General features: G+C 40.6%; 5 protein-coding genes and 1 pseudogene across 7 annotated transcripts; 4 read left to right on the top strand and 2 right to left on the bottom strand.

The window, feature by feature from the left end:
* The first annotated feature begins 27743 nt into the window (after positions 1-27743).
* LOC122049544 (protein indeterminate-domain 4, chloroplastic-like) lies at positions 27744-30689 on the top strand. Its single transcript, XM_042610910.1, has 3 exons — positions 27744-28296; positions 28430-28823; positions 29641-30689. Exons 1-3 carry the CDS (start codon positions 28170-28172, stop codon positions 30500-30502), a joined length of 1383 nt encoding a protein of 460 aa, XP_042466844.1. The 5' UTR covers positions 27744-28169; the 3' UTR covers positions 30503-30689.
* Positions 30690-42014: 11325 nt separating this feature from the next.
* On the top strand, positions 42015-44817 carry LOC122047179 (phytoene synthase 2, chloroplastic-like). 3 transcript variants are annotated; one of them, XM_042608295.1, is made up of 7 exons: positions 42017-42230; positions 42379-42943; positions 43028-43078; positions 43518-43690; positions 43787-44022; positions 44136-44328; positions 44431-44817. In XM_042608295.1, the coding sequence occupies exons 2-7, from the start codon at positions 42475-42477 to the stop codon at positions 44611-44613; spliced, it is 1305 nt and encodes a 434-aa protein (XP_042464229.1). In that variant the 5' UTR covers positions 42017-42230; positions 42379-42474; the 3' UTR covers positions 44614-44817. The 3 variants fall into 3 exon arrangements, with proteins under 3 accessions (XP_042464228.1, XP_042464227.1, XP_042464229.1); XM_042608294.1 differs by having other exon boundaries at positions 42015-42223; positions 43518-44022; XM_042608293.1 differs by having other exon boundaries at positions 42015-42230; positions 43518-44022.
* A 317-nt stretch (positions 44818-45134) lies between these two features.
* On the top strand, positions 45135-51603 carry LOC122047178 (annotated as a pseudogene).
* Positions 51604-53271: 1668 nt separating this feature from the next.
* Positions 53272-59075, top strand: LOC122047176 (serine/threonine protein kinase OSK1-like). Its single transcript, XM_042608290.1, has 11 exons — positions 53272-53547; positions 54108-54298; positions 56385-56569; positions 57005-57187; positions 57267-57398; positions 57483-57668; positions 57994-58083; positions 58169-58252; positions 58332-58466; positions 58539-58727; positions 58811-59075. The coding sequence occupies exons 2-11, from the start codon at positions 54115-54117 to the stop codon at positions 58922-58924; spliced, it is 1482 nt and encodes a 493-aa protein (XP_042464224.1). The 5' UTR covers positions 53272-53547; positions 54108-54114; the 3' UTR covers positions 58925-59075.
* A 55-nt stretch (positions 59076-59130) lies between these two features.
* On the bottom strand, positions 59131-59599 carry LOC122047177 (histone H4). The gene has a single exon (XM_042608292.1). It carries the CDS (start codon positions 59546-59548, stop codon positions 59237-59239), a length of 312 nt encoding a protein of 103 aa, XP_042464226.1. The 5' UTR covers positions 59549-59599; the 3' UTR covers positions 59131-59236.
* A 1735-nt stretch (positions 59600-61334) lies between these two features.
* LOC122047175 (protein LHY-like) lies at positions 61335-65089 on the bottom strand. Its single transcript, XM_042608289.1, has 6 exons — positions 64865-65089; positions 63078-63212; positions 62874-62985; positions 62732-62793; positions 62203-62622; positions 61335-62120 (listed from the first exon to the last, which is right to left on the bottom strand). Exons 1-6 carry the CDS (start codon positions 64973-64975, stop codon positions 61467-61469), a joined length of 1494 nt encoding a protein of 497 aa, XP_042464223.1. The 5' UTR covers positions 64976-65089; the 3' UTR covers positions 61335-61466.
* Positions 65090-71460: the final 6371 nt, after the last annotated feature.

Below are 71460 nucleotides of genomic sequence, written 5' to 3'. Positions count from 1 at the left end.
GACACCTAACGTGACCAAAGTCTAATTTCTTTTAATCTCTCTCTCATCTGAATGAAACAATTCTCTTCTCTCTCCTTTGATTAGATGCAACAATCACTGTGTGTTGGCGCTACCAAACCAACACCATCCACCTTAGTGTTGGTTTCTACAAACCAGCACTAAGGTGGTGCTGGCACCACATTGGTATTGATATTTAAAAATCAATATCAAGGTGGCGTGATTTCTACAAATCGGTATAAAGATGGCGTTGATTTGTAAAAATTAGCACCATAAATCCTAAAATTAACACCCAACACCACCTTGGGGGTAGTTTATAAAACCAGCACCAAGGTGGTGCTGGTTTGTAAAACTAGCACTAAGGTAGATGGTGTTGGTTTGGTGTCAACGCCACCTTTGTGCTGATTTTTTTAAAAGCAATAGAAATAAAACCAATACCTTAAATCCTAAACCCTAAAACCAGCACCCAACACCACTTTGGTGCTCAAAAATCAGCACCAAAGTGGTGCTAATTTTTACAAACAAGCACCATCTTTATAAAAATCAGCACTGCCTTGGTGCTGATTTTCCAACACCAAAGTGGTGTTGGGTGTTGGTATTTAAAAACTAGCACGCAACACCAAGACGGTGTTGGATGCTAGTTTTTAAATATCAGCAACACCTTGATGCTAATTTTTAAAAATTAGCATCACATTTATTGTTACATGTAATCAAAGGAGAGAAATGAGATAATTTAATTTTAATTTAAGAGATAAAGAGAGAAAAGTTGTTGCATACAGATGAGAGTGATTAAAAAAAATAGATTTTGGTCATATCAGATTGCCCACATGAGATGTCGTCCACAATCGCTCAGCTAAGGGTGTGCAGAGTAACATTCTTGTGTGTGTGTGTGTGTAATATTATGGCATGTTGTGAACGAGTTCCTGCGAAACTCGACTACGACGACATAATTGTTTTTAGGTTCTCGGTTATGCTAATAAGATTTTGCCTTTAGCGTTTAGGAATTGGATTATCTTATTAACCATAAAAAAAATTTAAATCAGAAAATATTTGAGGTTTGAACTAGTGTGTGCTATACACACACACACACACCCTCATATAGGTGATCGTGGGTGACAACAGACATGGCCATCTAACGTGGCCTAAACTTGAATTTTTTTTAATTTCTCTCTTCCTTTGCGCGAGCTTATTTGTGTTGGGGATCTAGTGTGTGGTCGGCTAGAAGGGGGGTTGAATAGACAACACCCCCAAATTGATTGCTTCATACATATTCGTTAGTTGCAGAATAATACAAAAACAAATACAAAAGCTAATCTAAAAACAAGAAGATAAATGCAAACCGCTAATAAACTCATTTACGTGGTTCGGAGATAACTTGCTCCTACTCCATGGTTGTCCATGAGGTGTACGATCCCTCAATCCGTCGGCGGATTAGTCCCCAGCAAACTCCGGCTAGCTCAAGCCTCCTTGTGGATGGAGATGTTGGAGTGTATACTGATAGCCTAAGCTTTGTAAACATTCATTATGAATAAAGAATCACATTTGGTCTAATTATCTACATTTGTTTGTAGTTGTTCATTTAATTTATATTGTAGATAACATAGTATGTGGTGTCACATACAGAAGATGATGTTATCAGTACCTTATAAATTATAAACAGAAGCTCACGACCAGAATGGAAAGGAACAAACCATTAGAAGGTCGTAGTGTAATTAGGTAATAGTTTATCTTGACTATATAATTACACTAGTACACTCAGAGTGTATTGAGTAGGACCATATGAGGTCGTTCCTTTTATACTGACTTTATAAAGGAACAAAGACCTCAGTTATTATGGAAGTGTGTGCTCTTAATCCTAATATAATAACAAGCACATATGTTTGATATTTATTTCTTTAATTTATCAATGGGTGAGATTTAGTTCGATGAATCAATAAACCCGATAAATTGGGAAATGGTATCACTCATAGTGTGTGTTGTTGATTATAGAAGGAAACGTGTCCTAGTGATACTAGGTTGATAATGTCCTCAAGAGGAGCTCATAAAGATTGTCATGTTAAACCTGCAGTGGACTTAGTCCGACATGATAATAAGGTTGAGTGGTACTACTCTTGGACTTAGATATTAATTAAATGAGTTGTCGTTAACTCACTTAATTAGTGGACATTCGATATCTTAAACACGGGAGACTAACACACTCATAATAAGAAGGAGCCCAAAATGTAATTTGGGATTGGTGCGGTAGTTCAATGATAGTTCTCTAGTGGAATGAATTATCATTGATAAAATTAAGTTGTGTGTTCGGGCGAACATGGGATGCTTAATTTTATCGGAGACCAAAACCAATTCCTCCTCTCGGTCCCTATCGTAGCCTCTTATTTATAGAGTACTATACCCACATATACCCACCTTCTATACCCACCTATAGGGGCCGGCCAAGCTAGCTTGGGGACCAAGCTAGGGCCGGCCTTTAAGGTGGTCGGCCCTAGCTTGAACCCAAGCTAGTAGGGCCGGCCATAATTAAATAAAAAGAAATTTAATTTTAGATTTTATTATTATGTGGAAGATATATTTTAAAGAGAATTAAAATTAAAATATCTCTCTTGTAAAAGTTTTACAAAGATTAAAGAAAGAGATTAGATCTCTTTCCTTATTTGTAGATTGAGAGTTTTTATTTTCTCTTTAAAATTATTCACATGTTAATAAAATTAAAATTATAGATATTTCCTTTTATTAACCATGAAGAGATTTTTAAAGAGAAATTTTATTTTTAAAATTTCTGAAACAAATAAGGAAAGTTTTAATTGTTGATTAAAACTTGTCCAATTTGTTTCCTCTTGATGTGGCCGGCCATCATTGTTTAATTGGGGAAATATTATTTTATTTTCTCAATTAAATCATGTCAAGGAAATTAAGGAAAATTTGTTGTAATTAAATTTCCTAATTTACCTAGGCCAAGGAATATAAAAGAAGGGGTGAGGGTGCCTTCACAAGACACAACATCTATTATTCGTCTCCCTCTTTTGTTCCTTGGTGTGGCCGGCCATCATCTCCTTCTCTTCCTCTTGTGGTGGCCGAACCTCTCCCTCTCCCTTGGAGTTCTTGTGGTGGCGGATACTACTCGGAGAAGAAGAAGAAGAAGGAGAGAAAGCTAGCATCTCTTGGAGCTTGGTTAGTATTTTGTTTTTCCTCCTTGGTGAAGTTTCCTTTGTGGGCCGAACCTTGCTTGGAGGAGAAGAAGGTGGTTGGTGGTTTCTCATCTTGGAAGATCGTTGCCCACACAACGTCCGAGGTTAGAAGAGGAATACGGTAGAAGATCAAGAGGTTTTTCTACAAGGTATAACTAGTAATTTCTATTTCCGCATCATGCTAGTTATTTATGGAAATAATACCAAATACAAGAGGCTTACGTTCTAGTATTTCAATATGGTTTTCAAGTTGTGTTCTTTTGTTTCTTTCTTTTCCTTGTGATTTGATTGTTCTCTTTGGTTAACCTAAAGTTATTTTAGGAAATTAAATATTAACTTTCTATTAAAGGTTTTGTCTAGTCGGTGGTGGTTGCTCCCATATCCAAGAAGGCCATGTGCCTCGCCACGTCAGTACTGGGAACCTTTTATGGAAATTGATATTTAATGGAATTAATAACTTAAGGAGACTTGGGTCGAACGTGTTAAGTTCCGCAGGAGATCCAAGTCAAAACCTAAAAGAACAAATAGATTAAGTTTTGGATCAAACGTGTTAAGTTCCGCAGGAGATCCAAAATTTAATTTAAAAGAACACATGGTAGCTAGGAAAAGGTTCAGACCTTTGTACAAAATTTTTGTACAGTGGAACCTATAGGCTTTCCGAGTAGCAACCAACAGGAGAAACCTCACCACAAGACTCACTAAGACCTCTTGGATTACAAAGAACTCTTAAGCACTTGTTGACTACTAATTAGGGTTAACCACCACTAATTTCATCAACCTTAACCAAACTTCAAAGGCTTGGTTACATAGGCCACGAGTTGAAAAATCCCGCCTACCAGTTGAATGGTGAATGTGCCAGTCTACTGCCCTATGTGAAGATTTGACCGTTACAACCCAATGGCTCGAAACCAGTCGACTGGTGAAAGTACCAGTCGACTACTCCACACTGGTCGAGCAAACAAAAGCATTCTGTTCGCTCCCAATCGACTGCCTAGTTGACTATACCAATCGACTGTCATTTCCATTAGTCGACTGGTACCCCGAGTACAGTCTCTCAGCACTTTGACCCTCACCCTTACGACTCACTTGACTCTTCGTTGTAGCCTTGACCCCTTGCCTTCGAGCCTCCTTCCTTTGGCTCTCGTCCCTCGGATGCACCCAAGCCCGCGGTTCGTCCCAATGTCATCCTTCGCACATGCCTCAAAGTTGCTTTCCTCGGCCCTTGTCCTTGCTGCCTTATCCACGGTCCCTCGGATGCTCCATCCTTCACCGAACCTAAAACCATCAACCTAAGTCATTTGTGTATCCTGCAAACCTACACAACTCAAATACACATATCAAATACAAGGGTGAACCTATGTCACGGCCCGGGAGAGTCTCTGCCAGAAGAAATTTCGGCAGCATCTCCCATGTACGGGTGACAATTTGAAACTTTATACATTGCCCCCAGGGCCACATATACATCAGCCAACACGGCCGAAACAATAACAATAATAAAAATACATCACACAGACATCCACGCAGTTTAATAGTGAACAACCTAGAGCAGTGATAAGAAGACTCAAAAACAACCCTACTCAACTACACTCATAAAGCACAAAACTGATGTCCTACTCCACTACACCCATAAAGCTCAAATCCGACGATAAAATTAACTCACCTCTTCTGCCGTCTAGGCAGGCATGTAGAGCATCATATCGAATAAAAATCCATCGACAAGTAAAATTCCATACAAGATGCAAAATATCAAAACAGAATAAGTCTAAACATAGTCTAATAAAGAAAACCACAAGATCAACACACGTCCTCGTGGACTGCAGGGGACTAGCGACTGGAACTCTCCGGACAGCATCAACCTAAAAATAGCAACGGAGGAGGGTGTGAGTCCAACACTCAGCGGGTAACAACTGATATGCATAATAAAGAAAATAACAACCAGCACTAATCATGCGTACAGTCTCCTAATACAAGAAGGATAAATGCAACTGAAATTAGGAGAAAACTATACTAACCAGGACCAGGGTATATAAGTATAATGGGGTCGTCAGACCGAGAGTGTCATAAATCTTGTATGCATGTCAATCATATGCATCCATATAAATGCAGCAAGCAAATACAACAAATACAAGCAATAAATGCATCATACATATGATGCAAATGTCATGGTCACTCCTGACGCCAGTCAGCCATCTCACACACAATGGTAAGACCAAGTGGGTAGGGTTGTGACAACCATACACTTTGCCATCACTGCTCCTGATGAGTGACCGAGTGGACGGGATGCTATCGGAGTACACCTATCCTCCTACCCCAAATCATAAATGGGGGAGCTCAATGCTCTCATCTCCCGATATACGATGATGGGGAGGAATCTTCGCCGGCTACAACGTTGCGTCACACTACCCATGAGCGGACCAACGGAGCCAAACAAAGTCCAATCGTCTGCCGGCTACCACGCTGCTACACTAAACCAGCGGAGCCAAACAAAGCAGAACTGTCTGCCGGCTACCACGCTGAGTCACCAGACCAACGGAGCCAAACAGCAGAACTGCCACACACATGTCTGATATACCACTAACCCATGAGTGGTGGTGTGTACAGATACACGTAACTGGCGATGTGCTCGACAATAATGGAGCAGACTATCACATAGCATGCAATCATGTGAGATGATGCATGACACTAAACATGGCAATATCCTAAACAGCATAGCAATATCCATATATAAATATAAAATGTGTACCATAGGACAATAAATCAAATCAAAGGTATACAGATCAGACAAGGTATCAAAAACCCTAGGTCCTGAACATAATATATAACATGATTGTGTCACTGCCCCTATAAGCATGTATAATCAGATAAGTACTAACATGATGTGCATAACAAATAAACAAACAAGCATGTAACAGATTGGGTAGTGATCAACCGAAGCAGATAAGAAAAACACAATCGTTGCTATTTGTTAAAAACATTACAATGCATATCAAATGACATAAAGTCAAAGTACCCGCCTCCAATAGAAAAGGATCGTATCCAGTCTAAATCCGACGTCGAGATACTCGTCTCGCGTCAAAATCCTGTGTCACCAATATAAACATATTTTATTTAGCTACAATTTACATAAATAGCTAAATAAAATTCTTAAGAACTATTTAGGGTAAACCCCTAAACCAACCTCCTCGACCTGCCTAAATTAAATCCAAATCATACATAATTCAATTCATACCTCTAATCCAACCTAATTAAATATCTTACCTCAACACCCAAGTCTCCTCTATTGATCCACAACCGGTAGTTGCTATCGGAATAGGGGCAGCCGCTGAAAATTAGATACACTACCAGGAATTTTTATTGATCTGATCCAAGATTGAAATCCTAGAAATCAACAAGGATACACATGCTCACCTCACTGCTCTCTAAGTGTTGGGACAGAAAAGTAGCTAGAGGGGGGTGAATAGCTCTTCGCGTGCTCGTCGTCGGCGTTGCTCGTTTCTTCAGAGATATGCAGCGGAAATACAAGAAACAAAAGCATACAACGCTAACAAATGGATTTTACTTGGTATCCACCTCACAAGAGGTGACTAGTCCAAGGATCCACACACGCACGCACCCTCCACTATGAATAACCCTCTTTTATGGTAACTACCAAAGGCGGAGAAGCCCTACAATCTCTCTATACAAGAAGAAAGCAAAGGGAAAACAGATACAAGAAATATCTTACAAGATAAGCAATGAAAAACCCTAACCCTAGCTTTTCTTCTTGTTGTGTTCTCACCTCTTGACTTGGATGTCTCTCCAAGATCCTTCAAGAACTGGCGATCTGAAACTTAAAGAGTTGCTGTGGAGATGCTGTAAGGATTGGAGATGAATCGGTGAAGTTATTCCGAAGAAGACGCACGCCAAGGACCTTTATCTGCGCCAACGGTCGGATCCCGATCGATTGGATTGCTCCCAATCGATCGGGGAGGCTTTGGATCGATCCACGGATCGATCCAGAGCGCCTCTGTGCTCTGGAAATTCGCCTGAATCGATCGGCTGATTGATCCAGGGCTTATCGCGACATACAACACCTTCTCAATCGATCCACTGATCGATTAGGACCTCTGGATCGATCGGCCGATCGATCCAGAGGCATTCTGTGCGCTCGCGATTTCCTCCCAATCGATCCACTGATCGATTGGGATGAAGGCTTCTCACAGGGACACCCCAATCGATCGACCGATCGATTGGGCTCCAGCCAATCGATCGGCTGATCGATTCGGCTTCTGGTTTTTGCCCAAAACCAAGTCCCAAGCCTCCCAAACAAATATCCGGTCAAACTTGACATGTTAGTTCATCATGCCTAGCATCCGGTCACCCTTGACCTGCTAGGACTCCCTCACCAAGTGTCCGGTCACTCCCTTTGATCCACTTGGACTTTTCTTCATCTTGCCAAGTATCCGGTCACTCCCTTGACCTACTTGGACTTTCACCAGATGTCTGGTCAACCTTGACCCATCTGGATTTCTCCGTGCCAAGTATCCAGTCAATCCTTTGACCTACTTGGACTTTCACCATATGTCTGGTCAACCTTGACTCATCTGGATTTCCCCGTGCCTGGCTTCACTCACCAGGACTTCCAATCTGCCTAGCTTTACTCACTAGGACTTCTTCTCTGCCTGGCTTCACTCACCAGGACTTCTATTCTGCCTAGCTTTACTCACTAGGACTTCCAATCTGCCTAGCTTCACTCACTAGGACTTCTCCTCTGCCTGGCTTCACTCACCAGGACTTCCAATCTGCCTAGCTTCACTCACTAGGACTTCCCATCTGCTTGGCTTCACTCACTAAGACTTCCAACTGCCTGGCTTCACTCACCAGGACTTCCAACTGCCTAGCTTCACTCACTAGGACTTCTCCTCTGCCTGGCTTCACTCACCAGGACTTCCAATCTGCCTAGCTTAACTCACTAGGACTTCCAATCTGCCTGGCTTCACTCACCAGGACTTTCAATCTGCCTAGCTTTACTCACTAGGACTTCCAATCTGCCTAGCTTCACTCACTAGGACTTCTCCTCTGCCTGGCTTCACTCACCAGGACTTCCAATCTGCCTAGCTTTACTCACTAGGACTTCCAATTTGCCTACCTTCACTCACTAGGACTTCTCCTCTGCTTGGCTTCACTCACCAGGACTTTCTTCTGCCTAACATCTCAGTTAGGACTTCCCAATCAAGTATCTGGTCAACCTTGACCTACTTGACTCTTCTTCAATCAACCTTGTATTGTCAAACATCGAAACTGAAACCAAGACTCAAGCTTGGTCAACCAGGTCAGCCTTGACCTGAGGGATATTGCACCAACAATCTCCCCCTTTTTGATGTTTGACAATACCACACAACCACTTACAATACCACATGTAAGTTAGGCTAATCCCATAGCCTAAACCTTCTTCATGCCACTAGGTAATGAATACATAAGTTAAGCCCTTCATTCTCCCCCTAAGAGGGCAAACTCCCTCTAGGTAATGAAAGCCTAACTTACTCCCTTTCATTCTCCCCCTATTGGCACACATCAAACCATGCCCCATTTTTAGGCACACATCAACAAATTCACTTGTTGAAAACTCTCCCTCTGAAGAGTTGCTCATCGTTGTTCACAACTTCACTCGTTGTGATCAACACGATAATGAAGGTCTCATACCCTTCATTATCCTTAACCCTACATTCTCCCCCAATGTAGGCAAATGCCCATCCTTGAGCATTATCCACTTGAACAATGAGGATATCCACTCCCCATTAAAGTTCAAATGCTCAACCTTGAGCATGTTCTTAACGGAAGGTTAACTATCTTCCAAGGTTCATGAAAAATAATTTTCATATCTTTAAAGAGTCCCTCCCCCTAAAGACATGGTGGTAACTTCTGTCATTGCACCAACAATGACTTGGAATCCCTAAAACTTTAGGAAACCCAATTTTAGAAGTTTTGAGGTTCAAATATTCAAAATTTGAAACAAACCTCAACCTAAACTTCAACTTAGCCTTCCTTAACCAATCCATCCTTGTTTTCCACATGAAAATACCCTTTTTATGTATACAAATGTACTTTCAGGGGTTTGGAATGGTTACCTAGACTAAAATAGGTTTAAAGATGCTGAAATCAGGCCTTCCCAGCCAAAATCAGCAGCTTGGATCGATTGGAGTTGGGTTCCAATCGATTGAACCTTGCTGAATCGATCCACTGATCGATTCAGTCTTCTTGGATCGATCCACTGATCGATCCAGCGAGCTTCTGCTCGCGATAAATGCCTTCTCAATCGATCGGCTGATCGATTGAGGCACTCCAATCGATCCACTGATCGATTGGAGTTCTGATAGTTGTTGAAATTCCATTTCAGTCAACTTCAGAAACCCCTAGAAAATTCTACAAAATTCCAAAAATCGTGAAAATTTGTGTAGACATTATTTAGGGTATATACTATCAAGGAAAAATGGTTTCCTATGAAAATACATCATATTTTCAAAGATTGATACAAACTTGAAAACTTGCATAAACTTTAGTATTTTCTTCAAGTTTGTGTCTAACTATTCAATGGTGATTACTATCAAAAGATAGCCTTCACCAAGGTTTTCCAAAATCATTTTAAAAACCTTTTCAAAACCAATATCCCATCATGTTCCTTGGGCTTAATGCACATGACTTGTACATTAGCTTTCCCAATGATGGGAACACACATAACTATATTTTTGATGAACTTAAAACTCAAAAGAATGCACTAAATCAGCATCTTGAGTTTTGTTCATCATCCTAACATCTCACTTGTATCTAATGTGCACTAAAACACATACATGTCATCTTATTGGTCTTTGTGAGATGTAAAGTTTGGTTTTACCCTAATCTAGGGATCATGCATATCTATCTAGGCATTTTATGGATATTGAACATCCACTTAGGATGTTACTTGTTAATACCACTTGTTGACAACACTTGTTGAAAACACTTGTTGATAAATGCCATTTGTCCTTGCTTTTAAGGAATTAAATATAATGCATGATAATGTTATGGCATACATCAAAATGAAATAGCTTTCAAAAGAAAGATTCCTATAATTACATGATGTATGTATGACAGACATGGTATTTTTGTATTTTTCATAATAAGTCATGAATGAAAAATATAAAACTAAATATGGTGTCATGGCATGTGATGGGCAAACATAACATGGCAAGGTTCAGCATAAATAAAATTACCTAGATTACCTATCTAAGTATCCTTAATCTTATCTAATTTAAAAATTAAACCTAGACTGCCCAAAAGTGCTTTAAGAAAATGTCAAAACCTATATTAGCATTTCTAATTCTCTTGATTAATTTTTGCCAATTAAAATTAAGCATATTCCTCAAGTGTTGGCATATTTCATTTTTCCACAACAGTAGCACTTTAAATTAAGGCTTAGATTTGCCTTACATTACTAAGAAAATACCAAAGTCCCAACTTGATATTTCCTTATGTTTTTCCAATATGTGCCATTTTAAAATAAAATCAATACTTCTCAAATTTTGGCACATTTTACTCTTTCAAGGAGTAAATCATAAATCCATTTCATTTTCAAAGGTTAATAATAACCTTGAAAATGCTCCTTGAGTGTCAATTTCTTCAAAGTTTGGTTAACTACCCTTCTTCTTAGAGTTGACACTCTCTAACCCATCTATGGGGTAGAGAAAATGCTCCTAGGAACCCAAAACCTATTGGTGCTCCTTGGATGCTCTAGGTATTCATTAGGGATAACTTCCCTAGATACCTTCCTAGTGACCTTGTTTGGCTTCTTAGAAGCCTTGGTCACTTTTTCTAGGTCAACTCTAGGGATTGCTTCCCTTGTGACCTTGTTTGTGACTTTCTTAGACTTATTAGAATCCTTAGTCACATTTATTGCAAAAATACTCTTAGGGATGACCTCCCTAGTATTTTTGGCTTGCCCACTAGACCTAAGATTGGTTCCATAACTATATGGAACCCTATGATAGGAAATTGCATCCTTCTTGGCCTTTGGTTTGTATCTCAAACCTCTATGGCAACTGGATGACTTTGATACTCCTAGCCCTAGATTTTTACCCTTAGACCCTTGTATCATATTTGTGATTTTTCTAAGGGTCTTCTCTAAATTATCAAGTCTTGACCTCAAGACTTGATTTTCCTGCCATAATTCTTCAACCTTAGGTTTTACACTAAAACCTTGATTTTTCTTCTTCTTAGGCAAATACCTAGAATCCTTAGGGTTCTTGTCTAAATTTCTATATACCTTTTTAAACCTAGGTTGAGAGGTTTTAGCATGATAAGCTATATGTTTTTCCTTAATGCTATCATGCTTCCTATTTTCATGGTAAATAGCATTAAAATGATATAGATTAGAATTAGCATGCTTTTTACCATAATTTAAAGAGGTAGGCTCAATGAAAGTTACCTTTCTTTTTACCTTGGAGGCTCCCCCTTGAATTGAGCTTCCTCCTTGAGCCTTGACCACCTTCTTCCCCTTTGGGCATTGACTTCGGTAATGCCTTTTTTGATTGTAAGAGAAGCACACAATGTGCTCCTTGCTCTTCTTTGTTGTGGGGATGGTCTCCTTGGGCTTTACCTTGCCCTTTAGTGCCACTTGGCCCTTTTTCTTGGCCAATTTAGGGCACTTGCTCTTGTAGTGCCCTTTTTCCCTACACTCAAAACAAATAATATGATCTTTATTATTTATTGAAATGTTTATACCTTCATGTGTAAGGACGGCACTTGCTCCTCCATTTGACTTGGAAGTAGAGACTTCCTCTTGATCCGAGGATGATACTCCACCATTTGATTTTGCTTGACTTGTGGAGGTGGAAGCCTCTTCCTCTTCTTCTTCTCTTGACCCGGATGTAGAAGCTTCTCCTTCTTCTTGATCCGGCGTCACCAAGGATTGCTCCCCCTCAATCCTAGAGGTGGAGGCTTCATCATCTTGTACATGGAACAAGGAGTATGCTCCCTCCTTGTTCCCTTCATTGCATTCCCTCGAAGATGAAGCTTCTTCTTGGACTTCTTCTTCTTCAGAAGTTGAGCATCTCTCAACTTCGAAATCCTCCTCTTGGTCTTGCTCCAATGAGTCGCCCTCTTTGGATTCCTCTTGATTCGGTACAGTGGAGGGGATCTCATGAATTGATGCCAATTTACTCTAAAGCTCCTTGGCATCCTTGACCTCTCCAATTTTTCCAAGAATGTGGCTAGGCAATAGATTGAGCAAAAGCTTGGTCACTTTATCATTGGCCTCACATCTTTGGATTTGCTCTTGGCTCCAATTGCTTTTCTTGAGGACTTTGCCCTTTGAATTTCTTGGAGCCTCGAAGCCTTCCATTATAGCAAACCATTGCTTTATCTCCACCATTAAGAAGTTTTCGATCCTTGATTTCCAAAGATCGAAACTAGTAGATGTGTATGGTGGAGCCACCCTTGTGTCAAATCCAAGTCCATCTTGGAATTGCATCTTGAAGTTGAGCTTCTTGAATTCTTTGACTTTGATGAATTTGCTCCAACTTCTTCACCCTCTAGCTTTGCTTGTTTTGTTTGCCCCTTCCGGCGATGATTCCAGTGAAGAGCGGCCTCGCTCTGATACTACTTGTTGGGACAGAAAAGTAGCTAGAGGGGGGTGAATAGCTCTTCGCGTGCTCGTCGTTGGCGTTGCTCGTTTCTTCAGAGATATGCAGCGGAAATACAAGAAACAAAAGCATACAACGCTAACAAATGGATTTTACTTAGTATCCACCTCACAAGAGGTGACTAGTCCAAGGATCCACACACGCACGCACCCTCCACTATGAATAACCCTCCTTTATGGTAACTACCAAAGGCGGAGAAGCCCTACAATCTCTCTATACAAGAAGAAAGCAAAGGGAAAACAGATACAAGAAATATCTTACAAGATAAGCAATGAAAAACCCTAACCCTAGCTTTTCTTCTTGTTGTGTTCTCACCTCTTGACTTGGATGTCTCTCCAAGATCCTTCAAGAACTGGCGATCTGAAACTTAAAGAGTTGTTGTGGAGATGCTGTAAGGATCGGAGATGAATCGGTGAAGTTATTCCGAAGAAGACGCACGCCAACGGCCTTTATCTGCGCCAACGGTCGGATCCCGATCGATTGGATTGCTCCCAATCGATCGGGGAGGCTTTGGATCGATCCACGGATCGATCCAGAGCGCCTCTGTGCTCTGGAAATTCGCCTGGATCGATCGGCTGATTGATCCAGGGCTTATCGCGACATACAGCACCTTCTCAATCGATCCACTGATCGATTAGGACCTCTGGATCGATCGGCCGATCGATCCAGAGGCATTCTGTGCGCTCGCGACTTCCTCCCAATCGATCCACTGATCGATTGGGATGAAGGCTTCTCGCAGGGACACCCCAATCGATCGACCGATCGATTGGGCTCTAGCCAATCGATCGGCTGATCGATTCGGCTTCTGGTTTTTGCCCAAAACCAAGTCCCAAGCATCCCAAACAAACATCCGGTCAAACTTGACATGTTGGTTCATCATGCCTAGCATCCGGTCACCCTTGACCTGCTAGGACTCCCTCACCAAATGTCCGGTCACTCCCTTTGATCCACTTGATCCACTTGGACTTTTCTTCATCTTGCCAAGTATCCGGTCACTCCCTTGACGTACTTGGACTTTCACCAGATGTCTGGTCAACCTTGACCCATCTGGATTTCTCCGTGCCAAGTATTCAGTCAATCCTTTGAGCTACTTGGACTTTCACCAGATGCCTGGTCAACCTTGACCCATCTGGATTTCCCCGTGCCTGGCTTCACTCGCCAGGACTTCCAATCTGCCTAGCTTCACTCACTAGGACTTCTCCTCTGCCTGGCTTCACTCACCAGGACTTCCAATCTGCCTAGCTTTACTCACTAGGACTTCTTCTCTGCCTGGCTTCACTCACCAGGACTTCCAATCTACCTAGCTTTACTCACTAGGACTTCCAATCTGCCTAGCTTCACTCACTAGGACTTCTCCTCTGTCTGGCTTCACTCACCAGGACTTCCAATCTGCCTAGCTTTACTCACTAGGACTTCCAATCTGCCTAGCTTCACTCACTAGGACTTCTCCTCTGCCTGGCTTCACTCACCAGGACTTCCAATCTGCCTAGCTTTACTCACTAGGACTTCCAATCTGCCTGGCTTCACTCACCAGGACTTCTAATCTGCCTAGCTTTACTCACTAGGACTTCCAATCTGCCTAGCTTCACTCACTAGGACTTCTCCTCTGCCTATCTTCACTCACCAGGACTTCCAATCTGCCTAGCTTTACTCACTAGGACTTCCAATCTGCCTAGCTTCACTCACTAGGACTTCTCCTCTGCCTGGCTTCACTCACCAGGACTTCCAATCTGCCTAGCTTTACTCACTAGGACTTCCAATCTGCCTAGCTTCACTCACTAGGACTTCTCCTCTGCCTGGCTTCACTCACCAAGACTTTCTTTCTGCCTAACATCTCAGTTAGGACTTCCTAATCAAGTATCTGGTCAACCTTGACCTACTTGACTCTTCTTCAATCAACCTTGTATTGTCAAACATCGAAACTGAAACCAAGACTCAAGCTTGGTCAACCAGGTCAGCCTTGACCTGAGGGATATTGCACCAACACTAAGTTCTGTCCGTATCGCCAACAACTGCAAGTATTCCAGCCAGCATAAGGATTCTAGTGGAGCTACAATGATCAGACAACAAGAGATCGAATCCAAGCTTACCCCTAAGTGTCTACTGATGGCTCTTAGCAAACACAAAATTCCGGCAGCCAGGACCAATGAACTGCAACACTGAAGTTTCAAACCACACAGAAGCCCTAGGTTAGCGCTGGCGAAGAGAGGAAAAGGGAGAACCTCGGCTCGGCAGAATCCTGCGACCACAGTTAGGGCTCACAGTAAAAGGTGCTAGGGCTGAGGAGGAGCGGCGGTGAACACTGTGCAGAAGTGTGGCAGCGGCGGAGAACTAAGGCACAGGTGAGGTCGGCGGCGCTGCTCCGTGCGACGACGGCGGCTAGGGCTCGGATGCTGGCGCTGGAGTTCCTGTGGCCAATGATCGGCGTCGGAGCGCAGATCCGCAGAGGGAAAAGGCGGCGGCACGCAGAGAGGAGGAGACGACGTTGGTGGCCTCGGCGTCGCAGGAGAGTGAGGGAGAAAGGATCGGAAGTGCGAAGAAGAGAAGAAAGGGGATCGTCAAACCCTCAGCCGCGGCTTTAATCGCGAGGAAACCGTCGCGTGCGGCGGTTAGGGCAGAGAGGAAAGGGTCGGGCGGCTCGACGCGAGGAGGAGGGAGATCGCGCGTGAGAGGCTTGGTGAGGGTACAGGGAGGAGAAGAAAATAAATAAGAAAAAGGGAAAAGAAAATAAATAAATAAATAAATCTTTTCCTCGCTTAAATGGGTAGCCTAAACAGGCTTTCCCGGGCCCCGTTTTTATCCCCGTAAACTCATCCATATGAACTCCGAAAAATTCTTGAAAATTTTCCAAAAATTCTGGAAAATTCCCCTTATTATTATCTGCCCTTTTTCGGTATTTTACAACCTAACTTAAACCCTTTACCCAAATATCAAAACACATGGTGGCACAGACCATTAAGATTGCTCCAACAATCTCCCCCTTTTTGATGTTTGACAATACGTTTAAATTAGGAAAAACATAATAGAAAATAAACATGCTAAAAATAATGGACTTACGTTGCCAAGGATACACACTTGGACTTACACCACCTAATATACTTACATTGCCAAAACTACACACTTGGACTTACACCGTCGAATGGACTTACGTTGCCAAGGCTACACACTTTGACTTATAGTGTCGTGGTTTTCCTGTTGATGTCTGATTAGATGGAAACCGTTGAGGATGTCTTTGAGTCATGCATGCAGTTGGATTGCAGTTTCTCTAGGCAATATTTTTATATTAAATAAATTATTAAGTAAGAGATCTCTTTTTGTTACCTTGGAGTCATCGGTTCCCTCATGTAGTTTTATCATAAGATCTTATAGTTCTTTTGCATTGTTGTAGGGGTCCGACTCGATTTAGCTCCTCCATGGTTAAGCCACACTAGATGGTATTTATAGCTTTGTAGTTTACTTGTGTTTTCTTCACCATTTAAGGATTCCACTTTTCCATATCTAGTGGTTCCCTGTTCTCCATGGGTGGTGTGTATCCCTTCAGAATTGTGAGCTAGAGTTCAATATCAGACTTGAGGTAGTATTTCATTCTTTTCTTCCAATAGCTGAATTTTTCACCGGTGAACAGTGGAGGACGAACAGTACAGTAGCTCTCTTGATAAGAGTTTGATATTCTCACAAAAAGAAGGATAACCAAAGAAAATTTTCAAGACCTATGTCTTGGGATTAATAGTGCGAGATAAAGGAGAAAAGAGAATATAACAAAAATAAGGTTAAAATATTTTTAACAAAAAAAAAAAGAAAAGATTTTTAAATTGCTCAAAAACTGGTTAAGTTAATTCAAAGTGACTGACTCTGATACCAATTAAAGGATCAGAATAGCGATAGAGGGGGTGAATATCGCTCGTTACAGATCATTTCTTTTATTGTAAAAGCAAATCAGAGTAAACAGCGGAATAAGATGGCAAAAAAAAAACACAAGAGACATAGTTGGTTACTTAGTTCGGAGCCTATGTTGATTCCTACTTCAAGACCCGCAATCCTTAATCGCATCGTTAGATAATCCAATAAAATTCCTTTTTCCAAAATCTTAAGAGAAGAGGTAATTTATACAATGAAGTTTACAAGGAGTTATGCAAGCTAAAAGTAAATGTACTGACTATTAAAATATAAGATTAAGATTGTCGTAGCTCTTTGGTGTCGTAGCTTGTATACAGAGTTGAAGCATAAAGCAGTAGTAGCACAAACAGAGAGAAAGAATATCAGAAGGTTGCATAGAAGTTGTTCTGGCTTGGAGCTTGAGATGTACTTTTAAGCATGTTCGGTCGACCAAATAAGCCTTTCGGTCAACCAATCTCCCTATCGGTCGATTGATCAACTAACCTTCCTTCTTCACTGAGATTCGATCTTCGTGTCATTAATGTCATTTAATGTTTGGTCAACTGATCACCTTGATTGGTTGATTGATCCCTGTATTTTCCAACTTTACCGAAATTGATCAAATCTACCACTATATTTACCAATTTAGGTTCGGTTGATCGATCTCTGGGTTTGATTGACCGATTCGCCTGACTTCCAAGTTTGCTCTGCGTGATCTAAATCCTACCACATCATCTAGGTTCAGTTGACTGAAACTCCTATTCGATTGACCGATTACTTTAGATTCTGTAAATAGAGTTAGTTCTACAGTATAAAAAATATCCCAGCAACACAAAGTTAGCACAGTAATATAATGTTGTATGAGTAAGAAAAGACAGTAAGACCTATCTTGATTTCAACTTAGAAACCTCCTGGTTTCTTCAGTTGGATCAGCAACCTAGAATTTATCCCTTCCTAGGATACAACCTCCCTATTACTCCACTCCAGTTGTTTACCTCAACCTACCTTCTTAACATCGAATCGACTCGCCAGGGCTTCCTCTCGATATCGGGTCCTCCAGACCTATCGAGTCTCGCTGCCAAGTGTCAAGTCCTCTTGACCCACCTGGACTTCTTGCCTATTTTCCATGTTCTGCTAAGACTTTCTTACTTAGCTACGACTAGGGCTTTTTTCCAGTTGAGTAAACAACATGTACACTTAGTCAATTTATCATATCATAATAAGACTTAACTTGGACCTTTGACAACATCAAAACTCATGTTCGATTCTGGTGTCCCTGCACCAACGGTACTTACCTGACTTCTTGTTGTGGACACTCAACTGTGACACCGACCCATTTGTCGAAGGGATGTGATATTCTAAACCAGGATGAATAGCAGCAAGTTTCTCTAGAGAAAATTCTTTTAATTCAGATACCTATAAGAATAAAATAGAAAAACTATCATCATCTATAATTTATACTACAATACTAATATAAACAAGAATACTGTATTCTCACCAATACTTCAAAATCTGACAATGATTTACCATGATATCGAAGAGAGTTATAATGATTGAAAGTCATTGCTTTTGTATCGATAACCAACAAGTGAAAGTGGGCATCACCTATGTTAATAAGGATAAACATATACCTAACCTCTCCTTCTACCATATCAATTTTTATTATTTGTGTCATTACACTCTTCCATAAAAATTTTAATGTTGACTACAATTGTGCAAAGAGATATATAAGTAACCAATTAATACAACATATTCAACCATTATATAATATCTGATCATTTAAATTCCTTATAGTGAAGATAGTTGAAATATATAGAGAGTTATTATATGACATACTAGATGAGAAGGCCCCTCTAAACAGAATCGAACAATAGATATTAATTAACTCTCCTCTTATAAAAATATTAGCATTTACACCAGATAATAAGAAAGTCGTAGTTAAACAAAAAGGTGATGTCTCCCAAACAAGTTCTATAGTAGGCCTGAAAAGCACATCAATAACTTTCAATAAGATAAATGAATACTAGAAGGTATGAATTTTTAAACTTGTGATAGAATTACTATATAATAAGGGGTTGAAACTATAATACTTTAATTTTTTCCAATATATTTAATAAGTAGGTCACATCTTCATCCGTTTTTTTCTTCACAAGAGTTTTAAACTATTTCTTGACATACTACTGTAAACAAAAAAAATATAATTAGTGATTGAAATCAAACTACTCAAACTAATTGATGTGAAAATATAGGCTTAATTACTACAATGATTTGCAATCTCATTTTGTTAAGTTTGGCAATTCTTTCAACCTCCTTCTTGGTCACTTCTTCAAAATTTCCTTCAGGATTTAAGATAATGTCTCCCTCTTCTTGCTTAGCGTAGTGATCAATTGTTTCTTTTCTCCAGTCAAGAATAACTCCTTGTCCTATGATGTTCTCAGAAGGCTTGTAGAGTTTTATCTTGCTTCTCTTCTTCTGAGGTAAAAGCTTGGACCACATAGGACTATCAACAGGAATATCTGTAATCATAGCAATTTTGATCACATCCTCTCCTAGTCCATGTTCTTGAAGTAACTGGTTCAGAATGAGGATCCACTATAGGGTCGCTTGATTCAGCCAAGATGCCTTGCTTTTCTATTATTCCGAGTAATTCTTTAACTCTTTCATTTAGCTGCATGTTCTCCATTGTTAGCTCCTTAATTTGGTTCTAATGAATAATACAATTAGAAAATTCACTATCACTTGGGCATTTGGCTTCTATATCACGTACCATTGATGTCTCTAATGAATCTAGAGTATCATCGAGGTAAGGGAGATTTTAGGGACTAGTTCACTAATAACCTATCAAATTAGAAATAATTATTTAGACAATGCAAATGAAAGTTAGGCAATAGTCTTCAATATTTACCTCTTCAGGTGAGACTTGGTCTAACAAAGTTCTCACCTTACTGATATTTGAAAAGGTAAACCTCCACTTATATATTCGTGGACCTTCAATATTATATGTTTTCTAGATTAGGACATGCTCCAAAAGTCATGTCTGCTTCATTATACGCAATCTGAAATACATAATAATGTCCATATATAAATTCACATTTATCATTAAAAAAACTTACAACTAAAAGACCAGTAAATTCCTTTAGGTATCGAATTAAAGTGGGCATTTAATATATCTGACTTGATGAAAAAAGATTCCCGATGGTAGGTAATTAAGGAGCAAAAATTTGATAAATCGCTTCAACCCAATTAAATCTATCTAGATTTTCAAAATCATCTACAATATATACAAATGTAGATCCGCTACATTAATGACCCCCTAGTGTCGGCTCCACGGATATGGAGGAATGTACATGTAGGTACATAAGCATCAGGTGCGTGGTGGGGTAAACCCCAAGTCACCAGTTCCTGAAAATCGACCTCTGGCCATTACGCCAGAGATGTCATGCGCCCACCGTCTGTGCTACACCTTGGGGACATCTACAATATATACAAGATCTAATGGAACTTTATATGTAGTAGAAGAAAATAACACAAACAAATATATACAAAATGTATAATTTATAAAATACTAAAACATCATGATCTACTTCAACTCTATAAGAATAGAGTTTAAGAAGCTCCTCAATTATTGATCTAGTATGCTCTTTTTTATTAGAGAAGTGAGCAAGAAAGAGATCATCCAAAGCATTAGTTGAGATCATAGGAATGGAAGCATCTCTATCTGAAATATCCAGCAACAAAGATACATCTCTTCAAGTAACTAGGACACCTGCAAATTTATAATGATTAATTTTCTAGTATTTGGTTCTAACTATCAAAACTATAAAATATACCTAAAAATTTAAAGGTTTGAGATGTTGAATCTCAACTTTGAAATGACCAGTAGACCAAGAATTTGATAAATATCTTGTATGTTTAAAAATTTAATAAAATGAGACTGTTTAACATTCATGTTGATACTAAAACACGTTGGTGTGACTTCTATGTTTAATAAAATTAGGTGGTGCTGGTTTTAAGAAACCAGCACCACATTAGTGGTGGTTTTCTAAAACCAGCGGCAATGTTGTAATCAATGGGTTTTTAAAAACCAGAACAAATGTTGCTGCTAGTTTGCAAAGATCAGCACCAATGTTGGTTCTGGTCTTTACAAAACAACACCAACGTGTAGTCAATGGATTTTTGAAAACCAGAACCAACGTTGGTGCTGGTTTTTGAAAACCAACACCAATGTTGGTGTTGGTTTTACACATGGAAAGTGCTTATTTTTTAAAACCAGTACCAATGTTGGTGTTGTTTTGTAAAAACCAGTACTAGCGTGTATTCAATGGGTTTTTGAAGACTAGCACAAATGTTGCAATTTTTGAAAACCAACATCATCATGTTCTTTGAAATCAAGCACTAAAGTATTCTGATAGTGGTTTTTAAACAGCTGGTTCTTAGAAACTATGATAGGTAAAAGACAAACACTCAACATACCTTCGCAACACTTTTTTACGTCATTCTAAAATACGAGTAGAAAAAGGAGAAGAGAGAGATAATCAGTGTAGTTGTAAGCGAAAACCCTAACTCACTTGGCACAAGCTAAGAGTTGAAGAAGATGACTTACATCTACAGTTGGAAGCAGAGAAAGAGAAGAGTAGATTCACGACGAAGAGGGTTTAGGCCTTTCATGTTAGGGGAGAGAGGCGAGTGAAGGAAGAGAATGAGAACAAATAAGCTTGCACGAAGGAAAAGAGAGATTAAAAAAAAATTCAAGTTTAGGTCATGTCAAATGGTCACGTTTGTTGTCACCCATATATAGGGTTTTTACCCTGCATACCCACCGTGGGCGACTGATAACGATGTCTGTCACACTCGTAAATCAAATTAACAATGTATATTCACTGAACCTCTTATCTACACAATCATGTTGTAGAAACGAGCCCAGGATCGAACCTCGAGGAACTAACGGTAGGATGTAATCTAGGATTGTATTTTATTCCTATTTTTGGGGTTTTTCATATAAATGGGGGTTTAAACTTTGAATCAAAATCTAACAAATGAAAAGCACAGAAATTAAGAACTAATCTAATGCATAAAGAAAACCTAACTAGGTACTAATGATCAAACCATAACGCATTGTCACCTTACGTTGTGATTAAACCATTAACACCCACTTAAACTAGTAATGAAATAACGAGACGCAATTAAAATCTAATTTAAGCATTGAATTAAATCGGGAATGAAATAACAAGAAGCATTTAAATCTGATTTAAACAGAAATTAAACCCTAGCTTAAAACTTAAACACTAAACAATTAACCTAACATCAAATAAAACTTAAACTAAGCTTCAACAAGGTAATGAAATGCTAAACTACTTGCTAAAAACAAAACAAACATAAGTGAAATCTATTTAAGCTATAAAACAGTAACAAAATGAACTAAAAAGTAAACCAATCCATTCTCATAATCGATCTAACAAGCAACACACTCTTGCCGTCACACAAGAGTGCCGAAGTCGAGAACACCCAACTCCGGTCCTCAATGGAGCATCTCAGCTGCGTCTCAGTTCAAGGATTGCTCAGCATAGCCGACGGACCACCCCCGACATGCTGGAAACATCCCAAAACCCATGATCTGCCCGAAAATCTGGAAATCTGCAAATCTGAGCTCTGGATCTGGGATGAAGATGCAGATGATGGTATGCTGTCGGAAATGATTCAGAATAACCGGAGGACCACCGCCGATAATCCCGTGAAGGAATGGAAACTTAGATGTGGAGGAACACCTCAAATCTGAGCTGAACAGTGAGATACCGAGAGCCAAATTCCACCGAAGGAAACCCCCTCCGATGGCTCCAGAACATCGGGATGAGCTGCTGTAGAGATTATCCACCGAGGTTGAAGCTTGAGAGGATGATCGGAGAAGGAAAGGGGTCAGAATCCGGAAGAAATCGTGCGTCGGGACGAAGCTACGAGGAGGGGTCGACGAAGCTACGAGGAGGGGTCGACGAAGCCACGAAGCACTGTAGCTCCTCTTTTGAATCTGATCCAGATCTGAACAGGCGGCTGTGATTGATTTGGAGCTTGATCAACGATGAAAAGGCGCCTAAAATCCGATCTGAAGGTGTTGATCTTGATCTAGGGTCTGGATCTACTCTCCCTTAGGTCAGATCGACCAGATCTTCACTGGATGGTTCAGATATGTCCAATCTATGATGAACGGCCCATAATGCTCCGAAGCTTGATCTTCTCATTTTAACTCCGATTCGAGCACAAATTCGGTACAAATAGATCAAAATCCAAGATCCTTTGATGCCTACAAAATAAGAATCAAATATTAGCATCAAATAACACAAAAAATATAATAATTTATAATTAGGTCCAAAATATATACAATACATAAAATGTGATGTAACCATGATTTAAACATATGAAATCAACATCAAACCATGCATATATGAATCAAAATAATACAGTAAAATCATGGTTATCAGCGACCACAATGGACGCCCCTCATAGCAGGGCACCAGAACCTATGATAGGCGCCCACCGTGGTCGCTCATGGTGGGTGTGCAAGATAACAAACCCTTATATATATACACACATCTTATGTTGCACATCCCGTGAATATCTTAAAGTTTTTTCGTTTGGAATTTTTTTTTTTTAACTTAATAGTATAACAATATCCCTAAATTTTAAATACAAAACCCTAAAGGAAAAATGTGCAAGAAAGAGGGAGGTAACCAGAGGAAAAAAAGATAGATAGTTTGGAAGTTTTTTTTTTCCGATCATTCGTTATATAAAATTTTTTGCTCTTTCATTGCTTTAATCAAGTCTTCTTTTTGATGGTCTTGCAAGGTGATGTTGTTTTTCGATTTACAAATATCTTTTCACTTTTGAAATGCTTGCTAGTTTTCCTCTTCTTGGATGGTCTCTCTAGCTTCGAAAGATCCTCCAAGCTCTTCACGTCGGATAAAGACATAAAAGCTTGTGATTTTCCATGATAATACTTTGACAATCCTCTTCTATTAATAATATTTTTTAAAAAAATATTTAGTATTATGATATTTCCAATAGTTATATTTAGAAATTATAAATGGTATGAACGGTACTTACTTGATAGGAAATTGATTTGAAAGAGATGGCATCTTATAGAGAGGCCCATCCCATCTGAATGCTCGATATCTTTATCAATCTCTTCATCTTCTAAAGAAAAAGAAGAAGAAGAATCCATTATTCTCGAACTTATTTTTGTAATGACAATTAGTTTCTACTCTACTAAACACTCCTTAATACTCTAAGATTTTTGGAGATGAAGGAAGATGGGGATTTAGGTTATTATATAAGGAAGAGAAGAGATTGCAACGAGAAAAAAAATTTTAACTGTTTTTTTTTAAAGAAAAAATATATTTGTAGATTTTATTTAAATTTAAAATTATCTAGAGAGAATTATTGAGAGATCATTAACTTTTTAATTTACTAGTATTTCAAATATATATATATATATATATATCATAAATTTTAGAATGTGTTTTGTGAACGAAAGGGCAAATATCCTTTAGTTTAATCATCATGATATTTATTTATTTATTTATTTATTTTATTTTATTTTTGTTAGCTATTTTATCGAGATTATGAAATTATCTCTTATGAATTTAAATTTGAATAAATTTGTATGGACTTGGTTATTTTTATACCTTAAAGGACGTTTGGTTGGGTGTGATATAATCTAGTTTATAATGTAATTAAATTTGTAATGTTTAGTAATGTAATCTCGATTATATTACTATGTTTGGTAATGTAATGTATATAATCTTTGATTACAAGGGTGATTACATTATTATGTTTGATGTTATTATTTTATATAAGGAATGTAATTCGTATTATTATAAAATGACAAAAATATCCTACGATTTCTATCGACGGTCGTCGTACCTCTGCCGGAGCTTGCGGTAACCAGTGGATTGACCTCCTCCGTCGGTCGTCGCCACAGGCAACTGCCGACCGCCGCAGGCAATCGGCGATGGTGGCGAGCGGTCGGCCGGCGGGCGATGGCGGATGGCGACGGGCGATGGGCGACGAGCGATGGTCGACAGCCGCAGTGGACTAAAGATATATTCAGCATTTAAATTTTGGTTAAATAGTGACCTCGTAATGTAATTAGATTACATAGTATTTGTTTTGTAATCCAGATTACAAAACTTCACTACCTTTTGTAATCCAGATTATATTACATTACAAGTTTAAAATTAAATCAAATAAAATAATTAATCTTGTAATATAATCCATTATATTATAAATCAGATTACACCCTACCAAATATAGCAGTAAGTATTCTATTATAAGTGAGCCTATTTTTGTTTTTTTGCTTTATAAAAGTATAAAACTATTAATTTCTTACTTTTTCTCCAATATTAACTTTTATAAGATTAAAAACGTAATTAAAAAAACATTTTTTCTGTTCTTCTTTATATTTTAATTCATCTGTTTACTTTTCTAAATTTCCCTCCAAACTTGGTCATCCCTATATTCAAACTTAACCGCTAAAAAAAATGAAAATTAAATTGGAAAAATAAGATTATTGGTTAACGCTTGCTAACAAACCAAAAGTGTAGTATTAGGTTTTATACTCAAGCGAACATCTAAGAAATTGAGGAAAAAAAATTATGTGTATAGATTAGCAAGTTTAGACTCGGTTGATCGAAGTCTTTAGTTATGACTAATTAGAGAAAACCTAGGAGAACGTATGATTCTACATGCTTAATTCATTTCTTCTCATTGAGAGTACTCGTGTCACAGACTTGTACAAGTTGGTTGGGGTACCATGAACAGATGTAATGTTTCTTTAGGAGCAACACTAGTTGTGTCGCAGATTAATCAAATAAGCTTATAAAATGTAAAAGTTTAAAATAATTAAATAAGTTTAAATTGAGAGCTTGATAATATCTAAACGAATTAAGCTAAAGTTCATTAAAAAAAATCAAATTAAGTTTGAACAAATCATTTCAACAATTTAATTTATTTTAGGCTTGACTTAACTTGACTCAATTATTTTATCAAATAAATTTGAATATTACAAAATTTTATTCAACTTGGCTTGTTTACGTAGAGTCCTATCCATAAGTACTTTCATTTACTTATAAATTCTATAAGTATTTTCATTTAGCTCAACTGTAAGTATCTTCATTAACTTAAACCACACAAGCAAGAAATGCACTATAATTAGTGTCAAACCTAATCTACTAACAAACTCTTTTTCTTATACTTCTATGTTCCTAAAAAGATCCCCATTATACATGTCCTAAATGCCTTCTAATCCTTCCTTTTGAATTATATTCCCTAATATGGTGATTGAGATGGGACCCTCTAAGTCAGGTCAAAATTCAGGAGGCCAGATAATATGACGGTCAAAATTAAGAAAGAGACAACCCTTGAAGCCACCACAGTTAATCGTCACGGTCAAGAGGTTATCCAGCCGGACCATTAGGTCGGTCGAACGCTGAATCCCTCAATATTGATGAATAACTCAAGACTAAGTCAACACTCTCCAAATCCAAGACTCTTCTACCACTTGAAGATAGACGATCAACTAGTTTGGTCGAGTAGTTCAATCGATCGGAACTATAATCCAATCGGGCAGAATGGATGCTTGGTCCGATTAAACTCTTTGGCTAAACAGACAGGTTGAGTGAGGGATGAGTCCCTGACAACACTCTATAAACCTGATAGACTTACCCTTACAAGTGATTATCGATCGGATCATAGGAGGAACTTAGTTGGCTTGCTATGTAAGCATATTGTAGGCCCCTCAACTCAACGGCCTCATATTCCTTTTTGACCTCTTATGCCACGGATCTGCATACAACATGTACATTAGAAGTTTCCTCTCTGTCAATCACAGAGATTGTGAGTCTATTTTGATAAAGATGTCAGAGCATCTTTATGGTCTGTTCTTTTTTGGAAATGCTTTGAGATTCATGCACAAATAAACAGTAACACTATAAAAATGGTCTCCATTTATAGGCAGAAGTACGCATGCAATACTACTTAATTTTACATGCTCATAGCTACTATTCATCCTACTGTTCATCTATTCGACTCGATCACTTATTTGAGCATCGGAAGGCCTACACCGGAGACCCCTTTCATGGTCTGATCGATCACTAACGCTCTTTTTGACGCGCAGGACCACTCGGAGTCACTTTTTGCTTAATCAAAGTCTTCAAACAGTCAACATTAGAGTCATCTTCCTAGTCAGACATCTTCTCTATTTTCAGACATGATCATTTTCCTAATAAACTAGCTAGCCTTGTAACGAGCCCAATATATATATATATATATATATATATATATATATATATATATATGTGAGGCCATGCGACAGTCGTTTGAAGTATTGGTGAGCCCTCGAATCATGAAGACAGTAAGTATTCCATTCCACAGGTAGCTGCCATGAATGATCAAAACCTCCATAGATATACAGCAACAGATTCGAGCAGACCATGCATGTGCTTACAGTGCTTTGTCCATTCAAGCCAGTGATCATGCAAGAGATCATCACTAGTGTGCCTCAAACTGAGGGTTCGGATCAGAGAGGTTGAGTTTTTGTCTGCATGAAATGCCAACAGAGGACTGGTTTTAGGGTTTTACCAGGGTCAGCAGTGCCTGCCACATAATGACACACTTGCTTGCTCCGGACACCATCAACAGCAACACCTCTCTCTCTCTCTCTCTCTCTGTTCAATTGTGGCTGGATCAGTTGATAAGTTGGTGGTATGCTTGCAGCATGGAGCGACGGTTCGAGTGTCGCCAGTTGTAATGTGGGATAATATCCCCGTCTGCTGGCTTAAAGCCTCGAACAACCATCAACTTGCCAACCCAGCATTCACCCTGATTTACCTTCCTCCTACAATACCATGGGGCAGGCGTAGGGGGCCGCTGGGCGGCGGAACCCGCCTTTTGCAGCGTGAGGTGGGTGAGGAACCTGGGGGCGAGGGTTTCACCTTTTGCTACAGAGTGAGGTGAGTGAGGAATAAGAGGAGGGGAAAAGTGGAGCAGAAAAGCAGAGAATAATGATTCATGGGAGAAAGAAAAGCATGATGAGTAACTCACTGACATCGCAAACCGAGCCCTACTCCTGCCCCTCCTTCAACTGGCAGGGACAGCAGAAATTACAGATAGAACAAAGGGGTGTAGAGGAAGAAAGGAGTGCAAACCCTCTCCTTTCTGTTCTCTAGACCTTTTTGTTTGGTTGGTTGGTTTTTGCCAGCTGAGTTCGTTTGTTCTTTAGCTTTAGAGGTTTTGTTGAGTTAGATCTTGAGGTTTATGGAAGACTTTTGGCAAGCCAACAACAAAATTGGAGCTGATGGTTTCATGGCGGCGGCCAGTGATCGGTGGTCTCCTCTCTGTCTGATTTCCTTCGCCAGAAGCCAAACGAAGCAATTGTGAGAGAGAAAGCTACAAATCGAGCTAGATGAAAGCACCGGCCTTTTCGTCGTCACCGCCGTCGCCGCCGCAGCAACAGCCAGGCCCGCCGTCAGCGGCTGTTTCACAGTCCGCTGCTCCTCCCAAGAAGAAGAGGAACCTCCCTGGAAACCCAAGCAAGCTCCTCCTCAACTCTTCTCTTGAATTTTGATTTCGATCGAAACAAATAAGATGATCTTTTTGACAGATCTACTTCTAGAATTCCACAACGACATCCCTTGAAACCGAGAAAATTAAATTCATTCGCAGATCCCGGCGCGGAGGTGATCGCATTGTCGCCCAAAACCCTACTGGCGACCAGCCGCTTCGTCTGCCAAGTGTGCGGCAAGGGGTTCCAGCGGGAGCAGAACCTGCAGCTCCACCGGCGCGGCCACAACCTGCCGTGGAATCTGAAGCGGAAGAGCCCGGACGAGCGGCGGCGCGTGTACCTCTGCCCTGAGCCGACGTGCGCCCACCACGACCCCTCCCGAGCCCTCGGCGACCTCACCGGCGTCAAGAAGCACTACTGCCGCAAGCACGGCGAGAAGAGGTGGAAATGCGACCAGTGCTCCAGGCGTTACGCCGTGCTGTCGGACTGGAAGGCCCACGCCAAGATCTGCGGCACCCGCGAGTATCGCTGCCACTGCGGCATCCTCTTCTCCAGGTCCACCCCTCAGTACTACTTCCATTCCATCCATTATATTGCTGCAACTGTTTTACCTTCATCTCTTTAGCTTCGCTGCATGACGTCTAGGGTTAACAAAGACACATCTGCAAAGTGGGCAAGTGCTCACTCGTGAATCATCTCCCTCTCTCTCTCTCTTATTCGATCGAGTTCACGTGGCGACATGAAGGAAGAAGATTAAACAGGTTAATTTGTTGCCTTGCGTTTGGAGACAACTGTGGCCTCTCAGCTCCTCACCGATTCACAACGATATCTCTCTCTCTCTGTATATCCGCATGCAATTGTTGGTATTCTATAATATCCGCAAGCATATAATATTTTCTACATAATTTTATATCTACTTTCTAACATATTGTCATCCGGACGAGGAACATTATATGGAGTATAATGTGCATTGGTACGTAGATTAATCCTATCCCTAAACCTCACACGTCACCAAACAAGGTGTTTTCATTTTCTGACATATTCTCACAAGGACAGGGAATATTGTCAAGTAATTGATGCTTTATCCTTATATTGGCGCCATGCTATTTGTCATTATTCCCTTTATACATTATCAAACAAGTAGTGAGCAAAGACTGATGACAGTTTTCAGCTTCGAGTTTGTGTTGTATATAGATTAAAATATGATATTTAAATATTGGATTTTGATAACACCTAGAAACATTAAGATATGATATACTTAAGTTTAACATTTTGTGTTTTAAAATTCACATAATTTTGCATGTGTAATGAAGGATATGTATTTTGTTTGCATGATTATGCATTTCGTTTGATGAATACAGTACTACTGCAGGAGAGACAGCTACATCACCCACAGAGCCTTCTGCGATGCACTGGCGCAAGAAAACGCGAGGCTTCCTCCAGCGACCGGAATGAGCGGCGCCGCCATCAGCGGCCACTTGTACGCAAACAAAGGCGTAAGCTACCTCGGCCTCCCGCAGTTCAACTCCCATCTCCCGGCCGCCGGAGGTAGCACCAATACCCACGAGCAATCATTCAACGTCGACGTCCCTCATCTCGACACCGCCTCCTTCCGGCCACTCCCGCGCTCTTCCCATGGTCAACCATACCTCGCCGGCGAAGGCAGGTACGATGATCTCCATGGATTCAACTTCGAGGATCCTCCTCCGTTGCTCGAAGGCGCCCAATTTGGCTTCGGCGCCTCGTCGTCGTCCGGGAATAATTATTTCAACAAGAACCTCAATTTCTTCCCGACCGCCGGCAAGAATGAGGAAGATCAGAGTGGCGGCGGCCATCTCGTGGGACCGGCGCCGGGAGGAGGCAACGACGCCACCGCCATGCCATTACTCCTCGCCAGCGAGCTAATGGGCCACCAAGCAATCGCCGGCTCCAACATGTCGATGACGCCATCGCTCTACGACCCCGGCCCGTCTTTGCCGCAGTCGTCGGCCACCGTGACGCTCCGGAAGGCTGCCCAATTGGGCGCCACGTCCAGCTTCACCGGTGGTATCGGTGGTGGATCCCTCAGAAGCAATGAGAGGCAGTACCAAAAGACCATGAATTCGCTGGGCGGCGGCGAGTTCTCCTCCGACCATCTAATGGCTGCTGGCGGGTTCCGCCTGGCAATGCAACCGGACGACGTGGAGAAGGAGAAATTGAGCACAAGGAACTTCCTCGCGTCGGCGGCACCTTGAACGCACTGGGCGATCATACCTCCGGCGACAACTCCGTCGGACAAAACTACCGTCAAGGAATCAATCTCGACTGAGATGCATATTATTCATATTCCACGGCTTCCAAACAGACCTCCACAAAAATCACCACCATTAACAGAAGTTTCATCCAACCGGAGATCGATCGGTGACGGGAGATTGCAGCAAGACTCAGTTAACACTGTTTGTCAGGTGGTATCCTCGTTAATATATATGTCATCTTTTTCTTAAAAAAAAAAAAGAAAAATATTTTTAAAAAAAATACTTAACCATTATATTAACACATGTCTAATCCACTCATATTCATTTTAACATTAAAAATCATCTATATAATATAGATTTATATATAACTAGGAATATGAATGCTGCACTGATTAATTATAGACCATGTTTCACTCTACAAAATAAATAACGTTAGTATCAAGTCAAGGAAGGGATCCATGATGATCTTGTCGGGAATCTGAGAAGACGGAGCTGACGGAATGACGTGTCTGGAATGTTGACCACATCTCCATGACCCGGATGGTGAGCTGTCTTCTATGTTGACCAAGTCATCAAAAGTCCTCTGGTCAACAATACCTGCAGCCAGCGACCGGGTTGTCCCGGTCCCTAGTACCCCGATGCTCGAGACATGTCCCATGAATATATAAGCAGCCGAATAATAGTAGAACAACGAAATAAATACAGGATGAGTAACGTACCCTGGCCCCGGAGAACGCCCTCGGATGGATCGGTGAGCTGGTTGCAATGTTTATTGAGTCGTCGCAGCCCTGAAGAGTAGACGAATGTGAGGCAGCTGAGGAGCCGGATCTGGGGGCGACGACATCGAATTCGATGCAGCATGGATCCAAGAGGCGGCATGTCGATCGAAATATGACAACGACTCCTGAACCGGAATACCACAGCGGCTCGCAGGCCGGGACACAGCACGCAGGCCGGACAATACCAGTAACTCACAATCATAATAGCGATATGAAACACAACAGCTCGGTGGCAGGAACATAACACACAGGGCAGAACACATATTACAATGGTAAAGTGCAATAGCAGTAGCCTGAAGGTCGTATCAGCGGTGGCTCGAGAGCCAGATCATCGCCAAAAATCATACGCCGACATAGATCGAATATTAAATCGACGTCCAAAGTGTATGACAGTGCGGAACTAGGGCTGAACAAGCGCCGCGAGCGTGGCAGTGGCGTTGGATGGTCAGATTTGGCGATAGGAGTGCCAATAGTGACGATGGCGCTGTGCCACCGACGAAGGCCATGGGTCGGCTGGTGGCTGTCGCTGGAGGTGGCATCGGAGGGCGGCAGTGCCAGAGGAAGCCAACGCCGGAGGAGGCTTCCGGCGAGAGGAGAAGCGTCCTGTGTGCCGCCGACGTGAGGTGATGCAGCGAGGTGGCCCCAGCCTGCGTTGTTGCGAGGGCGGCGTTAGAGGAGGCCATTTGCGGCAAGAGGAGTGGGAGATAGGAGAAGGTAGCGGCACTGGCGCTATAAGGTCGGCAAAGGTCATGGATCGAAGAGAGGTGAGGCGGTCGCGGTTTGGAAGCTGTGTTGAGTCCGTCCGATGGCAACAGCAACGTGAGGAGGAGAAGGGGAACAATGGTCGGCGTCCTCGCGAAGGCGGCATCGGCACGCCGGCGATGAAGGAGAGAGCGACTCTGACTCGGACGTGAAGAGGAGGTAGTGGCGCGTGCATAGGTTGATGGCAGCGATCGCGTAGTGTCGATTGGGAGCTACCTGGAAGGATATGAACTATCGGTGTGCCGGCGATCTCTGGCGGAGGTGTTGACCCATGTTCCAGCAGGTGGCGGCGGGAGAAAAAGCACCAAGGCCCCCTCCCTCTCTACAGTGACTTCACCTCACTTAAAGCCCTAACCAGCTGAATGACAAAAATGCCCCTCTCCATCTCTATAATCTCTCTTATGCCCTATGATACATCTGCATCACAAGTCTCTCCTTCAAGTCTAGTCGAAGGAGGCGCAAGCCCGACTGACTAGATAGTCTGTCGCGAAAGCTGAATCACTCTCAATATCAGGGTCAAATCGTTGAACCCATCGTATAATGTCTAGCAAGCGGTCGCTATAGTAATGATGTCGTACGAGAGATGGTAGTGATGCCAAGCGAACCACGAGAAATAATACCGAGTCAATAACCGGACTGATGCAGAGTGAATGGGAAAACGTCAAGTGAGCGACGAGCAAAATGATAGTTGACTGAGTGACACGCGGGATGCCGAGCAGACCGAGCGAACGAGTGGGTGATGTCGAGCGGTGAAAAATAGTGCCGAGCAGATGCCAAGCAAGCTATCGAGCGAACGCCAAGTGAGTACCTGGGAGAATACCGAACGAGCGACAAGGCAGTGTCGAATGGGAGTGGAGCTCGAAAACTTAGCGGAAGCATAGCCCGTGAAATCACATGCGCACAGAAATGAAAGTTGTGAGCTAAGCAGGCACAGAGCCTATGAGATATTCTGGTCCGAAACCAGTGAAGATACTCTTGTTCGCGACCGTTGGAGATAGCTCGACCCCGAACGAGGGAGATAAGCTGCTCTGATATGCTCCGTGACCAGCGAAGACCGCTCAACCCCGAACGGGGGAGATAAGGAATACAATATGCTGGTCCGTGACCAGTGAAAACCGCTCGACCCCGAACGGGGGAGATAGGAAATATGACATGTTGGTCTGAGACCAGTGACGATCGCTCGACCCCGAACGGGGGAGATAGGAGATCTGATATGCTGGTCCGTGATCAGTGAACACCGCTCGACCCCGAATAGGGGAGATAAGGAATCTGATATGCTGGTCCGTGACCAGTGAAGACCGCTTGACCCCGAACGGGGGAGATACGGGTTTAAGGTCTCCGCTCGATCGTCGGTGGAGACAAGGGTTTAAGGTCGTCGCTCGACCGTCGGTGGAGACAAGGGTTTATAGTCGTCGCTCGACTTCTAGGGTTTATAATCGCCGCTCAACTTAGAGCCTGTAGCTCTAATATAACTCAAACCCGACCGATCAACTCGGGAGTCTCTGACTCAAGGGTTTATAGTCGTTGCTCGACTTCTAGGATTTATAGTCGTCGCTCGACTTCTAGAGCCGGTAGCTCTAATATAACTCAAACCCGGTCGATCGGCTCAGGAGTCTCAGACTCAAGGGTTTATAATCGCCGATCGACTTCTAGGGTTTATAGTCGCCGTTGGACTTCTTGGGTTTATAGTCAACGCTCAATTTATAGAGCTCGTACCTCTAATATAACTCAACCCGGTTGATCGACTCAGGAATCTCTGACTCAAGGGTTTATAGTCGCCGCTCGACTTCTAGGATTTATAGTCGCCGCTCGACTTCTAGAGCCCGTAACTCTAATATAACTCAAACTCGATCGATCAGCTCGGGAGTTTCTGACTCAAGGGTTTATAGTCGCCGCTCGACTTTTAGAGCCCGTGGCTCTAATATAATGTAAACCCGGTTAATCGGCATGGGAGTCTTCGACATTAAACTCGTGGCTATAATATAATGTAAACCCGGTCGATTGACACGGGAGTCTTCGATTGAGGAATTGTGTCAGATCCTATGACCGAACGAGAAAATATAATGAAAAAACTGACCTGTCGACCAGCAGAGGATCTGACTCAGTTCCTCGACTCCCGAATACCCGTGGAGTGAGGGGAATATGATATGTTCGTCGAAATCCACCGAGGCCATGAGGATGGCAGAATTTTTCGGCATCATCCATCTTCACGTTCCAGATCAGGCGAAGTTCCCATAGACAACGCGAATATGATCCTGTCAGGAATCTGAGAAGATGGAACTGTCGGAATGACGTGTCTGGAATGTTGACTGCATCTCCATGACTCGGATGGTGAGCTATCTTCTGTGTTGACCAAGTCGTCAGAAGTCCTCTGGTCAACAGTACCTACAACCAGCGATCGGGTTGCCCCGGTCCCTGGTATCCCGATGCTCGAGGTAGGTCCCATGAATATATAAGCAGCCGAATAATAATAGAACAAAAAAAATAAATACATGATGAGTACAGTGACGTACCCTGGCCCAGGGAAGCGCCCTCGGATGGATGGGTGAGCTGATCGCGATGCTAATCGAGTCGTCGCGACCCTGAAGAGTAGACGAATATGAGGCAGTTGAGGAGCCGGATCTGGGGGCGACGACATGGAATTCGATGCAGCATGGATTCAAGAGGCGGCATGTCGGTTGAAATATGACGACGGCTCTTGAGTCGGAATACCACAACAGCTCGCAGGCCGGGACATGACACGTAGGATGAGCAATACCAATAACTCACAATCATAATAGCTATACGAAACACAGTAGCTCAGTGGACAGAACACAGCACACAGGGCAGAACACATATCACAAAAGGTAGAGTGCAATAGCAGTAGCCCGAAGGCTGAATCAGTAGTGGCTCGAGAGCCGGATCATCACCAAAATCATACACCCACATAGATCGAATATCGAATCGGCCTCCGAAGTGTATGACGGCGCAGATCAAGGGTTGAACAAACACAGCGAACGTGGCAACGACGCTGGATGGTCGGATTTGGCGATAGGAGTGCCAATAGCGACGATGGTGCTATGCCACCGATGAAGGTCATGGGTCGGCCGGTGGTTGTTGCTGGAGGTGGCATCGGAGGGCGGCAGCGTCGGAGAAGCCAACACCGGAGGAGGCTTCCGGCAAGAGGAGAAGCGGCCTGTGTGCCGCCGACGCGAGGTGATGCAGCGAGGTGGCCCCAGCCTGCGTTGTTGCGAGGGCGGCGACAGAGGAGGCCTTTTCCGACAAGAGGAGAGGGAGATAGGAGAAGGCAGCGGCACTGGCGCTATAAGGCCAGCAAAGGTCGTGGATTGAAGAGAGGTGAGGCGGTCGTGGTTTGGAAGCTGTGTCGAGTCCGTCCGATGGCAACAGCAACGTGAGGAGGAGAAGGGGAGCGACGGCCAGCGTCCTCGCAAAGGTGGCGTCGGCACGCCTGCGATGAAGGAGAGAGCAGCGACGACTGCGACGTGAAGAGGAGGTAGTGGCACTGGCGTAGGATGATGGTAGCGACGGCGTAGCATCGGCTGGAAGCTACCTGGAAGGATATGAACTGTCGGTGTGCCGGTGATCTCTAACGGAGGCGTTGACCCCTGTTCCAACAGGTGGCGGTGGGAGAAAAAGCACTAAGGCCCCCTCCCTCTCTACAGTGCCTTCTCCTCACTTAAAACTCTAACCAGCCAAATGATAAAAATGCCCCTCTCTATCTCTATAATCTCTCTTATGCCCTATGATACATCTGCATCACAAGCCTCTCCTTCAAGTCTAGTCAAAGGAGGCGCAAGTCCGACTAACTAGCTAGTCTGTCGCGAAAGCTGAATCGCTCTCGATATCAGGGTCAAATTGTTGAACCCATCATATAATGTCTCGCAAGCGGTCGTTATAGTAATGATGCGTACGAGAGATGGTAGTGATGCTGAGTGAACCATGAGAAATAATACCAAGTCAATAACCGGACTGATGCGAAGCGAACGGGAAAACGTCAAGTGAGAGACGAGTAAAATGATAGTTGACTGAGTGACATGTGGGATGCCAAGCAGACCGAGCGAACGAGTGGGCGATGCCGAGCGGTGAGAAATAGTGTCGAGCAGATGCCAAGCAAGTTATCAGGCGAATGCCAAGTGAGTGCCCAGGAGAATACCAGACGAGCGACAAGGCAGTGTCGAACGGGAGTGGAGCTCGAAAACTGAGCGGGAGCATAGCCAGTGAAATCACATGCGCACAGAAACGAAAGTCGTGAGCTGAGCGAGCACAGAGCCTATGAGATATTCTGGTCCAAAACCAGTGGAGATACTCTTGTCCGCGACCATTGGAGATAGCTTGACCCCAAACGGGGGAGATAAGCTGCTCTGATATGTTCCGTGACCAGTGCAGACCGCTCGACCTCGAACGGGGGAAATAAGGAATATAATATAATGGTCCGTGACTAGTGAAGACCGCTCGACCCCGAATGGGGGAGATAAGAAATATGACATGCTGGTCAGCGACCAGTGACGATTGCTCGACCCCGAACGGGGGAGATAGGAGATCTGATATGCTGGTCTGTGACCAGTGAATACCGCTCGACCCCGAACGGGGGAGATAAGGAATCTGATATGCTGGTCTATGACCAGTGAAGACCGCTCGACCCCGAATGGGTGAGGTACGGATTTAAGGTCACCGCTCGATCGTCGATGGAGACAAGGATTTAAGGTCGTCGCTTGACTGTCGATGGAGACAAAGGTTTATAGTCGCCGCTCGACTTCTAGGGTTTATAGTCGCCGCTCGACTTCTAGAGCCCATAGCTCTAATATAACTCAAACTTGGCCGATCGGCTCGGAAGTTCCTAACTCAAGGGTTTATAGTCGTCGCTCGACTTTTAGGATTTATAGTCGCCGCTCGACTTCTAGAGCCCGTAGCTCTAATATAACTCAAACCCGGCCGATCGGCTCGGGAGTCTCTGATTCAAGGGTTTATAGTCACCGCTCGACTTCTAGGGTTTATAGTCGCCGCTGGACTTCTAGGGTTTATAGTCGCCGCTCGAATCTAGAGCTCGTACCTCTAATATAACTCAAACCCGACCGATCGGCTCAGGAGTCTCTGACTCAAGGGTTTATAGTCGTCGCTCGACTTCTAGGGTTTATAGCCACCTCTCGACTTCTAGAGTCCGTAGCTCTAATATAACTCAAACTCGACCGATTGGCTCGGGAGTCTCTGACTCAAGGGTTTATAGTCGCCGCTCGACTTTTAGAGCTCATGGCTCTAATATAATGTAAACCCGGTCGATCGGCACGGGAGTCTTCTACATTGAGCTCGTGGCTCTAATATAATGTAAACCCGGCCGATCGGCACGAGAGTCTTCGATTGGGGAATTGAGTCAGATCCTATGAACGAATGAGAAAATATAACGAAAAAACTGACCTGCCGACCAGTAGAGGATCTGACTCAGTTCCTCGACTCCCGAATACTCGTGAAGTGAGGGGAATATGATATGTTCGTTGAAATCCACCGAGGCCATGAGGATGGCAGAATTTTCCGGCGTCATCCATCTTCACGTTCCAAATCAGGCGAAGTTCCCACAGACGGCGCCAATATGATCTTGTCAGGAATATAAGAAGACGGAACTACCGGAATGACGTGTCTGGAATGTTGACCGCATCTCCATGACCCGGATGGTGAGCAGTCTTCTGTGTTAACCAAGTCGTCAGAAGTCCTCTGGTCAACAGTACCTGTGGCGAGCGACCGAGTTGCCATGGTCCCTGGTACCCCGATGCTCGAGGCAAGTCCCATGAATATATAAACAGCTGAATAATAGTAGAACAATGAAATAAATACAGGATGAGTAACGTACCCTAGCCCCGGAGAACGCCCTCGGATGGATCGGTAAGCTAGTTGCGATGTTGATCGAGTTGTCACGACCCTGAAAAGTAGACGAATGTGAGGCAGCTGAGGAGCTGGATCTGGGGACGACGACATGGAATTCGATGCAGCATGGATCCAAGAGGCGGCATGTCGGTCGAAATATGACGACGACTCCTGAGCCGGAATACCACAGCGGCTCTCAGGCTGGGACACAGCACGCAGGCCGGACAATACCAGTAACTCACAATCATAATAGCGATACGAAACACAGCAGCTAGGTGGCAGGAACACAACACACAGCGCAGAACACAGATCACAAAGGTAGAGTGCAATAGCAGTAGCCCGAAGGCCGGATCAGCGGTGGCTCGAGGGTCGGATCATCGCCAAAATCATACGCCGACATAGATCGAATATCAAATCAACGTCCGAAGTGTATTACAGTGCGGATCGTGGGTTTAACAAACGCCACGAGCGTGGCAGCGACGCTGGATGGTCAGATTTGGCGATAGGAGTGCCAACATCGACGATGGCGTTGTGCCACCGACGAAGGGCGTGGGTCGGTCGGTGGCTATCGCTGGAGGTGGCATCGGAGGGCGACAGCGCCAGAGGAAGCCAACACCAGAGGAGGCTTCCCGCGAGAGGAGAAGCGGCCTGTGTGTTGCCGACGCGAGGTGATGCGGCGAGGTAACCCCAGCTTGGGTTGTTGCGAGGGCGGCGGCAAATTAAAGGAGGCCTTTTCCAGCGAGAGGAGAGGGAGATAGGGAAGGCAACGACACTGGCGTTATAAGGCCGGCAAAGGTCGTGGATCGAAGAGAGGTGAGGCAGCCGTGGTTTGGAAGCTGTGTCGAGTTCGTCCGATGGCAACAGTAATGTGAGGAGGAGAAGGGGAGCGACGATCGGCATCCTCACGAAGGCGGCGTTGGCACGCCGACGATGAAGGATAGAGCGACGACGACTGCAGCGTGAGGAGGAGGTAGTGGCACTGGCGTAGGATGATGGCAGCGACGGCGTAGCGTCGGTTAGGAGCTACCTGGAAGGATATGAACTGCCGATGTGCCGGCGATCTTTGGCGGAGGCGTTGACCCCTGTTCCAACAGGTGGCGATGGGAGAAAAAACATCAAGGCCCCCTCCCTCTCTACAATGCCTTCTCCTCACTTAAAGCCCTAACCAGCTGAATGACAAAAATGTCCCTCTCCATCTCTATAATCTCTCTTATGCCCTATGACACATCCGCATCACCTGCATTAGCCCTCCGACGCTCAAGTCAGTCACCGGAACTATAGAAAAAAGCGAAGCAACAATAACGCAAGCGCAAACAATGAATAACGCGTACCTCCGTCGGTTCTTAGACCCTCCTTTATAGAGAGCCCTGGTGGGCGACATGCATGCTACTCGAAGCGTGGATATGTTCTCCAATGTGTCCTATGAAAGGACCTGTCAAGAAAGTATCTGTAACACCATACCTTAACAGGACATGCATATTCCTGACAAGACAGTAAAAACTTCCGGCGTACGATCCACCTATTGGTCATGCCTCGTGTCAGCGGCACTATCTCCCAAAAGGATATCGAGAGATATGACACTGGTCCCGCTGCTTGGTCGAGCTGTGTAGCCACTTGGCCGGGACTCCTCCGTTCTGTCGGCCTCAACTGTTCTTCCTTGCGGTGACTGGGTGTAGTAGCTTATCTCTCCCGATCGAACAAGCTCTTCAGTCTCATCAGCGTCCTGTCGTCCCACACTGAGCGTCTGGCGATCTTACCGTATTATTCGACCTAGACAGTTGGCCCACTCGGACATTGATTGCCTCGACTGGCCATTGTAGTCAGCCTCTGCTTGGGCACTATACACCCTAGCGTTGACCACCTTGACTTTGAGCTCCACCTCGACAATTGACCCACGCAGGTTGGGCCCCCATTATCGCCGCATATATATATATATATATATATATAATTTTGCTTATTAATTGTGTTAAAAAAAATAAAATTGTATTAAATGTATTCCTTTAAAATAATTGAAACATTCAATACAATTAAAAACAAATTTAAAGGAATCTATAGATATCCAGTTCTTTGAATATGTTCCAACTAAATATCATAGAGTGTCAAACCATCAGTCAATAAATGAGATGATATACGCTTTTCCTTGGGAGTCTTCGGTGAAGAGGATGAACTAACCTTAAAGACACTCGAAAAAAGGGTCAAACTGGCTGAGGGACAGATCTCAAGACTATTTCGACGTTCAAGTAAGGATTTACTTAAGGTGTTATGCTGAAGGAAGAAAATGGAGAAGAATACTAAAACATAGTGGAGTTGAAGAATTAGCGAATCGAAATCCTATATCATTACCTTCGTGAGTGTTTATATAGTTGTCAAGAAAACATCTTCATGTTAGACATAGTATCATTATTGTATGAGCCGGTAAGGAGACCAGATTCGACATCCATTAGCTGTCTTTCAATTATATTCATGATGTGTCACTTGTTTGAAGGAGAGTATCTAAAAGACTCATTCTGATAACCTAATAACTACCTCTCCATTCATTCGGCGTCATGTGTTCTAGGATATTCGCGAAGGAATAATCTTTAATGATGAGAAGGCTACCTCGTCCTTCACATATTTTAAGCAAGCCATGTGAGGTATGAATCAGATCTGAGGATAAGGGAATGTAACTATTTTAAAGTGACCTTGAGAGTAGATGAAGTTGGGACCCAAGACTGAGCGGGGGTAGTGTCAGCGATTGGAGCCAAGCCAGGCAGACGTTGCCAGGATCACTCGCTAAGAATGAGATAGAGATGGATTCTAGGTCACTCTAGGTCGGTCACTCTAGGTCGGTCACTCAGATTGAGATGTAGAAGAACTGGAGTTAGAGTCAGTTGCTAAAATTGAGATGGAAAAATGCAAGTTGTTGAGGCCAAGACTGAGACGAGAGGATGACAACCATTGAGGCTAGAACTAAGAGGGAGTTAGTAGCTAAAACCGAGATTGAGAGGATCTCGGAAACTGAGATTGAGAAGATGTCAAGATCCAAGACTCAGACGAGAGAATGACGACTGTCGAGGGCAAGACTAAGAGGGAGTTCATAGCTGAAACACAGACTGAGATGGAGTTGAGGCACCAGGATTAGAAATTGAATCGGAGAGAATGTCAGGATCAAGAATCAAGACAAAGATCATTGCAATGGATTTGTACTTAATCAAACTTTGAGTATTTGAGTATTTGTGTCTTGGGTTAGACCTGAGTCTCTCTCTAAGATACGATACTCCGTGTGTTTACACCTCATCTTGAGGTGATTGATAACTCAACATGATTTTTATTCCATGGAACACATGGGGGTTGAAGGAATAACCGCATCAAAATTGATTAATTTTAGACATCATCGATACGATCTCATACATTTTTTTATTAACTATTAGAATAAATAAAAAAAATACTCATAATTATTCATCTAGACTACCAATATTCTTAAATTTATCAAAAATAAATATCCTATAATAAATATTTAGGTAACAGTTGAAGTGTCTGACGATTAAAACGTGGTCCGGGGACATTTTAACAATCGCTCGTTTAGTCATGGCTCATATTTAATTCACTTGATTATTTAACGTGCATAATTTAAATTTAAGCATTACACATGAAAATTATTTTTCTTCCCATTAATGTAATTTTTACAATTAATATATATTTTCTTTTCCCCGTCCAATCAGCCTTTAGTGGAGACCTAACTCTCCCCGTTACGCTACAGTCAGAAAACCTTCCATCTGTCTTTCTATCTTACCCAATTTTCAACCCGAATATTTGTCCAACAAAAGAATTCCACCTGGCAAGCAGATATCTTTGCGCGTAACAATCACTCGACTCCACTGAGTCAAGTGGGAATCGGCGTCGCCATTAATCATTGATGGCTTTAGGCCCCGCCTGGCACGCCAACCACGGGGACTACCTCACGATACGCGAACACGACCGGCAAAACAGTGCACAAAATGGCGCGTCCGGTCTCAAGTCGTGATGTCAGCCGTGTCCTAAATTGTCCACTCCGCAAGCCGCTGTCCGCCTCACCTCCGACGCGGTCCACGTGGCCCCGCCGCACTTGCCGCGACAATATCCATGTGATAACCCTATCGCTACTCTCGCATGGCGCGATCGCCCCTCGTCGTCTCCATCGACGTGTCCCTCTCCACCACCTTTCCCTCCCTCCCGCACCCACTCGAGCAGGAAGCCGTCGCCCCACCCAGAGTCCACGGAGAGCGGAGGAGGAGGGGAAACGCGGGAGAAGTCCAGTGAAGCTCTCCAGTTGAGCTCTAATGGCGACTTAACAGATTTGATGGAAGTAAGCGGTGAGTCGATGAGTGTTTTTTCTTTATGATGCCGAGGTGGAGAACAGCAGATTTAGAAGCTATCTCCCTCTTTGTTGGTTGGTTTATGTTTCGATTTCGGGGTTTGCAAGTTTCATGGACTTTGCAAAGTTCGTTCTTTCTTTTTCAGGGTAAAGATTCCCCCCTTTTAATGGTCCTGTCCAAAAAGGGAGCCGACAGGGAGGAAACAAAGCGAAGTAATCATCGATCACCCTTTTAGATCGAGATGGAAACTTTGCTGCTGCGGATGGTTTCTCCCGCGGATGCGCGTGTTGGACTAGGATTCTTGGAAGCAGTTCGAGAAGGGGATCGGTCACAGGGAAAGCTGCCTGCGTTTCCTGCAATGAATCATGACGGGGAGATCCAGAGAAGGAATCGAAGGTGGAGCTTGCGCTCGCTCTATGCTGATTCCAAGTACGCCTGCGTGGGGTTTGAGCCAGAAAAGAGCTCACTTTTTCCCTGCGCGGCGAGTCTGCTGACGAGCGCCGGAGGGGAGATCGTGGTCTCCTCGGAGCAGAAGGTCTATGACGTAGTTCTGAAGCAGGCCGCACTGGTGAAGAGGCAGCTGACCTCGAACATTGCCGTCGATGCGAAGAAGCAGGACACGCCACTTCCTGGATCACTGGGCTTGTTGGAGGATGCCTACGATCGCTGTGGAGAAGTCTGCGCAGAGTATGCCAAGACCTTTTACTTGGGTGAGCAATCGAGGTTCATGGAACTTGCACCTCCTGACCTCCACTACTCTTACTGATGTGCTTTCTCTGTGCTCCTGCGTTCAGGGACACTGCTCATGACTCCTGAGAGAAGAAAGGCTATCTGGGCAATCTATGGTAAGCAATCTTGATGCAATAATTTGTTTTGAAATTTCCTTTTTCGTAATTTTAGAGAGATTTTAATAAGTTAATTGCTCGGATTCATCTACAATCTGTCAGTAGACGACAAGATAATCCATTAGAATATGAAGAGCAGTTGTTTATAAGCTTTCGTTTGGATCCTTTTCTCCCAACAATCATGCCAAAATCGCATTCTACGTTGCTAGAATAAGACATAGCTTGTTTGCACATGTTCTTGCTTAAACAATGGTATAACACAACCTACTCGATGCTTTTTGTTTCGATCCGTTCTTTCGAAGCTATCAATGCCAAAACGGCCTTGCTTAAACCATTAAACTATTGCATAATACAGAACAGATTCTGTTAACCGACTCGATAAACTGTATCTGTTAACACAAACACCAGCATTGGCATAACGTTGCCATGATGTGTTCAGTGTGGTGCAGGAGGACCGATGAGCTTGTAGATGGTCCAAATGCTTCACAAATCACACCTACTGCTTTAGACCGATGGGAATCGAGGCTGGAGGATGTGTTTTCAGGCCAGCCATATGACATGCTCGATGCGGCCCTTTCCGATACCGTTAGAAAGTACCCCGTCGATATCCAGGCACGCATTCAACTTTTATTAAGGCATTGTTTTAATGGAGCTACTATATCAAATAACCGATGCACACAACTTGTTGTTGTCTGTTTGGATTTTCAGCCATTTAGAGACATGATTGAAGGAATGCGATTGGATTTAAAGAAATCTAGATATAAAAACTTCAGCGAACTCTATCTCTATTGCTACTACGTCGCTGGAACTGTCGGATTGATGAGCGTTCCTGTGATGGGCATCGCACAAGAGTCGAAAGCGACAACAGAGAGTGTGTACAGTGCAGCTTTGGCTTTAGGGATTGCAAACCAACTGACCAACATTCTTAGGGATGTTGGGGAAGAGTAAGTCATGATCATTTCTTACAAATTCCTCAATTTGATCCTTAATAAGTTATCGACTTAGAGCTTATGTTCCTCTCTCTCTCTCTCTATCTCTCTCTCTCTCTCACTCTCAGTGCTAGTAGAGGGAGGATTTATCTGCCACAGGATGAGCTTGCTCAGGCTGGTCTTTCAGATGAGGACATTTTTAATGGCAAGGTGACTGACAAATGGAGGAGTTTCATGAAGGACCAAATCAAGAGGGCAAGAGTGTTCTTCCAAGAAGCTGAGATTGGTGTAACCGAACTCAATCAAGCTAGTCGTTGGCCGGTAAGATCAGACCAACTTACTGTCCTTTTGTATGGAAGCAAGACAGCCAATGCGCCACTCATTGCTTTCTATTGCATTGCCTTTTCTCATGGCTTGTTGCAGGTTTGGGCTTCTCTAGAACTGTATAGGCGGATCCTCGACGAAATTGAAGCGAACGACTACAATAACTTCACTAAGCGAGCTTATGTTAGCAAAGCAAAGAAGCTTATGGCCCTGCCGGTTGCGTATGGAAGATCTCTAGTTAGGCCATCTTCTCTGAGGCAGTCAAACTTAGTGAAAGCATGAAGATAAAACATAAGCTGGTAAATTAGTACATCACTATCCTATCGAGGAACAGGTAGAACACATCAGTTATACATTGGGTTTGTATGTTAGACAATAACAAGTATGGTATTGTTGAAGTAGAACAGATTGTTCATTCACTATCCTATCTAATTTATGAGGTGATACTATTTCTCGTTCAAAATAAGAGTAACAAAGTTAAATTCCTCTTGGCTGTATAATTATACGTATTTATATCCTCGTATATTAGTGAAAAAAATTTCGAATCTTGCAGAGTTACCAGTGGAGTATCAGTATGATAAGTGGTGAATCAGAAGGAACACGTTCTCAAATCTAAAGCAGCTTTTGGATTCGGGTCCAAAGAAGTTTAAGTTGGGCAGAAACAATTAACTAGTGTGACACATATAATTTATATATATATATATATATATCTTTTATTATTATTCGAGTCCGACTCGGGGCGTCCTATATAAAATTAAAAATTAAAAATAAATAAAATTATTTTACGAAATCACGCCTTTGCTTTGTACCCTACGAAAGAAAAACATGAAGCTGATAATCGCAATGAAATTGGCCGTCATAAAGCTCACTGTCACCTTCGCCTTCCTGCGATAAACAAAACAAATAAATGCAGCGCAAATTAATAATACGCCGGCCGATTCGTCGGAATCGATACGGACGGGCAGCGCGTCGGTGGCCACGATGGCGAGTCGATGGTCGGATTATCTACTTGTAGCGCCTCCATCTATTGCCCGATCTCTCTTCCTTCGCGACTCGTCAGATCGATCTCGTTTCAAATTGCTTCCTTCTCTCCGCCGAATCCAAAACCCTATATCTGATCCTCGCCGCCTCCTCCGCTCCTCGATTCTCTTGGGCGCCTGTTGCAACGAGCCTCTGTTGACTCAGGTTGGTTTCATTTCTGTCGTTGTTAAGATATATGTGTGATGCAGATTTCATTTCTTTTGGATCGTGATTTTTTTTTGGTCTGGAAAGTTCCTATTATGACATGCTGCTGTCAGTTGTTTTCTACAGTTTATAGGCAATGTTCAGGAGGAAGTTTGGGGGGGGCTGTTATAGTTTTCTCTGTGCAATTTCATAAGAATTTAAGTTAGTTATGCTTGGTTAAAATCTCCTGAAGTTTTTTTCTTGTCACCTGTTATATGGGTTGAGCTTTGTTCTTTTCATGGCATTAATTTGATTGTACCTACAGTTTCATTTGTGTTAAACTATTGAAATTTCTTCATTGTTAAGCTTGTACGCTTGCTCAACCTCCATCTCCTAATTAAATGAGGTAAGCAAACACGCTTAACTTCTTTCTTTTGATATTATTTCAGAGTCAAAATGGAAGGATCTGGTAGAGGTAGCAGCGCTGATGTGGTCTTGCAAAATTATGAGCTAGGAAAGATTCTTGGCATTGGATCATCTGGTAAGGTTAAACTTGCACAGCATTTGTTGACGGGCCACAATGTTGCTATCAAGATCCTGAATCGCCAGAAAGTAAAGAGCAGGGGAGCGGAAGAAAAAGGTATGTCATTGCCAAGATTTTTTTTACCTTGTTCTTGTTATCTTGATCCTTCTCCATTTTGAATATTTTCATTGAGCTACTAAATATAATATCAATAAACATTTTGCTAACAGCTTGATGTATCATTTATAAGAGGTTCATAATAATCGCCTTGAATATGGCGAACTTTCTATAGTAAATTCAGTTGATTTCTATTCTGTTGTTTTTTAGAGCCCTATCATCTGTTTGTATGATGTGTAGCAAGTTCACCTAGTGACCTATTCAATTAAAATGTGGATATTTCATGTTATTAGAGAACAGCTAACGGATAAAAACAAAATCTACTTCCCATTGCACAGTTTACAGGTAAAATTTTATTATCAGCTCTTCAGTCAATAAGAATCCAAATGATGAAAACTGGAATATTAATTCCATATATTCTTAAAATACCTTTTATTTTCCCCATCCACATTCATAAATGTCTGTAATGGTAAATCCAGTGGACCTAATCACACACCAAACTTCAGGCCTTGGACTATATGCAGTGAACTAGTACCATAATAAATAAGGCATTGGAACTAGGTTAAAACCAAATAATTATGCCAAGTTATTTATAATAGTGCATATGTACAACGAAAACCTTCTTTCAACTGTCCAAGTGAATCTAATAATGGCGCCTGAATTTTCCTTAGTGTTATGGTATCCTCATCAGAGCATTAGCTGATTGACAATGCCTTTGCTGCAATATGCTTCTGCCCATTTCAGCCATATCCTCCAACAGTCTTTTGATTCTTGTGTTTCATTTATTGTGTATGCCTTTTACTTATGCTCATGTCGTTAGTCTGGATTAAGCTCATTGAATCTGCTAATTCTCTTGGTCTCTTGGACCTCTTCAAAAGAAGCCTTGAGTTTTTTTTTTAATCATTAACTGTTTATCCCCTACAATTATAATTTTATTAATATTCTTTTGCACCTAAGTCAAGTAAATGATATAAGAAAGATTTATATGTTCTCAGAGAGACTTGACATGAATATGTATCACAACAATCATTTAATGCACATACATGCTTCAATTTGAGAATGTAAAATTTTATGAGGTCTGAACACATTTTCATAATTTTCTATACTTCATGATAAATGTACCTAATCTGTTTCCCTTCTTTATATGGTCTTTTGCACGTGCAAACAACCTAGATATAGGGATCTAATTATACAAATTGAAAACATGCAAAAAAAAACATATTATTAGCAAAATAATTACTCAGGGTCACAAAATTTAACCAAAAACATGCCTAAAATTTGTCTAATATGGAGAAAGATCATTGGCCATAATACACTTGATGTAATAAACATATTATGTTAAAATCAAGGTTTAAAATGTCGACCCATGCCAAAGTTTCAATCCCAAACTAGAATGATTCGGTTTCGGTATTGTTTCGTGTCGTACTATTTCTATATTTTTTTAATTTATATATAGTAATTATTAGATAAATATGTTATCGTGTATAATTTAAAAATAAGTTGTATATTGATTTTATATAAATTCTCCATTATTGAACAACTTAATATTGTTAGAAAAATAATTAAATATAGTTTTCATTAAAGAAAATTGATCTATCAATAACTCGAATTAAAATTGATACATCATAATATGTTACCTTACTAATACCAAAAGGAATCAGATGGAAGCATTGGTTCTTGTAACATTCTGATTAGGTTAACTCTATAGTTCTCTAATGTCCAGATTAAATAATCATAATTATATAAATTAATACAAAGATGCTATTTTATGTATAATAATTATATAAATTAACTAATTAATTAATTAATTAATAATTTAAATAATATATTATAAATTTGATTTTTTAGAATTTTTTTTTAAAAAATAAAAATAAAAACAATTTCAGAATATCAATTAATAAAATTTATTAATTTTTTAAAAATATTAAATATATTTTTTATATATTTTATTAGGATAATTTAATTAGGGTTTATGAAAGTCTCTTCAAAATGACACACTTAATTTGGGAATTGTTTGAATTAATTAAATCACAATTTTAATTTTGAACATAGCATCACGCGTTGCGGACGCTTTTGGTGAGATAGGAGGCGTCCGACAACGCTTCCGGGATGCCTCTGACCCACCTTCTGTCGTGCGACAGGCGCATGTGACAAACTTGACGACGCACACGAAATTATCACGCATACTGTGCCGGTTTCACTCCTGTCAAAACAGTAAAAATCATCCTTCCCGCCCGGCATGGAATGGTATTTCAATCATTGGTTAAATTGTTAAAATAAGTTGAATCATGGTATGATTTTCAATTTTATATTTTATTTCTACTTGACGATTTATTAATGATGTCCTTAGACTTATTCAAAGTCAAGTGTTTGTTGGTGGAAAACAGTGCAGTCAAAAAATATACCATTTAATAAATTGGATCTTTATTTTTTTTATTTTATCTTTTTTACTTCTTAAAACTAATTCTATTGTTTCACTTTTTATTGTGTCTAGAAACTTTAGATTGTTTTGCTAGATTCTTATTGGATTGTTGTAATGCCTACTGGAGCGGCTTCTTCTAATTGTTTCCACCATTCAAGCAATAATAAAGCAACTAGTAATTTGAAGATTTTTCTTCTCTCTCGTGAGACCAGTGATTAAGACATGCAACACCATCTTGTTATACACATCAAGCAACCAATATTCTTAGATGTCCATGACTTTGATTTTGTCATATGATGCTTTGGAGAAACTCAGACATAAGTTGCATTTACATCATCATTTCTTTGCGATATTTACACTCTATGTTTACATTGTTTAATTGATATTTTCAGGTGACATTTGTTTATATTGCAGTGAGATGAGAGATCAAAATTTTAAGACTATTTATGCATCCGCATATTGTACGCCTTTATCAGGTGATGGAGACACATTCAGACATTTTTGTTGTGATGGAGTATGTTAAGTCTGGCGAGCTATTTGATTATATTGTTGAAAAAGGAAGGTTACAAGGCTGAAACTCACCGTATTTTCCAACAGGTACTTGAGAACTTCATGCTTTTTCATAGCTTGTCCTTGGATGTATATGAAAATCAAAGTTCCCATTTCATTATCTAATGGCGACTATTATTTTTTTTGTACATATTTTGGTTGAGCACATTTAATGGCTGGAAAAGTCTGTCTTTTTCAAATGCTTTCAAGAATTGTGTTCTGCTTTGTTCTTTCTTGTTCAGTATGTCTTTTGCAGGAGATTCATCGAGAATTTGTGTTGTCTATGCAGCATATTGATATTGATGTCAGTTTTAGTACATATTGATAAATTTTAGTACATTCTCTGATAATCTGAAACATGCCCAATTTTCTTCATCCTTTTTTTTTGTCAAAAACCTATGTCTTCGCCAAAAAGATTATATCTGGTGTTGAGTTCATTGGGACTTGAAACCGGAGAACTTGTTGGATTCAAAGTGCAATGTTAAAATTGCTGACTTTGGTTTTAGTAACGTTATGCGTGATGGTCATTTTCTGAAGACTAGCTGTGGAAGCCCAAATTATGCTGCTCCAGAGGTATTTAGCAATTTTGATGTGTTGATGTTTCATTTTTCCATTTACTTTGATTTGTGTTGTGATGAGTTCATCCTCTTTAGGTCATTTCTGAAGAACTTTATGCTGGAGCTGAGGTAGATGTGTGGAGTTGTGGTGTCATTCTTTATGCTCTTCTTTGTGGCACCCTTCCCTTTGACGATGAAAATATTCCAAACTTGTATAAGAAAATAAAGGCAAGAAATGCTATAATAATATGCAATCTGTTTACCATCCATAAACATAATACACTGACTGATTACCTATTGTCAATAATATAGGCAGGAATATATGCTCTTCCTAGCCATTTGTCTGTCCTTGCCCAAGATTTGATTTCTAAAATGCTGGTTGTTGATCCTATGAAGAGAATAACCATTCCTCAGATTCGTGAACATGCATGGTTCAAGACTCGTCTTCCTCGCTATCTAGCTGTTCCTCCACCAGATACTTCACAAGCTAAAAAGGTGGGGACTTTAGTTGATACTCCGATTGGTTATTATTGCTTTGGTTGATGACAATATGTTAATACTTGTGTCTGTTATGTTGTGATAGCTCAGATAAGAACTCCAAGTAGTTATTTCTAAGGAATGAAATAATAGAGCAGAAATTTATTCTCATTCCAATATTTAGTTTGTAAGAATTTTGTTTAAGTAATGCAAAGAATAGTCTCCAAATAGTAGTATGAAAACAGTTGTAGCTGAAGATTCTACAATCTTTCTCACTGTTCTTCAAGGATGTCTTCTGGTTTTTAGTAGGCGACTTGAAAAGTCTATAATCTTTATCACAAACAGTTGACCATTCTTGCTGATCGATGAAGACATCCTTCTGGAGGTATTTCAGAAGGACTGACAAGAACCAGTTGGCCGAGTCTCTTTGCAACACTATACAGGATGAGGTATTTCATTCAATCAAAGAGCTTCTTTGAGTCAGCAATCTCATAGTATGGAACTATAACTGAATCCATCAGTGTTCATAATTAGGCAACTGTTTCTTACTACTTGCTTGCGGACAATCATTTCCTCCCTACCCATGGCTATCTTGGTGGTGATTTCCAAGAAACTGTGGTATTCACTGTTTTGTTATTTAAAACTGGTATAACTCGTTCATGCAACTGCGAATTATTTGGCTGCTTATTCGGGATTAAATACCTGTTTTGCAGGATTGTTTGCATACCAATTCAAGTGACATGGCAGCTCCACATCGCCAGCCTGGTTACATGGAGCAACAGGGGATTAGTCCAAGAGCACATTTCCCTGCTTCTGAAAGAAAATGGGCGCTTGGTCTTCAGGTGCTCATTTGATCCTCTCCTCTTAATCAAGGCATTCGATTAGTCCTTAATATGATCAACTTTGATCATCCAGTCTCGAGCCCATCCTAGTTAAATCATGGCAGAGGTGCTCAAAGCTCTGCCAGAGCTGAATATTTCTTGGAAACAAATTGGGCATTACAACATGAAGTGCCGCTATTTCCCTGGCTTTGCTGATTCCAAAGGTATGCTCAATAATGAGCCGGCTATTGCCGAAACTGAAGGTGCTGATAAAAAACCTTTGGTGGTAAAGTTCGAAATGCAGGTAAAACCTTTCTCAACCATCCTCTCGTTTCCAATAACCATCATTTGATATTTTAAGAACTGACCTATGGCTTCATGCATCATGCAGATTTACAAGACCAGGGAAGACAAGTATCTCCTTGATTTGCAGAGGGTGACTGGGCCTCAGCTATCGTTTCTTGACTTGTGTGCTTCATTTCTCACTCAACTTAGGGTCCTGTAACGATTTACTTGCTTCTCTAAACTTTTTAGTTGATATAGAATTTACTCGAGCAAATTGAGAAACTTTATCCTGCAATAGTGTTGTAAATATCTATGGCTGGAACCTCACCAAGCTCATAGAACAGAGCGCGTTCTTCATCTATGGCTTTACACTTTATACTGCTAGGCGATAGCCAGTAAAATAGGGATGTAAACGAGCTGAATCGAGCCGAAGAGTATTAAGCTCGAGCTCGGCTTGTTTAAGTTATATTTGAGCTCGAACTCGGCTTGAGCTCGAATCGAATTTTTATTATAAGGTTCGAGCTCGGCTCATTTCGAAATTACTAAGCTCGCGAACAGTTCGAGCTCGGTTCGTTATTAGTTCGATTATCATAGTTAACGAGCCGAATTTGTTAAGCGAGTTCGAGTTCGTTTTTGAGCTCGTTTTGCAAGCTTATTAAGCGAGCTCGAAAATTCATTTGAATAAATATTCAACAAATCTAACAACTAAAATAATATAAACTCAACATATCATTGAACATCCTAAATTACTACATTAAACTTTCAAACTCAACACACCATTGAACATGTTCGCGAGCCCTTTAATCGAGTCGTGCTCAAACCCTAGTTTACGAGCTTATAAACGAACATGTTCTCGAGTCCTTTAAACGAGCCAAGCTCGAGTCCAAATTCACGAACCTATAAACGAACATGTTCTCGAGCCATTTAAACAAGCCGTGCTCAAGCCTTTTAAATGAGTTGAGCTCGAGTCCCTATAAACGAACATATTTGTGAGTTCACGAGCCGAATATCCTTAATCTCAAGCTTGGCACGATAAAATTGTCAACTCAAATCTAGACCTCTGAATAACTTATGAATCGTTTGGTTCATTTACATCCCTACAGTAAGATCACATTGCTACTTTCCAAATTCCACTAGCAGACCACTGTCCTTTTGGATCGAAGCAAGACAGCCAATGTGCCACTCGTTGCTTACTATTGCATCACCTTTTATCATGGTTTCTTGCAGGTTTGGGCTTCTCTGCAACTGTATAGACAGATGCTGTGTGAAATTGAATCGAATGATTACACTAAGCGAGCTTATGTTAGCAAAGCAAAGAAGCTTATGGCTCTGCCACTGCCTTATTGCATATGGCAGATCTCTAGTTAGGCCATCTTCTCTGAGGCAGTCAATCTTAGTGAATGCATGAAGTGCCATTGTCACATATTTATTTGAGGAATAGGTAGAATACATCAGTTATGCATTGTGTTTGTATTAAAACAATAAAAACTATGGTAGAACATATTGTTCATTCGCTATCTTGTAGAATTTACGAGGTGATACTTTTCTCGTTCAAAATAAGAGTAACAGGGTTAAATTCCTCGCTGTAGTATAATTATACAAATTTAAATCCTCGTATATTAGTGAAATGCTTTACGAATCTAGTCGACTTACCAGTTGATCAATAAGTATTAGTATCATAAGTGCTAAATTAGAGGGAACACGTTGTAAATTCTAAAAAAGCTTTTGAATTCGAATCCAAAGAAGTTGAAGTTAAGTTGGGGAAAAAAAACAACTAACTAGTGTGACAAAACAAAGATTTTTATATTTAATTATATTAAAAAATTGAATCCTATTTTTATATTAGCTTGTAAGACTTAAAAACAGATGTTTAAAAGGGGAAAATTTTATTTTACGAAATAAAAGGAGTGCTCTTTTTATTTTCTTAATAAATTATTTATCAGCAAGAAATGAGTTCCATCCTCCGAAGTAAACATGCCTAAACCTACCCAATCGAATGTCATGGACATGCGGAGGGCAACAGTGTGTCGCCTTCCTGCAATAAACAAAACAAATAAATGCAACGCAAATCGATCTGGACGGGGAAGCCTTCGGTGGCCACGATGGCGCGTCGATGATTGGATTATCTCGTCCCTCCATCGATCGTCGGATCTCTCTTCCTGCGCAACTCCTCAGATCGATCTCGTTTCGCCTTGCTTCCTTCTCCTCGTCGAATCCCAAAACCCTAGATCCGATCCTCGCCGCCTTCTCCGCTCCTCGATTCTCTTGGACGCCGGTAGCAGCGAGCCTCTGTTGATTCGGGTGGGTTTTCTGCTTCTTTTTGCTTGATTTTGGTACTGCAATTGCTTTCCTTTCCCCTCCTCCCTTTCAAATCCAATATGAAAAACCTTGCCTTTTCATTTCCGCGATGTTGCAATTTTGGAAATATGTGATGAGCTGATGCGATGCTTGTATTTCCTTTCGTTGTTAAGCTATATGTGTGATGCGGATTTCATTCCTTTTGGATCGTAGTTGTTATTTTTATTTTTTGTTTTTTAGTCTGGAAAGTTTATATTATGACATGCTGCCATCGATTGTTTTCTACAGTCTATAGGCAATAATTTCTCTATGCAGTTTTATAAGAATTTGATTGTTACTTATGCTTGGTTGAAATCTTCTAAAAAAAAATTTTCTTGTCACCTAATATATGGGTTTGAGCTTTGTTCTTTTCACGGCATTAATTTGATTGCACCTACAGTTTCAATTGTGTTAAACTATTGAAATTTCTTCATTGTTAAGCTTGTACGCTTGCTCAACCTCCATCTCCTAATTAAATGATGTGAGCAAACACGCTTAACTGCTTTCTTTTGATATTATTTCAGACTCAAAATGGAAGGATCTGGTAGAGGTAGCAGCGCTGATGTGGTCTTGCAAAATTATAAGCTAGGAAAGACTCTTGGCATTGGATCATTTGGTAAGGTTAAAATTGCAGAGCATTTGTTGACCGGCCACAAGGTTGCTATCAAGATCCTGAACCGTCGGAAAGTAAAGAGTATGGAAATGGAAGAAAAAGGTATGGCATTGCTAGGATTGTTTTTCTCTTCATGTTCTTGTTATCTAGATCCTCCTCCATTTTGAATATATTTATTGAGCTACTAAAAAAAATATCAATAAACATTTTGCTAGCGGCTTGATGTATCATTTATAAGAGGTTCACAATAATCACCTTGAATATGGCGACTTTTCTATAGAAAATTCAGTTGATTTCTATTCTTTTGTTTTTTAGAGTTATATCATCTGTTTGTATGATGTGTAGCAAGTTCATCTAGTGATCTATCCAATTAAATTGTGTGTATTTCATGTTCTTGGAGAACAGCTAATGGATAAAAATAAAATCTACTTTCCATTGCACAATTTACAGGTAAAATTTTGTTATCAGCTCTTCAATCAATGAAGAATCCACATGATGAAAACTGGAATATTAATTCCATATATTCTTAAAAATACCTTTACTTTCTTCATATCTACATTCATATAATGTCTGTAATGGCAAAGCCAGTGGACCTAATCACACATCAAATTTCAGGCCTTGGAATATATGCAATGACCTAATTCCATAATAAAATGAGGCATTGAAACTAGGTTAAAACCAAATAATTATGCCAAGTTATTTATAATAGTGCTTATGTACCAAGGAAACCTTCTTTCAACTGTCCAAGTGACTCTAATGAGGGAGCCTGAATTTTCCTTGGTGTTGTGGTATCCTCTCATCAGAGCATTAGCCGGTTGCCAATGCCTTTACTGCAATATGCTTCTGCCCATTTTAGCCATATTTATCCAACAGCCTTTTGGTGCTTGTCTTTCATTTATTGTGTATGCCTTTTACTTGTGCTCATGTCGTTAGTCTGGATTAGGCTCATTGGACCTACTAATTCAAAAGCTTGGGCTCTTGGAACCCTTCAAAAGAAGCTTTAAATTTTTTAATCATAAACTTTATTTCCCTGCAGATGATTACAATTATTCACCTACAATTATAATTTTATTAATATTCTTCTGCACCTAAATCAAGTAAATGTTATAAGAAAGATTTATATGCTCTTAGAGATGAATAACACATTTTTCTCTCAGATGCCTTTTTTTATAACTATCTTAACAGATGGCTTGTTACCACAAGGCATACTTGATACAATGTTTTCCTAGTTTCTCACTCATGACATGGTAAAATACATGATCTTGAAGCATAAGTCAAAGGAGACAGATTTGACACGAATATTATAACACAACAATCGTTTAATGCACATACACTCTTCAATTAGAGAATGTAAAATATTATGATGTCCTTTCTTATCATTTAGGTATGAATACACTCTCAAAATTTTCTATATTTCATTATAAATGTTCCTAATTTGTTTCTCTTCTTTATATGATCTTTTTCACTGCAAACAACCTAGATATAAGGATCTAATGATGCAAATTGAAAGCATGCAAAAAATGTATTATTAGCAAGATAATTACTCAAGTTCACAAAATTTAATTTAAAACATGCCTAAAATTTGTCTAAGATGGAGTAGGATCATTGGCCATAATACTCTTGATGTAATAAACATGTTATGTTAAAACAAGTCAAATCGTGGTCTGATTTTCAATTTTATATTTTATTTCTACTTGAGGAATATTTTATTAATGATGTCCTTCAACTCATTCAAAGTCGAGTGTTTGCTGGTGGAAAATGGTGCAATAAAAATAGACTATTTAAAAAATTAGATTTTTTTTTTTATTTTATCTTATTACTGCATAAAACTAAGTCTATTGTTTCACTTTTAATACATCTAGAAACCTTAGATTCTTATGGGATTGTTGTGTAATGCCTATGGATAGGCTTCTTATTGTTTTCATCATTCAAGCATTAATAAAACAACTAGTAATTTGAAGATTTTCTTCTCTCTTCTGAGATCAGTGATTAAGACATGCAACACCATCTTGTTATACACTTAAAACAACCAATATTCTTAGATGTCCATGACTTTGATTTTGGCATATGATGTGTTTGAGAAACTCAGACATAAGTTCCATATACGTCATCATTTCTTTGCAGTATTTACACTCTATGTTGACATTGTTTAATTGATATTTCTAGGTGACATTTTTTTGTTTTGCAGTGAGACGAGAGATAAAAATATTAAGATTGTTTATGCATCCGCATATTATACGACTTTATGAGGTGATTGAGACACATTCAGACATTTTTGTTGTGATGGAGTATGTTAAATCCGGCGAGCTATTTGATTATATTGTTGAAAAAGGAAGGTTACAGGAGGTTGAAGCTCGCCGCTTCTTCCAACAGGTACTTGAGAATTTCATGCTTTTCGTACCTTGTCCTTGGATGCATCTGAAAATCAAATTTCCCATTTCATGATCTAATGGCAAGTAGTCTATTTTTGTTTGTTTGGCACATGTTTTGGTTGAGCACGTTTAAAAGCAGGAAAAATCTGTCTTTTCCAGATACTTTCAAGAATTAGTCTCTGTTTCTTTCCTGTTCAGTGTGTCTTTCGTTGAAGATTCATTGAGAATTTGTGTTGTTTACATGGCAACGGCATATTCATATTGATGTCAGTTTTAGTACATATTGATAAATTTTAGTACATTCTCTAATCTTCTGCACATGCCTGACTTCCCTCTAATAATCTGAAATATGCCTAACTTCCCTCTCTAATAACTGAAAGACGCCTGACTTCCTTTCCTTCTTTTGTTGTCAAAAACATATGTCTTCACCAAATAGATTATATCTGGTGTTGAGTACTGCCACAGAAACATGGTTGCTCATCGGGACTTGAAGCCAGAGAACTTGTTGTTGGATTCAAAGTGCAATGTTAAAATTGCTGACTTTGGCTTAAGTAACGTTATGCGTGATGGCCATTTTCTGAAGACTAGCTGTGGAAGCCCAAATTATGCTGCTCCTGAGGTATTTAGAAATTTTGATGTTTGATGTTTCATTTCTCCATTTACTTTGATTTGTACTGTGATGAGTTCATCCTCTTTAGGTCATTTCTGGAAAACTTTATGCTGGACCTGAGGTTGATGTGTGGAGTTGTGGTGTCATTCTTTATGCTCTTCTTTGTGGTACCCTTCCCTTTGACGATGAGAATATTCCAAACTTATTCAAGAAAATAAAGGCAAGAAATCCTATAACAATACACAATCTCTTTACCATCCATAAACATAATACACTGACGGATTCACTATTGTCAATAATCTAGGGAGGTATATATACTCTTCCTAGCCATTTGTCTGCTCTTGCCCGAGATTTGATTCCTAAAATGCTGGTTGTTGATCCTATGAAGAGAATAACCATTCCTCAGATCCGTGAACATGCATGGTTCAAGATTCGTCTTCCTCGCTATCTAGCTGTTCCTCCACCAGATACTTCACAACAAGCTAAAAAGGTGGGGAGTTTTTAGTTGTTACTCTGATTGGTTATTATTGCTTTGGTTGATGACAATATGTTAATACTTGTTTCTGTTAGGTTGTGATAGCTCAGATAAGAACTCCAAGTAGTTATTTCTAAGGAATTCTCATTCTAATATTTAGTTTTTAAGAATGTTGTTTAAGTAATAAGCAAAGAATAGTCTCCAAACAGCAAAGTGTGAAAACAGTTGGTAGCTGAAGATTCTAAAATCTCTCAGTGTTCTGCAAGGTTGTCTTCTGGTTTTAAGTAGGTGATTTGAAGATTCTACAATCTTTCTGACAAACAGTTGACCATCCTTACAGATCGATGAAGACATCCTTCTGGAGGTGACTAAGATGGGTTTCGACAAGAACCAGTTGGTCGAGTCTCTTCATAACAGGATACAGAATGAGGTATTTCATTCAATCAAAGAGCTTCCTTGAGTTAGCAAGTTCATAGTATGGGACTATAACTGAATCCATCAGTGTTCATAATCAGGCAACTGTTTCTTACTACTTGCTTGTGGACAATCATTTCCGCACGACGAGTGGCTATCTCGGTGGTGATTTTCAAGAAACCATGGTATTCAAACTGTTATAACTCGATCACGCAACTGCGAATTATTTGGCTGCTTATTCAGGATTAAATACATGTTTTGCAGGATTATTTGAATACCAATTCAAGTGGCATGGCAGCTCCACATCGCCAACCTGGTTACATGGAGCAACAGGGGATGATTAATCCAAGAGCACCACATTCCCCTGCTTCTGAAAGAAAATGGGCTCTTGGTCTTCAGGTGCTCATTTGCTCCTCTCTCTAAATCAAGTTGTTCGATTACTCCTTAATATGCAAAACTTTGATCATCCAGTCTCGAGCCCATCCTCGTGAGATCATGACGGAGGTGCTCAAAGCCCTGCAAGAGCTGAATATTTCTTGGAAACAGATTGGGCATTACAACATGAAGTGCCGTTATTTCCCAGGTTTTGCTGATTCTCAAGCTGCCATTGAAACTGAAGGTGCTGATAAAGAGCTTTTGGTGGTAAAGTTCGAAATGCAGGTAACAATCTTCCTCTCTCTAATCACCAATAACCATCATATGGGATTTTAAGAAGTGAACGATGGATTCTATGTATCATGCAGCTTTACAAGACCAAGGAAGACAAGTATCTCCTCGATCTGCAGAGGGTGAGTGGCCCTCAGCTATTGTTTCTTGACTTGTGTGCTGCATTTCTCGCTCAGCTTAGAGTTCTGTGACGATCCTACTTAATTGTTGATATAAGATTTATCCGAGCAATTTCTAATACTTTTAATACTACAATAGTGTTGTACATATCTACGGTTTGACGATCTCTTTAAGCTCGTGGAACAGAGCGGTTTCTTCATCAAATTCTTCCCTTTTATAGCATTACTTGTTTGATTGATGCATTTTCACAAGAACAGTTGTAGGGAATTTAAACGAGTTGAGCAATGCATCCTTGATAGGAAAAAAGCGCATTCACATATTTGATTACATGATTCAAGAGCTACATCTTAGTGCAAACCCTAACCCTAAAGAATAGGAAAGTATCAGCCGCCGAAACCGTAGAGGGTGCGGCCCTGGCGCTTGAGGGCGTAGACGACGTCCATGGCGGTGACGGTTTTGCGGCGGGCGTGCTCGGTGTAGGTGACGGCGTCGCGGATGACGTTCTCGAGAAAGATCTTGAGGACGCCACGGGTCTCCTCGTAGATGAGGCCGCTGATGCGCTTGACGCCGCCGCGTCGGGCGAGGCGGCGGATCGCCGGCTTAGTGATGCCCTGGATGTTGTCGCGAAGGACCTTGCGGTGGCGCTTAGCTCCGCCTTTGCCGAGCCCCTTGCCTCCCTTGCCGCGGCCGGACATGTCGACGAACGAGGTAAAAGAAGTACAAGAAATTCGAGAAGGTGAACAGCCGGTGCGGTGGAATGCTGTGGGCGGGGGAGATTTATAGAGAGCGAGGAGAGGAGGGATCCGTGGGTTGGTGTTCATTGTTCGTTCGATTTGGTTTGTAGAGTTGAGATCTGTTTGTGTTGCTTAGTCCGGATCAGTGACGTGTCTGTCTTCGATCCGACGCTTTTGGCGGCCACCTTGCGGATTTTCATATTTGATGGCTTTGCCTTTGGATTTGTTTGGTATTTATTTTTTTTTAAAAAAAAATTGGAAATATAAATAGATTTTTTTAATGAATGTTTTTCTGGATAATAATTTTGTTTGTAACAAGTAATAAGCAAACGAGGACAACATCATGTGCGACAAATAACTGCCAGTCTGCCAGCACACTGTTTGCGATGATAAAAGCAAGCTCATGCCTCATGTGTTTATAATTTGATTTTTTTTAAATGAGATGAATATTTTTAAAAGATGACTTTTGAATACACAAATTATATTTTAGATTATAAATTATATTTTAGGTTTAGTCGACAAGTGAATTAGAGAAAAATAAAATTATTTTAGATTTTTTCAACAAGCAAATTAGGAAAAATACTATCTCTTTTGAATTAGTCGTATGATCTAAACATTTGAATTATAAAAAAGATTGATTTTTTTATTGAATACATATAAACGTAGAGAGGTAAAATGATAAAAGTTTAACAAAATAAAAGGGAGCATTTTGATTATCTAAATTTTAAAATTCTAGGATGATAATTTCAAAACAACCCCCTGTAAAATGAAATTCCCCTAATTAAAACAGGGTCGAATGCGACAGGTAATGGCGAAACCAATAATATTTTATCCGTTGGTTGGAGCAATTTATTTGGAGATATGCTCTAGTAATTTATTTGGAGATCTGCACTCTTTTAAATTGAGATGAGATTTCTTAGTTCATAAAAAAAATAGATCGGGGATAAATCATAATCAATTACGTAGCAAAACCTCAACCATCGCATCAAATACAGGTCTAAGGGTGGATTTAGTAAGCGTTATCCTTAATAATCTTAATTATCTATTTAAGAATATCATCAAAAATCTTATTTGATTTAGGTAATTAATGATTATCGAGTAATTAATGAATATCATCAAAAATCCATAGTCCAACACGTCAAAAAAAAAAAAAAAAAAAAGGCATGCAATCCAAAATAAAAAAAACTTTAAAAAATTGATATTTTTCTTGATTAGAAGGTTAACGATTTTTTTTTAGTAAAAAAAAAATTGAAAAAAGTAAAAAAAAAACACATAAAAATGTAAAAATGAAAAGTAAAAAAACACAGGAACAAAAGTAAAAAACCAAAAAGAAAAACGTAAGATTGATTTTGTAATTGAGATAATATAATACAATATTAAATTAAATTATTTATTAAAATTTTTAAATAAATAAATTTTTATTATATTATATAAATTGAACCGAATAACTTTTAATTATATTTTTCCGATTGTATAATTATCTGATAATCATATAATTAAAATTATCCATGATAACCTAAAAATTTCGAAACAAGATCTAATTCCATCTTCTCTGCAATGTCAGCAATTCAAGTGGTAAGCACTTTAGCAAATTCTTAGTAAAGCACAGCAAGTTGCATGTGTACAAGCAGCAGGCCACAAGTGCCTAACATAATATAATCCTTAAATTACAAACAGCAATGTGAAAACTAATAATAATAATAATAATAATAATAATAATAATAATAATAATAAAAGGACAGATGCATACGCCAGAAAAAATTAATCACAGATGCGAAAAAAAGGAACACAGTCATAGACTCTTTCCCTACAGCACAGCATCTGGTTAGCATGTCTATCTACTGAAGTAGGTGAGTAATCCCTGTTATTGTTCACTTTTTTATGTTAGGGCACTGAGCTCCTTGTTCATGTACTGGTTTGTTGTTTCGACAGGCGAGAAAGCCGAGTACTTGCTTCTCTTTAGTCTGCGGGTGGTGCTGCATCTGTGCACCTGCAATGCTGAAACCCCTTGCCCTTCGACAGAACGATTGACATCGTCGATGGCGGTTTCAGTTTCATTCCAAGCTGAGCTTGAGCTTGTGCTTGTATCAGTATTATAATTCTCTTTCTCCATAGTTAGATGTCCTGTGGCGTTCAGCGGTGCCTTTCTTTTCGCCCTCATGTCTTGTTGCGTGGTGGTGAATGGGAGAGGAGATAGTCTGCTTCCGAAAAAACTCCAGAAGGGCACTGGGGCAAATACTTCGGCGTTGGAGTTCATTTGGACACCTTGAGATTGGAACTCCAGAAAGTGGCACATAGAATGTGCTGCGGCATCCGGTGCAATACTGCTTGTTGTGAGCCGGCATGAAGCTTCGCAGGGTGATATGTGCGCGAGCGATGGAGCTTGGATATGGGTGTCCATGTTGGTTTTCTGATCATTAGAGGAACATGCTTTTCCAGAGTTGGAGATGAGAAGTGTTCTTCCAAAGAGTTTAACGCTCGTAGGTTGTGCTTCAACTGAAGTGTTGCTATCCTTCGGATCCATGTCGGGCCCCTGTAATGACAGTTAAACGTTGATAAAAGCTTGTTCTTGAAATGACTTAGAAAAGATCTATCAGAGAGATTGATGTATGTACCGGCATAGCTTCATCTAATTTAGTTGAGCTGCTAGTTTCCAGGCCCAACACTAAAATCTTGTTGTCTATCAAAGCTGATGAGGTTGGGGAGCAACATCCGTTCTCTGAGTCACTCATTGAAACGTCCATCGGGTCTAAACCGACCCCAGTTGACGATGGTGATGCACAGATGCTTCGAGTCTTTGAGAAGAATGAACCAGAAGTATCAGATCTGAATAAAGACAGCACTGAGACTGGTGATCCACTCTCTTGTTCGGAGAATGAAGGAATTGTGAAGGAAGAGTTCTCCGGTGACTTTGCATTTGGAACAGTAGCAGTGCACCCATGGCCTAGCTTACGAGGATATGGATGCAGTGGTTTTCGCTTTGGCCTCGGAGGAGGTATGTCAATCGACTTTCCAGTATCTGCTTTGCGGTCGACCTAGATTTGAAGGTGAAATCAGGAATTTTATTGCAAATCTAAAGGGAAAAGGCAACAACAGCAGTGATGAGATAATGGAAGAGAAATTATTGGAAAAATAATAGCACACCTTTGAGAAAAACTTCTGTGCATGACTTCGGATTTGAATGGCAGTCTTTGTGCCGATATGTTCTGCATGTAGACTCTTAATCAGGAAAAAGAAGAAAATCTAGAGCCAATTGGAAGATAATTCAATACAAACGGGGAAGTACCTTGTATACGACGCCAAGCACGGCCATAAAGTTTAATAGCTTCCAAAAACTTTTCATGTTCTTCTTTGGTCCACTTCTCTCGATGCTTCGTGATAGTGTAAGGTTTCCTCACCTAATGAGCATGAAGAACAACAATCCATTCAGAATCTACTTGAGCAGTGAAAAATCATCACCTGATTCTGAACATTTAGCTGAGAAAATTACCCTAATCAGTGGATCTGATGCTGATACTGCCAGATCCTCCGAGTGAGTCTGGTCAGCAGATGATCTTACATTAACAAAAAGTAGATTGTTTGGAAGATTAATGTCGTTCATTGTCATTGACGGAACACAGTTCTCCTGGAATTCACAAAGAACAGATACGGATGAGCCTCTCTGCTCTCATAATCAGAGCAACATTTATAAGATTTAATGCAGATAAAAATGCTTATACATATAAAAGATAATTCAAAGCAAATCATCAAATAAAGTGGATCACACACACACACAGACAGAAGAAGGGAAAAAAAAATCTAAATTGCATCTGCATGACCATTGGAGTAAGCGTTGTTGCTAACACTCTCTTTCTTAATAACAACTTCTCTCTTTGCAAAGAAAAACTAGTTTCTTCGTAAGATATAGAGGATGATGAGCTCGCAGTTTAATCTGATTTGGAATTGATTAGATTTTGCATTAGTGGATAAGAACTGAGATAGAAAAAATATTGGCTAAGATCTCTGATAGTCATAGTGGCCACACAAATTACAGAGTTATTTTCCGTATATCAAAAAAGGGACGGAGAGACTAGTACGGGCTAGTTTTTTATGCATTTTATGACACCTCGCCACAAGATCAGGAGAGAATTTAGATAAACAAATCCAAATACTCGGTTTTGTGCACTTCCTCTGCCTCTAAAAATCAATCCAATTTGTGGAGGAAAAGAGATAGATTGCCACTAATTTTAGATCGCTGTCCTCAAAATTGTCCTTTCTGCACGAATTTGATTTACTTAATATAGGCTTAAGAACATAATTGGCTTTTAGAAGTAGTATCCAATAAATTTTATATAATCGGTTTATTGGTATTTGTTAACAATCACAATAATAAAAAAGAGGCATATTAATATAAAAAAAGAGATATACTTAAGAACATATTAGGCTTTTAGAAGTAGTATTCAATAAATTTTATATAATCGGTTTATTTGTGTTTGTAAACAATCACAATAATAAATATCTCGGCGACAATTTAGTAGATATCTCATATCTATTAGGCATATTTATATTAATATAAAAAAGAGATATACTTAAGAACATATTAGGCTTTTAGAAGTAGTATTCCAATAAATTTTATATAATCGGTTTATTTGTATTTGTTAACAATCACAATAATAAATATTTCGGCGACAATTTAGTAGCTATCTATAACTATTATTGGCTTGGAGTCATTTTAACTATATTGGACCATGTAGATTAGGACAAAATAGTTATATATAGATAGAATTAACTATCTCACACAAGATATATCTAGAATAACATTTTATTCTAGTGCAATTTTTCTTAAAAAATATTACAAAAACACAATCAACCAGCCCAGGATTAATCACTTCTAAACTCGATTAAAAAAAATAGAAATATTTATTAAAGAAACAAAAAGATGAGAAATTCATAACAAAATGAAAAATATCAAAGCTCAATCCAAAAACTTCAATCGAAGCCTATCAAACTGAACCAGTTTGAAAACCTAGCTCTTATAATTTTCTGCTATCCGAAATATTCAGATCAAATCAGGCCATTCGCTGTTGCAGAAGCCCAAAGTCACTGGACTCCAATATTTCCATCAACAGTATTCAATCCAACAACACAACAACAAGCGAGAGAACAACAGCAATGCTCCAAAATCACTAAAAAAAACTCAGCACCCTCGTCGAACTAGAAATCAATTAAATTAAAAAACGGCGATCAAAAATAAGGGGGGGAAAAGAAACGAAAGTTATGCGGCAGTGATCTATGTACCTGATCTGCCTTCTCTTCCTCGGTAGCAACTACCTCTCCACTTTTCCCTCTCCGTCTCCCTTTCCCTCTCCCTCCTCCCAGGCCTTCGCAGCTTCTCCCCTTCGCCTGCATCGATCTCGATTCCGGAAAGGTTGAGAGATCGGATCGCAAACCCTCGCCGCCTCCTTCGTCGTCCGCTTTGATTCCTGCCCTTTTCCAGAGCAGTTCGGGAAACAACTTAAGCACTCGTCGTCAGTTACTTTACAAATAAATAAGTAAATAAAATCCGCCCAATTAATAATAATAAAAAAAATTAACACAAAAAAAAAACATAAATATTCGCGAGCCACTCAAATTACTCGGACTCGAAATTTCCGTGGCCACGAGAAGCGGATTGAAAACAAGCGGCCGGTAGCTGGGAGGGCGGTGGGACCCACGACGGCTCCTTTTCCTTTTCCGCCACGTAGCGCCGATGTGCGAGGAGGCACGTGATTCGGCGGCCCGCACGCCGGTTCGATTTCTCACAGGTGGCGGCTTCACGCCACTGGAACTCCGACACGCGTCTCTCAACGTGGTGGGAGCTAAAGTCAAAACTGCAGTTGATTCGTCATAACGGTTCGTTCAATCTTGACTGATTTTGACTCTTTTTTTTTTTATTTTGGTACAAATCGCGCCCAAATATTACAAATCATAAATTCAACCTCTTCAAAAAAAAACATAGCCACCTCTTATTTTATTCCAAAATACCTCTTAATTAGATGTTATTGGAGCAGTTATCATCTATAACTGTTAGATTATATAAAAATTACTTAATAGTTACTATAATATATAAAAATTATTAATATCTGCTATAATATATTTAAGGTGAATTTAAAATTTTTTAATATTATCATTATATCCCAATTTAATTAAAATTATTTAAATTTTATCAAAATTAATTAAAATTAATGAAAATCATTTTAAAATAGTAATAATAGTTATTGTCTAACTGCTGCAGTCTCTAATAGTTACTAGATAATTTTTAAACGGTGTAAGCCCTAATTACTACAATAGTACAGGATTAAAAGATATTTTTAAAATAAAATTATTTATAATTTCAAAAAAAAAACATAAAACAAACAACATCTTTCTTTTAAATTGAGGCGTCTGTTTTTAATTTTTAAATTTTCATTTTCTAGCCGATGCAATTTAAAGTTACATAAAAAAAAAATTGATCAAGAAAATAAAGTGCAATGCCGTGTGATGACGAGGAACCGGGCAGAACTCTTAAGATAAGGGTGAATTAAATTGCTGACGGAGATGGAAGAATAAAATATCTCCCCAAAATATCTGCAGCCACGAAAAATTGCTGAATTGGGAGGGCAAACGATAAAAAAAATATCTGTAAAAAGAAATATCTGGAGCCACAGAAATTGGGCAGGATAGAGAGAGATTTCTGGCCACTAGATGCGAAAAGTGCTGCACTTTTCTGCCACGCAGCCAAAGTGCGTACGTCCTTTTTCGCACTACTAGATTTTGCTTCAAATAATAATAAAAAAAGGCTTTGGGCATACATTTGTGGCGCAGGAGCCTTTGGCTGCTTATTTATAATGGAAGGTAGGCCGTGTTCTTTCTTTTATTTTTTTAGGGAAAAAAAATAAAATTAGATAAAAAGAGTTACGGCCACTGGATTCGTGGAATCTGTTTTCTATTTAATATGTTTGAAGGAAAACCGATTGTGAAATTAATTAAATGAATAAAAAAATCCAGGAAAATATCTGGCTGGCAGGGGCTTGAAAAAGATCAGTGGTCGAGGTGTGAAGAGTAGACTGGATAATCTGCACTTTATTGTTATGTTGACAAATTCATGCGGAAAAAAAAAAAATGGACAAGAGGAACGTTGAACTCTTTTATATATATATATATATATATATATATATATATATATATATATATATATATAATATTATTAATTCAATTATCACTCATTCAATTAATCTTTTATAATTCTCATAGAATAAAATAATCACTCTAAGTAGAATTAATATTAATGTTAAAAACTTATAAACCAACAGGTATACTATATTGTTTTTTGACATAATTAATTTATCTAAAAGATCATCAAGATTTTTCAATCCTTAAAATATTTTGTAAGAACACATATCACATATATAAATTTCAAGTTGATCATCAAGTATGATGAGATCAAATCTTGTAGATAAAATTCAACTAGTGGCATTAATTTTTTCTTATCAAAAATCAAAAAGAATTTTGTGGACAAAAATAAATTATATAGAGGAGTAATTTCATAGTTGCTTAAGAAAAACGATCATTTAATTATTGAAGTTGCATAACAATAATGATACGGTGCATAATGGTGGGGTCAAATAAAGTCAGGCAGTCAGAAGTTAAGGAGACGTGATAGTCAGAAATCAAGAAAAAGTAGCAGTCAGAAGTCAAGGGGACGTAACAGTCAGAAGTCAAAAGGACGTGTTAGTCAAAGGTCAAGACGGCGTGGCTGTCAACAGTTAAGGAAAGAAGAAGTAGGACCGTGTGACGACGTCAGCAACATGGTTCCCAGTCGAGTTTTCACAGACCAGGACCCCAGATCTGAGACACCCTGGTCTAAGGCATGGTGGGCGATCGGGGTAATATTTGATCTGGATCTGACTGATCGGGTTCTCACGGCTCGGTTATATCCAAACATGTTTCTCTCAGTAAGTTAACTCTCGGTCAACCAACTCCTGGTCGGGTCTTGGACGATCTCACCATAGCTCTCGACCCCTCAAGGTTTAGACCAGGTGTTATACACGACATATCAGCCTGAGCTGCCATATTCATACCCGGTCGGGACAAAAGGTCGGTTTAGAAGGTGCTACACGACAACAAGTCAGGGAATCATAACCGTCTGTCAGAGAATAACTGTTGAATGTCAGAGAATATTCCAACGGTCTGCGGTCACCTGCGAATGAAACCTTCCTCTACTCTACAGGAGGATGTCACGTGTTGTTCATCACCAGACAGGTCCTGATATCCGACATTCTCTTACATCGGTCAGCCTCCAAAGGTATGCACTGTCATATAAAAAGGGAGGTCCTTTCCCTTGTGCAGGTACGCTCTCTCGCACATTCCCACTTGACTTATACTTTTCTTTCTTTTTTATACACTGTTCTTCTAGGGAAAAAGTACATGACTTAAACGTCGGAGGGCCTGCTCAGAGGACTTTTTCCCTAGTTTCGTGCTTCTAACATTCTGTGTACTTGTCTGAGTGTGCGTAGAGCTCAAGTACCGCTGGCTCAATCATCGTCGTCTGTCAATGCCATGTGGGAGTCCATTCTTGTAGGCGCATACGAGAAGGGTGTTCTAGTAGCCCCTCCGTCAACACCCGCAACAGTTCATCCGGCTAACATCTGACTCAGATTCCGGACATGATCAAATAACATCATAGAATATATCAACATGATAATGATGCAAACTTGTCACTTTTGGTGGATTGTGATGAGGATGGCCATGTGGTGCTTAATGTACAAGCATATCATCCATTTTGAGAACATTAATATAATGTTGTTGGAAAAATAGTTAACTATTTCTAAAAATGAATATCAATCATCATTTCTCATACTTTAGAGTCGGTGTTTGCATACTTATACCAGGAGAACTAAAATCATCTTCTAAAATTATTTTAAGCACATCACTAACAACAGAGAACATAAAAATCAAATTTATCAAAGAATTATAATATGACTCTCAATGTGTATCTCCAGCACGTTGAAGGATAGTTTCTTGATTAAGTGTCCAACCACTTTAAATATCACCTTTCTCCTATGTCTCAATAATAAAATCTAAATTTTTCTCCTAAATAAGATCAGAGCGTTTGCAAAATGATCTAACAATATTTACCACATCACCAATAATACGATAGAAATTAGAAATCAGAAGATTTTTTCTTAGCCACAACTATAGAGTTAGTTGAAGTTGATATGCAAAACAATATATGTAAAATGGGCACGGGCTCTCATTTAAAATGGGTATTTTAAGACCTTTAAATTTACCTTACATATTACTTGTTCCATCAAAGTTCTATCCTCTCAACTTAGACATACTTAAATTATATTTAGAAAATATCTTATCAATGATAATTTTCAATAGGAGTGTTATAGTACAAGTAACATATTCAATTCCAATAAAGCATACATTTACACGCCACTACTATTCACATAACTCAAAAAAATGTTGGATATAAGTGATGTGTATAGAGAAGAGGTGGAAGAGCAAAGAGGTTCCATTGTAAATGGGGCTTTAGTCTCACATTGGGAGTTTCATGGCATGTTGGTTGGTTTATATTGATTCACATACATTGAGAATGTGAACAAAAGCATGGGGAGAGGTGGGGAGAGACTCTCTCACACTCGTGGGTGCGTAGAGGGTGGGGTGCAAATTCAGGGCTAGGATTGCACTAAACCATATTGACTCGTGTGCGGACACGACATGCGCACGACGAATGCCGGACTGGTAGGAGCAAAATTTGCCCAAGTGGAACAACCAACATTTTACCACGTAAATATTTTTGCTACTGTTAGATCTGAGCTCCTGTATAAGGAGGCGGAAGCTTCGTTACCCTCCAACTCCTGCTCGACGGAGTGTCTGTGATAGCAATCGAGTGTTGGAACTCTAAGGTGTTTTGCTGTGATCAAACAAGTTGAGTTAGGTCATGTTTGGTTTAACCCTTGTGTCTAAGTGTGCAGGAACTTAGGAGCACAGGAAGTCGAGCGGAAGACAAGGTTAGCGAGAAGGACGGCACGGGAGAGAGCCGACGGGCTCAGTGCGTCCAAGGGATGTGGTACCGCGGAAGAGTATATCCGTGGACGAGAAGAACGCACGCGACGTTTGAGGGACGAGAAACGGGGGAGGAAGGCTGCTCGAGGAGAAGGCCGGAACTTGGGTTCGGGTGAGCCATATTCCGAATGGCCGAGATCACCTAAGCTAATGGAGCCGGAGCTGAAGACCTGGACCGAGACGAGCTGAAACGGAACAGAGGACCCCGACCGAAAAAGTCAATCGGAGTTGACTTTGGGGTTCCAAGCGCCCGAAACCTAATTTCATCACGAATGAGGTGGACGCTAACCGACGCGTCCGGGATAAAATTTTATCTCCCCCAGGGCGCCCGGAACCCTTCGGAGCGCCCCGAACAATGCTATAAATATAGTACTAATTTTCACAATTCAATTAACTCACTTGTTATCCAGTTCTTTTAGTTCTACATTTTCTTTTGTGCTGTCAACATTGTAAAGAGACTACTCCGCCCGAAGGAGATCGTCAGATAGTGCGTCATACTTTCCTTGGATTAGCAATCCTCTAATTGCAAACCAAGTAACTCTTTTGTGTCTGTTTTCTTTTTATTAGTCTCCTTTTGTTTTAATTACAAGTGCTATTTATTTGAAAATCCGAGAAAGGTTGAATTTATTTTTCAGGACAATTTACCCCTCCCCTCTTACCTGCCTCCAAAGGGACCTACATCGAGTGTCACTCAGTTCATCGTGACCACTAGTGTTTGGTGGAATCACAGTCAACCACTGTATCTTGGGAAACAGATGACCCGAGTAAGTCTCGAAACACAACCAGAGGTGGGGCGAATCTGTTTCAAGGAAACTGCGACTCTCGCAGGGCTCGATCAGCTCGTCCGATCTCTTCGTCCGCCCGGTTGGCTCCTTCGCTCGACCGACCTCTCCACTCGCTCGGTAGGTCTCTTCGTCCACCCGATCGACTTCTCTGATCGCTCGGCCTGTCGCTTCGCCTGAACGCCCGGCCTGTCGCTTCGCCCGAACGCCTGGCCTGTCGCTTCGCCCGAACGCCCTGCATGTCGCTTCGCCCAAACGCCTAGCCCGTCGCTTCACTCGACTGGCATGTCGCTTCCCGCCGCGCCGGCCTGCCTCTCACTAGACCTGTCTGTCCGCCCAGCCTGCCTACCTCGCACCAGGCTTGTCTGCTCGCTCGACCTGCCTCTTGTCAGGCTTGTCCGTCCACCCGACCATATCACGCGATCGGTCTTACTGCCCGACCGTACTGCCCGGTCAGCCTTTCTGCCCGCTCGGCCATATTGCCAGACCGACCTAACTGCCCGTCCGACCAACTGCCCGGTCGATCTCTCTGGTTGGACGGCTACTCTGTCCAATCGGACTCTATGCTCTCGACTGCTCGGCTTGGTAACACAAATCTGGCCACTCGACGACTGAGTCTGATCTGTCGCTCTTCGCGCACGTAGCAGAAACCGGCCTCTGCTGGCAGCCTGAGATTATCCGCCCATGTCATTTCTATTGTAAGTTGAATTTAAATTCTATGTAATTTTAAATTCAACTAAATCTCCAAAAATCTCCGGCAATAGATTGTTTGTTCCAACAAAAAAAAAACTAGTATTTGTTCCTTTCTTGAAATATCACAAGATTCATCAACTGAAATAGAGATCAACAATGAATCGCCAATATCTCTAACAATAACATTAATTGTTTTAGTTGCACAAGCACTCACTATATCTTTAATTATGAATATCAAGTGATGTTAACTTGTAATTTTTAGGAGTTTTTTTTATTATCAATCATTAATCTCAACACTCAAAAACTCTAGTTCGATAAAAAGTTATC

This window comes from Zingiber officinale, chromosome 2B (genome assembly GCF_018446385.1).
Source record: "Zingiber officinale cultivar Zhangliang chromosome 2B, Zo_v1.1, whole genome shotgun sequence".
Classification (NCBI taxonomy): Eukaryota; Viridiplantae; Streptophyta; class Magnoliopsida; order Zingiberales; family Zingiberaceae; genus Zingiber; species Zingiber officinale.
This window is presented reverse-complemented; position numbering and strand designations above follow the sequence as displayed.

Bases quoted from the DNA above. Each gene is read 5' to 3' on its own strand.
- LOC122047175 (XM_042608289.1), bottom strand. From the start codon at position 64,975: ATGCAGGCGAAGGGGAGAAGCTGCGAAGGCCTGGGAGGAGGGAGAGGG. The intron at 62,623-62,731 runs GTGTGCTATTAT...CTTCAAATCTAG, and splicing joins CACAGAAGTTTTTCTCAAAG to GTCGACCGCAAAGCAGATAC. The intron at 62,121-62,202 runs GTACATACATCA...CTGTCATTACAG, and splicing joins AATTAGATGAAGCTATGCCG to GGGCCCGACATGGATCCGAA.
- LOC122047176 (XM_042608290.1), top strand. From the start codon at position 54,115: ATGGAAGGATCTGGTAGAGGTAGCAGCGCTGATGTGGTCTTGCAAAAT. The intron at 57,399-57,482 runs GCAAGAAATCCT...TCAATAATCTAG, and splicing joins ACTTATTCAAGAAAATAAAG to GGAGGTATATATACTCTTCC. The intron at 58,467-58,538 runs GTGCTCATTTGC...TTGATCATCCAG, and splicing joins AATGGGCTCTTGGTCTTCAG to TCTCGAGCCCATCCTCGTGA.
- LOC122047177 (XM_042608292.1), bottom strand. From the start codon at position 59,548: ATGTCCGGCCGCGGCAAGGGAGGCAAGGGGCTCGGCAAAGGCGGAGCT.
- LOC122047179 (XM_042608294.1), top strand. From the start codon at position 42,475: ATGGAAACTTTGCTGCTGCGGATGGTTTCTCCCGCGGATGCGCGTGTT. The intron at 42,944-43,027 runs GTGAGCAATCGA...TCCTGCGTTCAG, and splicing joins TGCCAAGACCTTTTACTTGG to GGACACTGCTCATGACTCCT. The intron at 44,329-44,430 runs GTAAGATCAGAC...GGCTTGTTGCAG, and splicing joins ATCAAGCTAGTCGTTGGCCG to GTTTGGGCTTCTCTAGAACT.
- LOC122049544 (XM_042610910.1), top strand. From the start codon at position 28,170: ATGAAAGCACCGGCCTTTTCGTCGTCACCGCCGTCGCCGCCGCAGCAA. The intron at 28,297-28,429 runs GCAAGCTCCTCC...ATTCATTCGCAG, and splicing joins GAACCTCCCTGGAAACCCAA to ATCCCGGCGCGGAGGTGATC. The intron at 28,824-29,640 runs GTCCACCCCTCA...GTACTACTGCAG, and splicing joins TGCGGCATCCTCTTCTCCAG to GAGAGACAGCTACATCACCC.